General features: G+C 38.2%; 3 protein-coding genes and 2 long non-coding RNA genes across 6 annotated transcripts; 2 read left to right on the forward strand and 3 right to left on the reverse strand.

Annotated features, from left to right (window-relative positions):
• Nucleotides 1-897: 897 nt before the first annotated feature.
• LOC133716763 (uncharacterized) lies at nt 898-1,449 on the reverse strand. Its single transcript, XM_062143423.1, has one exon. The coding sequence runs from the start codon at nt 1,447-1,449 to the stop codon at nt 898-900; it is 552 nt and encodes a 183-aa protein (XP_061999407.1).
• Nucleotides 1,450-3,014: 1,565 nt separating this feature from the next.
• Nucleotides 3,015-5,599, reverse strand: LOC133715364 (probable WRKY transcription factor 46). The gene is made up of 3 exons (XM_062141844.1): nt 4,927-5,599; nt 4,683-4,811; nt 3,015-3,873 (listed from the first exon to the last, which is right to left on the reverse strand). The coding sequence occupies exons 1-3, from the start codon at nt 5,244-5,246 to the stop codon at nt 3,270-3,272; spliced, it is 1,053 nt and encodes a 350-aa protein (XP_061997828.1). The 5' UTR covers nt 5,247-5,599; the 3' UTR covers nt 3,015-3,269.
• A 17,064-nt stretch (nt 5,600-22,663) lies between these two features.
• On the forward strand, nt 22,664-24,477 carry LOC133714116 (uncharacterized). 2 transcript variants are annotated; one of them, XR_009848458.1, is made up of 5 exons: nt 22,664-23,045; nt 23,134-23,329; nt 23,495-23,706; nt 24,039-24,309; nt 24,414-24,472. It is a non-coding gene; the product is annotated as an uncharacterized LOC133714116 (long non-coding RNA). The 2 variants fall into 2 exon arrangements; XR_009848460.1 differs by having other exon boundaries at nt 22,666-23,045; nt 23,281-23,329; nt 24,414-24,477.
• A 1-nt stretch (nt 24,478) lies between these two features.
• Nucleotides 24,479-27,060, forward strand: LOC133717446 (uncharacterized). The gene is made up of 6 exons (XR_009849623.1): nt 24,479-24,719; nt 25,058-25,136; nt 25,715-25,843; nt 26,201-26,271; nt 26,467-26,666; nt 26,834-27,060. It is a non-coding gene; the product is annotated as an uncharacterized LOC133717446 (long non-coding RNA).
• Nucleotides 27,061-47,100: 20,040 nt separating this feature from the next.
• Nucleotides 47,101-49,036, reverse strand: LOC133715352 (MYB-like transcription factor ETC3). Its single transcript, XM_062141824.1, has 3 exons — nt 48,726-49,036; nt 48,260-48,347; nt 47,101-47,493 (listed from the first exon to the last, which is right to left on the reverse strand). The coding sequence occupies exons 1-3, from the start codon at nt 48,781-48,783 to the stop codon at nt 47,301-47,303; spliced, it is 339 nt and encodes a 112-aa protein (XP_061997808.1). The 5' UTR covers nt 48,784-49,036; the 3' UTR covers nt 47,101-47,300.
• Nucleotides 49,037-72,089: the final 23,053 nt, after the last annotated feature.

The following is a 72,089-nucleotide window of genomic DNA, read 5'->3' on the forward strand; positions in this document are numbered from 1 at the left end:
TGATCGGGGTGAGCACCGTCACCGGAGGTGGCCGAAATCGGCCGGAAAAGTCTGGTAGGTTTTCCGGGTTTGGGTCAGGTCAGACGCAAAACCTCCAGATCCTAGGGTTTCGATGAGGGGGAACAGAGAGAAAGAATATTTCCAAAAAGGGAAATTTCCGAAAATGTAAATAATGAAATTCCCAAAACAGAAACCTCTATTTATAGTAATTTCCAAAATTAGAAGAAACTTCCGTTGACCATAACTTTCTCATACGAACTCTGATTTCCGTGTGCCATATGTCAACAAACTTGTATCGATGCGCTCTACAACTTTCGTGAATAAAGTTTTTGGAGAAACCCAACGAATAAAAATCCAACCCTTTGACCTCTCGAAAATAAAACGTTTCTAGTAATTATTCGTCCGAAATACTTCCACCTCATCCTCACTACGTACACATAGTAACAACTACAGAATAAATTCCGGAAAATTGTTGGAAAATAATGACGAATTTTCAGAATATTATGTTCTACCCTCCTTAAAGAAATTTTGTCTCGAAATTTAAATGTACAACCACCAACAAGTATGGATAAATCATCCTCGAATCCAATTCTCATTCCTCAGGAAAATGCTCTCCTCTCGAAGTACAACTTACCTCGACCAATTATGGATACAGGTACCCTACTCAGTATCACAACAGTATATGTATCACTTCATCAATAATGCAACCCTTGCATTACAAGAATCGAAAATGAAACCTTCATTTTAACTCAAATCCACGATAGCCTATGCATCACAACTCATTAAGTGTCTACCCATCCTGGAACACAAAATCAAGTTATAGTTTGGCCCCGCCTGACCCACACCTAAATCATCATCTGTCATTGCAATCACAATCAAAGTGGTATAGACCCTCTACTACCACAACAATGAAGGATGTATCACACAACATGTCACACTCAAAAGTCTAACTGTAGACAACAGGCAAAACCCAACACAACACACAGAAAGAAGTACTCTACTATCACATGTCATTCTAACAACAAAAGCAGAATTAGATAAGGTACCTTCTTCCCTAGCACCCTGCTGAACAACAGCAAACACCCTCGCCTTTTCCTGAGGTAGTTGCCTCTGTTGATTCCCTTGTCCCCCACCTTGTGCCTGGGTACAATCCCTAGAGTAATGCCCTGCCTGGCCACATTTAAGGCATATTACATTCTTCGGCTTCGTACAACCCTTGGCAGTATAACCCATCTCGTTGCAATTGAAACACCTCAGGGGTGCCACCTGCCTTACAGGTGCAGCTGCTTCTTTAGCTGGCGCCTGTTGATTAGTCATCCGCCTCTTCCAGGACCCATCCTGATTGTTTTTCCTCTCACTGCTCTCAACAATTTCCTTTCCCTTCCCTCGGGAATCCCTTAAAGCCAATAGCTCATCCTGGCAAGTCTTGTTTTCCTGTTCCATTGCCATGGTCTTAGCCGCGATGAGTTCCATAGTAACTAGGCAGCTCCAGCATAGCCACATCATGCCTAAAGGAAAGTTTCAGTCCCCGCTGAAACTTCTTGGCCAAGCTCAAGACATCCATTGTCCTCACAAAGTGGTATAATTGGGATAATTGAGCTTCATAGTCCCTGACACTCATGTCACCCTAGACCAGAGCAATAAACTCCATCTATAACTGCTCTCTCACCGAAACGGGAAAATACTTGTTCCTGAAGAGTCTCGCAAAACCCTCCCTAAACAGAGTGGATACATCACCTGCCCTTCATATGTGCACTCCCACCACACACGTGCTTCGCTATGAAGCAGAAAGGTAGCTATCTCCCTCTTCTCACCAACGGTGCGGACAACCATCCTAAAGTAGTTCTCCATGTTATCGATCCATTGATCTGCTAACATGTGGTCTGTACCTCTTGAAATGGAACAGCTCCTAGCTTCATAATCTCTCTAGCCAACCTCGCCAAATGAGTGGCATCCACCACCTCAACAACAGGTGGAGTAGGCTGCTCAACATGCGATGCATCCACCTCGTTCTCATGGTAAACCTCTTCCACAGGGGGAATCCCACCTCTTCCTCTAGCCCTACCCCTACCTCTGGGTCTAACTCGGCCCCTAGCTCTACCTCCTTGTGAATCCATCACATAAGAGCATAACACACTTGGTTAATACTTGCATAACTCTGAACACAAGTATAAGTCAATCAACATGACTTCAATAATCAAACAACTACCCCCGTACGGAAGGATACGGTTTTCCATGAAAACAATCCTCAATAACTCCACCAGAGTTCAATCCAGAGGTTCCCATTCCTCAGAAGACTGCAACTCAAAGAAGCTACACAAAAGTTCACAACTTCACAAACAGAGCAGACCAATGCTCTGACGATTCAACACTCTAACCCACAACTTACACTCTTACATACCCAATAATTATATCAATACTGAAGAGCATCAGATGGGGATCCATTGCAGACGGGCCATCACTCGATTTTTTGGGAAGCATGGTATGCGTTCCTTTTTCTCGAGTTGAAAGGTTTTCCTCGTTTTGGTGTGAGTTGTGTGGTTTTCTGTTATGAGTTACTCATACAAGCTTTCATAAGCTTACCAGGTTTGTTGTGTGGCAAACTGGTGCACTATTCGATAGTGTAGGGGTTAATCCTGCAGGTCAGGGTAATCGTGGCTGAAGCTGAGTTCCTATAGTTGCAGCTTTACAGTAGCAAGCCAATTTTGTGACTTTACCGCTGTTAAGACTTCCGCTTTGTAGTAAACTCTGAGGAGCATTTACTTATTATTTTGTTGTGGCAATTTAATTTGTAAACTTACGTAATATTTGACTCTGCGGAGTGAGTCTGTATTGACATAGTGGGTTCAAGACATCAGTATGTACTTGGTTTAAAAGGAAAAAAAATTTCAGGTATTCTATATTGATGGTTAAACCATCACGCATATATAATTATGAGATTATATTTGATTTTTAATTTTGTTTAAAAATCGGGGCGTGACAAAGAATTTTAGAAGGGACATGAACACGTTACATAGCGCAAGAAGACAACTTTATTTCTTACAAGCAACACTACATATCCTCTTGTACCAAAGAATTTCTAAATTAATGAGACTTGGAAGTAAAGAAAAGTTAAAGACACACTTAGAAATAGTACATCTTACACATTACTTCTAAGATTTTAACTACCTAGCTAGGCGGTGGAAAGCTCACTTTGTTAAACATTTCCTTCCTAATTTTTTTTTCTCTCTCTCTCTCTCGCTCTCTTTTAAGGGTGAGAGGCATTGATGCTAGGGAAAAGTAGATTCTGGGTTGTTTTCAAATGAGTAAAAATCCAAATCCTCTAGTGAGAAATCGAAATCCCCAATTGGTGAGTTGGCCACAGAAGTTGAGGCCGATAGTATCTCATGAGTGAGATCAGAATCTGAAGTTTGCACATCATTGCCTACTAGTCCAAAGTGGCATGGTGACACTGCCGCAAAGTAGTCTGATTCGAATGTTGCCGGAGTCCTGAATGTTTGACCGTAGCTACCACCCAGGAAATCGTTCTCAATTGCAGCGAAAACATGGTCTTCCACCACATTGTTTTCAGACTCTATTGGCGTGGGAGAGAAGGAAAATGATGGAAATATCTCCTTTCCCCCCTCCCTAGTGTCCAAATTCTCAGTTTTAACTCTAAGCCCGAAACTGAACGATTTTTCTGGTGTCTGTCTCGGTGTTCCTGCTTCTTGTTTAAGAGAAACATTCTGCTTTCCGTTTAACTGAACGACTAGGTGACAAGTATGTACTCCTGTATAAGTTACCATAAAGATTGTTGGGTCTGCATCTGATTTTTGAACTTGCTTTGTGGCTAGACAACCTTTTGTGTTTCTATGTGTGCATCGATAGTAGCCTCTGCAATACAAGATCAAAACAAGTTAGATACATCATGGTAGGACATGAAAGAATTGATTGTGTACACAAAATTTGTACAATTCAGACCAAGTTCATTGAGAGTGAGATACATGCTTCTCTTTGGACTTGTTCTTTAAAGACGCCAAAAGGAATCAATTGAGAAGCTTAGTAAAGGTGTATTTCAACATCAATATAATCCAAGTTGATCCTAATCCCAAGAAAGGGCACCCTACAACAAAAGCCTCTATTTTGTGGTGCTCGTACTAATTTTGTTTTATTCATCATGAGGAGGACCCATAATATTATGACCTAGTTTAATGCTAAAAGGTACTAAATGTAAGTAAGAATTGAATGTAAAGCCTATCAGCCGAGGGAAACAGTGACCCCTATACTAGTGAAAGTAAAGCAAATTGCCAAATTCACAGAATTTCACAAGTCAGTACCTAATGCATAGTAGTGCAACTGAATCAGTGCATCATGAATCCATGGAAGCAAGGGTTTTATAGATAGTCTCATAGTCACCTTTTGGAAAAATTTGGATAAGTTCAAGTACTCTTTTGACTTCATCATGCCAATTGTGAAAGAAGCAGAAATAAACAAATAAATAAAAGATATTTGGGTATTCTAGAAGTTGATGTGCTTGATAAGAGACCAATGATTAAAACAGAAGCGAAAGATATTTTCCAACATGGACTTGGGTGGTGGATCTTCAGAGATTCAAACCACTTAACCAAATTTCATGTTTTGTGGTTTGTCTATTCAATTATAATATCATGAAAATATGGCTTTTGAAGGATTAAAATTCTCACCTTGGGTAATTAGCACCAAGGATATCCTTTTGGCCATATTTTCTCCAACTATAGCCATCATCAAGAGAGCCATCTTGTCCTGTTCCAGAGCAAACCTTCACTTCTTCAGTCCACTTGGGCATTGTTTTCCTGCAAAATCCAAAAAATCCAAAACAATCAGAACCAGATCGATCAATTTCAAACATTACTAATTTGGATAAGTAAGGAGTACCCATTTAACAAAACAACTCAAAGAATTAAGTACCTTTTCTTGAAGACATTCTTGTTCTTGCAATCTTGGTCAGAGATCTCACTCAATGGGCTACTACTATTCCCAAATGAACAAGGTGAGTCCAACACTTGGATTTGCTTAGACTCTCCTTCAGAACCAACATCCCTTGTGAGCACAGAGAGTGCCTTTTCATATGAAGATAGTAGCTTTGAAATCAAGAATTCTCCTTCTTGAGATGATGAAGAGTGGTGGAGATGGTTCAGGAGCTTCTCTGCCAGCTCCTTCCCCTGGGTTAACTCACTTTTTAGAATCTTTTGCTCCCAATTACCCATCATACTCTTCCTCTTCTCCATTTAGAAATATGCAACAGAGAAATGCTTGAACCTTGAACTAGAATTTGAAAATTTGCAAGTATTGAGCCAAAGGGTATTTGAAACAAGTGAAATGGGTGAATGTGAAGGTGGGTTGTGATCGGAAACACCAAAACTCTACTTGAGGATTGATGGGTTGGTTTTGCTTAGGGACTAAGAGAGGGAGAGAGGTTGTTATAATGAAGATGGAGAATGTATGTAGAGGAAAGGATGAGGGGCCTCAATTTCTTAGTGAAAGTGTAAGGAAGGGAGGGGGAGATATAAAGGGAGGGTGAGAAAGGAGAAGGAAAAGAGACAGATTTGACTGAAGAAAACCAAATAGTTCTTATTAATTTCTAAAATGGACTAGTTTCTGGTGATTTATGAACTTGTTGGGTAGTGTAGACTTTATAGAATTATAAGCAAAGAAAAGGGAGAGAAAAGTCCAATTGCTGACCAATTCAAACCCAACAGGAAAATCCCATGGAATCACAACTCTCTCTCAAAGACCAGACTAGTTAAGTGGCTAGTGAGCAGCAACGCGGAAAAAGGCTTGAACATTCTTCGTCTCATCCTTGAGGGTGGCCTATTCTATTACTTTGTCTCATGGAATAAAAATGAGGAATATAAAGGCTATACACCTTTTCTCTGTTTTCATTGGGCGATATAGGTTTAAATTATCTGTAATGAAAAGAGATTGGCGATATCATAAAATCTTTTTTTATTTCAGGTATGTTTTTAGATGGTTATCTGTGTGAAAAATTAACCGATTCTAATGTTATTATTTAAATAAAACACACATTTAGTATTTTTCACTATACATTATTACATTTTTTTCACGATTATACTCTTTAAGGAGTGATTCGAACACCATTTTACTGAATGATAAGAGCATACAAAAAGAGAATACAGCCAGTATTCTTGATTTTGAAAAGAGACTGAATATTTCACGTCACAATATTAAATTCATATACTTTACGAGTTATCACATTTTCACATTAGATCAATTATAACGACAACAAATTTAATGATAAAAAAGCAGAAAGAATATATCACCCAACGTTTGAAATCGTCACTTTTAACTATCTTCCTCATCACCTAAATGGAGGCAGAAGAAAACTTTCATCCATTCACACCCAGCTGACGTACGGCGGTGGCGTAATGTGAAAAGCTTTGCTTACGTTGATGTTCATGGATAAGGCCATGTGAGTCACGAGCTCGCCCACAAAACTAAACCACGCCCATTGGATTAAGATTAGGATTAACAATTCATTATTCTTAAACTTCGTTATATTCAACTCTTTTTTTTTTTTTTTTATATATATATAGGAATATAGGATATTCAACTCTTCGTCCAACTCGGTTAAATAAAATACTAGTTAACTATAACATGTCCTAATCTATATAGTAATCTCTCTAAATTATGTATTAGTGTAATATATATGTTATCTGCTCTTGAATTTGGGGTTTGTCTTCTTCAGGAGGAGGTGTATCATCCCATTCCACCTCACCTTTTCAGTTGTTGGTGATAAAGAATTCTTTGCAAGTGTTCATTATCAAATCGACTTCACACCTCATTTTATTCTCCTCATTACTATTTAATTGGAAAAATTTTACGATATTTTTTTAGCACGAAGAATCATCTAATGTTAATCAGTAGATTCAATCAATAGTTAGAGGGTGTGACTGATTAACAGTTAGATTTCATTTAAGGAAGAAGGGTATTGATAATCTAGACCACCGTGTAAAGGTTTCCGCTATTCAGAATGTTTGTTTCTAGATTTCATTTAAGGAAGAAAGGTATTGATAATCTAGACCACCGTAAAGGTTTCCGCTATTTAGAATGTTTGTTTCTAGATTTCATTTAAGGAAGAAGGGTATTGATAATCTAGACCATCGTAAAGGTTTCCGCTATTCAGAATATTTATTTCTTTAAATGGATAGCACTTGGCCTACTGACCTTTTCTCCCATTATATGGGTACTATGTCCTTATCTCAGTTACTATCTAAGCATATGACTGCTCAAAAATCGTATAATATATATCATATTAAATTATTCAATAATATTGAGGTGGCACACTCTAAAACGAGAATTATATATATATATATATAAATATAGATCTTATCCAGAGCGGAGCTCCGCTTTGAAAATTTACATGTGAAGTTCGAGTTTTGGGTCACTTTTCGGTCGCATATCCATATCTCGACCGTTCAGTTTTTAGGTACTAGTGTATCGATCGTCTCTGCAAATTTTCAGCCAAAATGATGATCGTTAAGACATTGATAATTGCCTTAAAGCTAGTACGGTTCAGGTTGACAGATTCAGTCCGTCCATTGGTTTAAGTGAGTTAGATACCTTAACGATCATCAATTTGGCTGAAAATTTGCAGAGAGAATCTATACACTAGTACCTAAAAACTGAACGGTCGAGATGTGGATATGCAACCGAAAAGTGACCAAAAACTCGAACTTCACACGTTAATTTCAAAGCGGAGCTCCGCTCTGGATAGGATATATATATATATATATATATATATATATATATATATATATATATATCTTTATGGAAAAAAAATGCAAACAATACTTGACATTTCTCCCATTAGTAACTTTCATACCTCAACTTTAAAAAATATCACTTTAGTACCTGAAGTTCGGACCCCGACCCAACATTAGTATAAGAACCGTTAACTCCATTACAGCATTAGTCAACTGACATAACTTGAAGGACATATAAGTAATTTCAACTGTAATGTTATCCTTTTTTTTTTTTTTTTATTTCCACGCACTCTCTTCTTTTTCCTCTCTCTCTCTCTGCTAATTATGGTTGATTTGGATTGGAAAGCAAAGATGGTCTCCTCAGATTACCCAGCAAATCCCCCAGACTCTCCAACAAGCTCCACCACCTCTCCATCCCCGGCTCCTTCCGCGCTGCTTAAATCCAGTTCGACATTTCCGCCGCCTGTCGTCGTACCTTTGACGAACCTCTATCACAACGACAGACGTCGTCCTTGATCACTAACACTAGACCTGAAGAACTTAATTCTTCCAGTCAAATTGAAATCAGAGCGAGCAAGTTTTGATCCACCTCGTATTAGTCTCAAATTGACGTCGGCGACCTCATCTACAATACCGACGGGAGGGGTCTGAGTCCAGGTTCTGCTTTGGGCGAGAGGGAACAGTGTGGGAGTGCATGGAGGAGTTTGAGTAGGGGGAGAGGAGCGATTAGTGATAAGCAGGGAAAAGGGGTTAGGGATTTGGAAGTCAAAGTGAGTCAATTGGGGGTTAGGGTTTTCAGGGATTTGAAAGATGATGGAAAAATTGGGGTGAAAAAGAATGGAACTTGTGGAGAATTAGAAGTGAAATCGGTGGAAATTGAGAAGAATTTGAATAGGATTCGGTCTAGGGTTTTGGGCCGTTGTGATAGAGAAGCTAATTTGATGACCAACTTTGAAAAACCTAGATGGGGTTGATGGTAGGGTTTTGGAGAGATGCAATAGTGGAAAGAGTAAAAGTAGTGAAAGGGCAGATAGGGTTGATGAAAGAGTTGTGAAGATGACGTCTGCCCACCATCCCGACGTTGACACGTCGCCGACCTCATCAATCCACCGTTCTTCTTCGTCATCATATGCATCTGGATTTGGTGGTAGTGGAGCAGATGGCAGGGGCTGAAAAGAAGCTTCGGAAGAAGTAGAACTGCTAGGTGCATTTGCAGTTGGTCCATTGCAACTCAAACAAGTACTCGAAATTGATTCAATTGAGGATTGAGAGAGTCGGAGAAATTGAAATTTGGTCAATATGATGATGATTTTGTTCTCTGATTTCTCTCTCCAATTTTAGACTGTGGTTATCAATAGGCAAGGTACTTGTATTGTGTCGGGCTTCAAATATATATTAGGTACCAAAGTGATATATATACTTTGGTCAATTGGCGCCAAGAAATCGATTCACTATGATTGAATTGGCGGGAATAGTTGAAAGGACCAGAATACCCCTCAAAGTTTGCCACCTAGCAAACGCTGTAATGGCCAACAATGTTTCAGGTACTAATGTTGGGTTGGGTCCAAACTTCAGGTACCAAAGTGATATTTTTTTGAAGTTGAGGTATGAAAGTTATTAATGGGAGAAATGTCAGGTACTGTTTGCATTTTTTCCCCATATATATATATATATATATATATATATATATTGTCTCAAATAGTCAAATAAAATACTGGCATTATATAACTCAAACTAATAATTTTTTTTTGAGTTGTATGTGTCCAAAGACAGCCCTCGAGGTTACAACTTGAAGCAGCCACATCAGGCCACCTAGGTGAGCGGTGAGCCTCACATTTTTATATTCCTTACAATACACTATTCGCTAGAGGAACTACTTAATGTTGTAGTATCATACTAGTCTACGGTAATTTTCTTCGGTTCTCTTTTGCCCTACTCTGAAAATTTCATTAGGTTGGTTTTGTTCCGACCTTTTTTCTTTACTGTAGTTTTGGTATTCGACATTTTTTGTTCATTAGATCTCATGACCTAGGTGTTTTGATATTATCATATTAAACACTTTGTTTTTTTTTAAGGGGTTTGGAACCCAACCTAACTGAGAGGCTCAGCCCCACGCACGAATATTATTAATAGAAGAATGATGATAGTACATCGAGGGGGATATATAACCTTCACCCCGAGTACTAGTATAAGAATCCTCATAGAGGACATCCTGGATAATCACAGGAGTCTCATCCAGCAAATAATCATCTAAATAAAATAAACTAGCAAGATGTGCCAATCTATGAGCATATTAAACACCTTTTGTGACTTGTTCATTTGCGGCCTTCCTTTTTTCTTTTTAGACAAATTTTCTACTCCTCTTTTTCCAATTATGACATGCTATCAAAAACCTGTGCCCCTTTCATGGGGTATAAGACCATCTGCCATCGTAGGGCATAACTCCATGCTATCATCACCTCCCACCGTAAGGCATCTCACGTTTTTCCAGAAAAAAATTTGCCGTTTGGCAATAGGTTCAAGCCATATATGGCATTCAACTTGGTAAGGTATGACACTTCAATTTTTTATTATTTCTTATTTTGTTCCTGTTTTGTCCCTCTACATTGAACTCACCTTATTTTTATTCCATGTGTATCCTTTATCAATTTTAATCACACTTCTTTTTTCTTCTAAAATTTTAGGCTTATAAATTTGTTAGTAATAAAATTTATACCATTATGAAGATCACAACAAGATCTTTTATTTGAGTCTAATATTGAATATATTTGGACTAAATTATCTTAATACAACATAATGAATTAGACCACTTTTTTCAAATATGCCTTATGGCTTTTGGCTTACCGTGGGAAACTTTTGCTATGCTATTTAAAGGTTCCATGGAATATTCCTTGATGGTAAGCCATATAAGGTGATATAGCAGACCAATTATAGCTTACCGTGGCAGATGCTCTAAGAAGCTTTTGGCCTAATCTAGACCTCTTTACACGGCTACGATTAGATAGGGCCATACGGCTATGTCTATGTGGTTGTAAATAAATATGGTAGGATAGCTTTTGAAAGTTTGGTGGATTGTGAATGCCTGCTTTAGCACAGCACCCCTTTTCCTTTTAAAGACTATTGCATGTTACTTGCATATGGACGCGTATGTATGCTCCATAGTAGAAAAAAATCTAAATAGGTCTTTAGTTTTTTTTTTTTTGAAATGAAAAAAACAAATTACAACTTAAAACCACGAACACAATCAAGACCTAAGTTATCCAGAAGGAAAGTTGTAGAGACTGAAAGCGGAAGTGCTCGTGTCCAGCTCTGAGCTGTTCGGGAGTGTCCAAGTTTGATAATGGCATCGACCAGAAAATTCGCCTCTCGTTTAACATGGCAGAACCGGGAACCTTTAGTGAGTTGAGCTAGAGCCTTGATATCCCTTATCAGCCGACTAATACGCCAAGGAATTTGGATCTGTCCATTGAGGCTATCAATCAGAAGTTTGGAATCACCCTCTACTTTAATAAGTGAAAACCATGGAGTAACGCTGCATGAAGGCCTGCTCATAAGACCAAGACTTCAGCCAAAAGAACATCTTGGGCACCAACAAAAAAAGGTCTTTAGTTACAACTTATGAAGTAAGAACACATTAATTTTAAAAGTTCCATAGAGTTATAGACCAATTTCATGGCATTTTGTTGAGAATATATATCCCATAACAGAAAATGGAGACTTTGTTTATGAATTTATGATGATTTGGGTCAACTCAATTTATTGTCAATTGATTTTTGTTTGAAACGCCCAGACTATTTTATCATGATATCAAAATGGTTTATCTCACGTATGAATACATCGCGGCCACACAACGTCTACTATTTTATCATGGTTTATCTCATGTGTATGGCTTAAAATTTCTCCATATGTAGGGAAGTATTGAGAATATAGATTCTATATGGGAAAATAGGGACATTATCTATGAGTTTATAAGAATTCAGGTCAACTCCATCCATTATCAATTATTTTTGGTTGTGGAGATCATATTACTTTATCACATTCATGCTCATCATTGCACAAAACTGATATACAACTATTTATTTTGTTAGGATCTAACTAATATCAATGAATTAAACAAAATATAAAAACCATAAGTGTTAAGTCACTTGAAATTTAAAAATTTTAGGTGTTAAGTCATTTAGTTCGCAGAAGATTTATTGTGAAATCAATTCACCTGCTTTATTAGGGTAGTAAGCAAAGATATAAACCAATTGGATACAGTTCAAGTTTGGTTCATTCAGCTCGTGTTCGTAAATTAAAACAAACCGAGCTTAGTTCAAGTTTGAGCTCATTTTATAATCAAGTTGAGCTGTGTCAAACTTAGCCTTAAAAAAAAATTAAAAAAAAAATTAAAAATTAAAAAAAATCAATGAAGTAGAGTAGAACTTTAAAACAAGAGTTCAAATTTGAGTCGAGTTGATCACCTTAGTATTGAATTCGGCTTGACTTATTTACACCCCTTAAAGTGAGAACCAATGCTTGATACAAGTATGAAGACAATTTTAGACAAAATTCCCCGGCTTATAAGGTGCTAGGGTTGAGAATGTGATGTTCAAACTTCAAAAAAATACATAATGCAGGTTGAAAATATGTAGAGTGACCTGTTTTTTTTTTTTTTTTTACCTTCTCTGCCTCTAAGGGCTAATTTGGGATTGCTGTGACTTTTAAAAAAAACTGCTGCTGCTGTGTTGTGAGAATAATCAGCTGTGAATTAAAACCGTTTCGTGTTTGGTAAATAATATTTTTAAAAGAGCTGTCAATACATAAAACAACTGCAGAACGTGTTTTGATCCACAATAGCTTTTAAAAGCAACCTTTGGGCTGCTTCTAAAATCTGCTGCCAGTGACCTATAACTTTCAATTAAAGCTGCTTTTTATTTATTTACCAAACACAATAAAATCTAAAATTTTGAACAAAAGCTGATTTTTTTTTTAAAGCGAAACAATCCCAAACGGGATCTAAAAGTGGACCCTAATCCTTGAAAGAAAGTCAAGTGAGCTTAGAACTAGAGTAGAGATAGAGATATACTCTTCACATGTTCTTAAGCCCACTATTAACTATTGAACGTGAGGATGACGCTAACAAATACTAAAAATGAAATACAAGATATTTTTTTTAAAATTATTTACGAAATGGAAGTTCGAACAAAATATATTAAAATGATGCGTGATCAATTGGAAATGCATTTGTGTGAAAATTGGTTTAAGATTTAAAGAGAATTTAATTTATTTCATGTAGAGCCCCGAGTTACCCAAATAATGAGATGATTGATTGTTTTTATATTCCTAGTTTAGAATAAAACAGCTTAAGATACCAGACTAATTCTCCAAAAAAAAAAAAAAAAAGATACCAGACTAATTTCCTTTTAAAAAAAATACCAAACTAATGACACTGTTGCAATGATTCAATGTATTATTCTTTAAATTTTATCCATCTCTTACTACTAAAACTGCGACATTGTCACTTATTTAGCCGGATTTTAATAATGAATTATGCAAATGAAGTCTCTGCTTATACATTCTCTCAAAGTTGAAACCCTTAAACTAAGAGGTGATCGATCTACTATGTAGTATGATGTCGACACTAGATCGATGTCCTATCCATAATGTACATCAATCTAAGATTGTGCTTCGTGTGTGAATATCAATCGACCCCAATCAAATGTTGTGCATGTTACCCCATTTAGTATTTTTCGATACAATACTGAAAAAATGATAACTAGATAGTTAAAAGTTAAATTTATTGTCAATGTGTATTTTTATACCATATTAAACATCGCAGGAATCTCAACAATTTTATTTTGTCTAAGTCAAAGCTATGTGTATATCAAAGTTACTATTATTACAATGGTGTAAATTGACTAATGAGCCTGTTATTTCAAATCAATGTACCATTTGAAGCCAACAAAAGACCCAATTTTCGTCCCACGCATGTGTACGTATTTATCGTAAATTTTCAAATCAGCATGCCGACCATACGTTTCTGGACTTTTGGCCGTTTTTTTCAAAACTTTCCGTTCCTGTCGATATCAAAGAGACCCCGACCGATTCCTCATCTTGCGGCAAAAATTTCCAAGAACCTGCCAAGTGATTGTGTAGAAAGTGAGCTGGAGTAAATCAAAATCATATATGAATATATTGCTTGGGTCCCAAGCTCCCTCTGGACCCCTCCTATGCCTAATGTTCTAGATGTAAGCCGTGTGGGGTTGTTGTTCTTCTTTTTTAATGAGCTCATGCTGTAATAAAAAAAAAAATTCTTCAAAAGGGGGGTTGTTGTTTTCCTCGTTGGGATTGAGATTAATAGATGAAAAGGGTAAGAGTAATGATGATTTTTCGATGAGAAACAGACACGGATTGATTTGGCCCCTGTGGAATCCCCACTCGGTTTCAGGGACTCGGTCAGAGTAATCAAGGAGTCGAGATTTGAATCCTCAAATCTATACGATATTTTGCCACCAAATGCCTCATTTTGCCCTTCATTTTGCCTATGATTCACTTACACCTCAGTCCATATTAGAATTTTTGGAGAAAGAGAGAGAATCTTTAGGGTTTCCTTAATCCAAACACCCTGTCGGCACAGATGAAATTAACTATAAGGCCTCGTTTAGTTTGCGGAATGAAAAATGTTGGGAAGGGAAACCTGATCCTTTCATGTGTTTGGCATACCCAAGGAAAGGAATAACTTTCCTGCATGAAGGGAAAATAGGGGGGAAAATGGATCATCCCACACCCCATGGGATTCATTTTCCTTCATACTTTCTCTGCATTAATTTCACATAAATTGTTTACTCTAAAGATTATTTTAATGGTTGTTATTACCAAATTATTCAAGAAACTTTTTATTCTTGAGTTGTTTATGTTTTGATAAATATGATATTATTGGAAAATTGATGTTATCTACTTTTCTATTCATGCACAAACCAAACATCGGAAAAGAAAGTAAAATACCTAATGACGAAGTGGTGTTAGCTCAGTGGTTAGAGCACCCACTACCTAATGACGAAATCATGAGTTCGAGTCATCATGGGGGTAGGAGTGAAATCCTTTGATCATCTTTTTTAAAGAAAAAAAAAACATCGGAAAGGAAAGTAAAATACATTTTCCGATTACTTTCCCGGGGTTTCCAAACATTGGTATGGAAAGTACGTAGTGGGAAATTTACTTTCCCATACTCATGGGAAATACGAGAAATACCAAGGAACCAATTTCCTTTCTGGCAACCAAACGAGGCCTAAGGGTGCATGCATGAATATGGAGATCGAAAAATTAGATTGTAGACTGAATTAAAGCACATTAATGTGGAAAAAAATTAAGTGGAAAATCCCGAGTCCTGACCATTCTTAACAAAGTTAAAGCGCAAATGGAAGGTGCATTTTAATTAGCCAAATGTTTATACGTATTATCTTAAAAAATTTCGCCTATTATTACTTTGGAAAGAGCAAGTAGAACCTTAGGTATCTCTACTCCGTAGTTCTAATATTAGACCTAGCTAGTTATTATTCATTGAGACAAATGTTCATCTCAAAACTATTCATTGAGATTTCCATCTTTTTGAATCAAAGATATTGAATTTCATTGAAGTTATAGAATTGGGTTACAATCCTTTGTAATCAAGTCAAGAATACAACTGGGAGTATTTCCTTGCCAAATCTCACTCTGGCCATCGTCAAAAGCTAGACTTGCTAGTCTGTGCACCACATTGTTACAGGACCTGGGCGCAAAACTGATTTGGACACCCTGCATATCTTTGAGTTCTTGTTGTATGTCATGAACTAAGTTACTGAGTTCAGACATATTTACATCAGTCCGAGCTAAGTCTTGAACTGCCAAGAGATAGATTCACATCAGTCCGAGCTAAGTCTTGAGATTTCCATCTAGCTCCAACTATTCATTCAATAACTAGTCCTATATTTATATTAATTATTTTAGATAATTATTTAAACTACAATATGAATGTATATATCATGAATAATTGATTTATATATTATATAGTCATTAATTGATATATTATTATTATTATTATAATAATAATTTTTTTTTTTTTTTGAGAAGATAGGAGGTCATACAAAAGTATGCTCCTGGTTCATAGATCAAAAGAGTACAGAAGACTACTCTGTTACAGATCGACAGTTTAAGCTCAGAGTAGTCTATGTCAAATAAAATGCCTCGCCTTGCAGGCAATCTAAACTACCTAACTTCACACCCCGAGCACGCAATTGTGGTACACTAAAGCTAAATACTTCCATAAGACTCATAGAGATACCTCACCTAACATATGCATTATTCTGAAAAAGCCAATTAGGCAACTATAAAAATTCTAGGCCCAAACTCCGCCCCAGAAATTAGCTTCATGACTTTAGGCCCAATTAGAGGCCCAAGCCCATTGAGGGCAAACCCTAATTGCCAAGCTGGTTGCCATACTGATGTCGCCGTCGGCAGAAATCCCATCTCCGATTGGCCCAGCAACAACCGCCCAAACATTGTCTACATCCATGATCGCCCGCTAGGTCGCGCCGCATACTCCAGCACTGCGACCTCGCCGCCATAACCACCACCAAACATCTCGTCGTCAACGCAACGACGCAGCATGCTGCGACCATCAACAGGAAGAGGCCGCTAGAATCCTCCCACGCTAGTCTTTCGCCTCCAAGTTAAATCGCCAGGAGACCACTCCGGCACCACTGAGGCTGCCCCACCATTGTCAGCGCAAGAGAGCAGGCATGGCCCAATAGAAGCACCCATCTCCTCCCGAAATAGAGTACAAGATTTGAAGGAGCCGATCGAAATTCGACCCAAGAACACAAACACCGCGAAGGAGCGACCCTGTCGCTCTGTGCGAGAGCGGCAAAGCCCGTCGTCTTCATACACCACACCCCTATTCGGCACTGCTAGGGTTCGACGAGAGAGAGGCAGCAGAGCCATTCCTTTTTACATTACTCTAATTGATATATTAACCAGATCCTATGCATGGCGAGAATATCCATGTAATTTTTTTGGGTAACTAGTAATACTTCATATATATATATATATATATATATATCTGAATGGTTAATATGTTAAAATAAGATCGAAAAGTTGGTCTAATGCCCTATCCCTATAAAATACCAAAAAATGGATCCCTTAGTGGAAGAGCCCTCTATATATATATATATATATATATATATATATATATATATATATATATATATATATATATATATATTTTATTAAGGGAAATCCAAAGGCTTCCTAGACCCAAGATAAACCCCTTCGGCACATGTGAAATGCTCCAACTGTGCATTGTAGCACAGTGCCTGTGCCACTTTGACAGCTTCGGGGTTCGAACCTAGGTTGGGGAGCACACCCAACTAGCCAATAACCATTAGGCCACTTGCAGTGGTTTCATTTATATTTCTTGATTCTATTGATTAATAAGTTGTGTATTTGAACAAAAAAGACAAAAAGAAGAAGAAAAAAAAACCTCTAGCCAAGCTACTAAAACTAGACTTAGTAGATTTAAATAGAATGTAGAATATAAAGACCGTCAAAATATGTAAAAAAAAATTCTAGCCTAGCAACTGAAGCTGCGCTCAAATATTGGTTGTGAGCAAAGACTGGTTTTATTTTGAGATGGATTTGGAGCCCAGTCTCATTTTGAGGTTACTTTCAATAGGGTTGGAGATGGTATTTTTCCATGCCCAGTTCCATTTTGACATTTGGGTCTATGAGAGATACCTTTAGTAGTCCCAAATCAAAATAGCGAAGAGTCATTTATTTAGTTATAATAAATGAATAATGGAAGCATGCATATTACACAGAAATGTCTAGGCTTAAATTAAACCAAAAAGGGGATGGCAATCCAAAAGAGGCAATAACGTAGTAGCTAAATTTCACTTTTAAGCAATGATTCTATTAGTATTATTAGGCTTAAACTTGACGAATATGAGGTTGCATGCATTGCGATAATATTCCTGAGAACTACATAATATTTCACTCTTAAAAATGTGATTATTTCTCTCATTCCATATGTACGTAATAAATGGTGACTAATAGGCCAAGCTTCTTGATAGTAGATGAGAAAGATTTAGTACCCCACCGAGAAGAAGCCCATTCAACAAATAAAGGCCAAGGAGGATTCAACCATGGCATCCCACAAGAACAAAGAATTTTCTTCCAAATATGCAACGAGAAAGAGCAGGCAAAGAAGAGATGATTGACATTCTCTGAAAAAAAAAAAAAAACACACACACACACACACAAAGAGGGAAAATAGGACTGATAAGAGGAGAATAAGCAGTGACTCTGTGGAGTAGCATGCTTACCATGAACAGTCAACCAAAGGATAAAACTAGCCCTAGGGTTATTGTTAAACCAAACAATTAAGTTTTTCCCAGTCAACAATATAGGATAATGATACCAAAAGTGATTCAGCGCAAAAACTGTAGAGAACTTTTCAATTGTAGAGGCTAGCCACAAAAAGGACTCCTTGCAGGTTGAATTGGGATATATGCCTTCTAGATTGTCTACAACTTAAAAAATGACAAAACTGTGCGAAAGAGACTAGCACTAAGACACACCTATAATAATAGAGTTAACCAAGGTGTTGGAAGGAATCTCAGAGTTAGCAATAGCACTAGGCTCCAATATGGGAAGCAAAGGGCCAAAATAGTCCCAATTATTGCCAGAAGTAAGTAGACTTGCCATCGCCAATAATATGCTTAATAAGAAGATAAATTTGATCTCTAATTTTCAATAACTTTCTCTACTTTCAAGAGAAAATTTGGGGGGTTGACATGTTCCAAAAGGTATTATCTCTTAAGTAATTAACTTTGATCCAAGGCTTTGTTTGGTTTGAGGAATGGAAAGCTTAGGAAGGGAAACTTTATCCTTTCCTGTGTTCGGTATTGCCCAAGGAAAGAAACAACTTTCCTACATGAAGGGAAAATAGGGGGAAAGTGGATCATCCCACACCTCATGGGATTCATTTTCCTTCGTACTTTTCTTGTATTAATTGCATATTAATTGTCTACTCTAAAGACCATTTTAAAGGTTATTACTACCAACTTTATCCATGAAACTTTTGAATCTTGAATTACCTATGTTTTGATAAAAAGGTACCGTTGAAAATTTGATGTTACTTACTTTCCTATATTCAGGCATAAACCAAACATCGGAAAGGAAAGTATTTTACATTTTTCGATTACTTTTCTAGCATTCCCAAACATTCGTAAAGAAACTAGTGAGAAATTTATTATCTCATGCTCATTGAAAACACCAAGGAACCAATTTCATTTCCGCGAATCATACGAGGCCTAAGAGAACCAAAGACTAGCATCATCTAAAAGAGAATCCAAGTGTAACTAGCCATAAGAGCCATGTTCCAAATGTGAAGACATTTGATTCCTAGGCCTCCCTCACTTGTAGGCCCATAAACCTCTAAAGCCACATTAGAAGAATAATGGCCTACACTACTTTCATACCACAAGAAGTCAAGAAGCATTTTAATTTCTGCTTAATTAAATTAATAATTTTATTGGGCAACAAAAATGAGAAGCCCAATTCACCTACAAACTACAAAAAAACATATTTAACAAGTTTTACACAGTCAGCATAAGAGAGGAACTTATTCTCCCAATTCTGGATCCTCGACATCTCCACTTAACACCCGAGCAGACCGAAGATCACCACCACAAAATAAAAATAAGTCATTAGCAAAGGCTAAATGAGAAAGCTTGATTGATTCGCATCTCCAATGATATGTAAAAGCAGGATGAGCTTCAGGTTTATGGTGTAAAAGCCGGGAAAAAACCTTCATAGCAATCACAAAATAGGCAAGGGGTGAGCGGTCTCCTTGTCTCAAATTGCGATTACTAAGAAAGATACTAGCAAGCTCATCATTAACGACAACAGAATACATTGGGCTAGTTATGCAACATCTTATCCAACTAACCAAAGAGATTGGAAAATTGAAAGCAATCAAAGTATGAAGAAAGAAATCTCAATCAACTGTATCATAAGCCATTACACCAATAACTAGCTACAGAGACACCCAAGTTTCGCCACAAGAAAAGTATTAGGGAAAAAACTACGTCCAAATCTATCCTTATAAGTAAGAGTTAAGAACTAATGATTCGTCCTTCTTGTGTCTCTAAAACTCTAAAAGCTATTAGAGACAACTGATCTTAATAGCCGTCTCTATTAACTATTGGCTGCCACATGGTCATCAGAAAACTTAGAGACATTGCAATCCATCTCTAATAGTATTAAAATATAATAATATTAAAAATCTGCTTTGTATGTATAATAATACATAAAAAGCCAACAAAAATTACTAATAATTTATATTTTTCACAACAAAAGTAAAACCAATAATTTTATATTAAAAAATAGGATTAAATACTTGTTACTCCTCAAACTTTTGCCTGAAAAACAGTTTAGTCCCTCGCCTTTCAAATTAAACTGGATAGTCCTTATTCTCTCTAATTCTCACACAACAGGTCCAAAACAGGTCTAAAATGACTATTCTACCCCCAAGATCATTTTTTTTATTTTTTTCTGTCTATTTCTTTTAATTTCTCTCTATTTTTTTTCTCTTTTTATTTTTTCTGGCTGGTTCTCTCTCTCTCTCTCTCTCTCTCTCTCTCTCTCTCTCTTTCTCTCTCTCTCTCTCCAAGTTCACCTCCCGACCTCGAGTTTATCCATATCGACGACGACCCATTTTCTGGTCAGGCTAGATCGTTGATAGGATGCCCCACCTCCCTAACCCGAAAAGCATGGCTGCCATGACCGGATTCCGATCAACATCATCAACCACCTAAACCTCCCACAACTCCCTGCTCCAGTTCCCCAACCCCAATTCTAGCTCTGACCAACCCAACTCCGATCCAATTTCCGACCAACCCAACTCCAATCCAATTTCCAACCAACCCAACTCCGATCCAATTTCCAACCAACCCAACTCCGATCCAATTTCCAACCAACCTGCCTCCACTGAGCTCCACTCCCAACCCGCCTACCCCAAATTCTCAGGCTCTTTGCCTTTCCCAACCCACCCTCCCAACCAGGACCCACCGAAGGAGCTTTCTTCAGACCCAACAGCTCCGGGAGGCCCACCCATATCATCCACTCTGAACATCATCCCATTTCCGGTGAAAGCCCCAAATTCATCAGTAGAATTCGATTCAGTGGTTTCACTCTCGCAATCAGACTCCGAATCTCTATCGTTCTATGCACTGGAGTTGGAATAGGATTCGATATCAGAGGGATTCGATTTGGGGCGACCTGACCCGGAATCTTGATCCTCAATGATCACAGGATCCTCCTCCTATTTCTCAATTCAAATCACATAAAGATGAAGCAAGCTCAATAACACCAACACCTATGAGAATCTGCTAAGACCTTTGTGGTTATGAGTGTTCTATGCACAGCGCAAAGCTCGTTGATGGTAAGCAGTTTGCTCAAAATGGCAGCATTTACGATCTCCGATACGTCCTCGATGGAGTGGAGATCGGACAACGGAGACCCGATAGGTGCGATGGCAGAGACTACAGCGGTGGTTTGATGTAGAAGCTTCTGGCTCTCGGATTTAGACTTTATGAATGGAATTTGGGCCTTTTGCGCGGTGGAGAATCCCATGGAGGTGGAGGCGAGAGTGGAGATGTGGTTGCAGATGGAGGCCCATTCGAGCCATTCGAGGATTTTGAGGGTTTCAAATTGGAGGGAATGGGCGAGGAAGAGTTAGTGACGGCGGCGGTGGCGGTGGCAGTGGGTTTGGGGAAGAGAGGGCTGCAGAGCTATACTGTTGAACAAGGATAGGAACCCAACCATTCAAAAAAACAAAAGGATAGGAACCCAAAGGGGGAGGAATCGGAAGAAGAAGAAAAAAATAGAGAGAAATGGATGATATGAAGGTCTGGAGAGAGAGAGAGAGAGAGAGAGAGAGAACCAGCCAGAAAAAAGCAGAAAAAATAAAAAGAGAAAAAAAATAGAGAGAAAAAAATAAAAAAATGATCTTGGGGGTAAAATAGTCATTTTAGACCTGTTTTGGACCCGTTGTGTGAGAATTAGAGAGAATAAGGACTATCCAGTTTAATTTGAAAGGCGAGGGACTAAACTGTTTTTCAGGCAAAAGTTTGAGGAGTAACAAGTATTTAATCCTAAAAAATACATACATCAAGTCATCAAGTTCGAGTGATTACACCCATAACTAATACATTAGGGAAAAAAATTAAAAAAAAAAAAAAAAACTAAATAGTATTCTTTACACTTCAATGTAGCTGCAACCTTCAAATAAAAAGACCAGTAGACATGAACTCTTTCAATATTTCCAGGTTGCAGTTGATTTTCCCTAGCTTAAGTTGCAGTATCATCCTTTCCCTATGCCATGAAAAAACAGAATAGCTAGATCAGCTTAAAAATAACTAAAATTGGTGGCATATTAAAGTCAGTTTACATTTCTAGTTCAAAAAAATACAAGATATGATACCGATGTGGACAAAGAGTAGGTAACAAAAGTTAAACCAATTAATTCATAACTACTGCAGCAATCTACTTAAAAGTTAAGAATGAGCATTATAAATCAGTCTTCTATTACCTGAAAAGTTAAGAATGAGCATTGTCTGATACTAGCTCATTAATTTGCTCAAGTGATACATACCTACTATGCCTAATAAAGCTAAATCCATTACTTGGACAAAATATGGTGTGAATTTAGCACATCTTTGATCTCCTATCTGAAATGCAGAACACGATAAGATAAAAGAGGAACAAGAAAAAGAATTAGTTGAGGTACATATATATGACATCACTACTAGAAATCTGTTCATTTACATCACCACTATTAAATCGGTCGGAATTGCCCGCGATGTAAAAAAAACATATAAACATCGGCTTATGAAATATCGATTTCTATTGTGGTTATAAACATCGGTCGTTAAATTAACCGATGTGTAAACTTTCGTTCAAAAATTTTGAAAAAAACACGGAGGGACTAAGTTAAAAAGTTTGAGAAACGCGGGGTCCAAAATTTTAATTCCTCCAACACTTAGTCATTTTGTCTGAAACTTTCGAACCCTAATTGATAAACTCTCACTGCCTCCTTCTTCGCGTTCCCGACCTCAGCTCCTTCTCCAATTAACCTGACCCGCGCCCCCGACCACAGCTCCTTCTCCGACCTGACCCGGGGCCCCGACCTCAGCTCAGAGCCTGGAGCTCGTTCTTCGTCCTGACCTCGAGCTCATTCTCCGACCTAAGCCACCTCAAGCCTTTTCTCCGACCACCACCAGCGTATGTTCTCTCTCTTCTCTCCACCACCATTACTGATTTTGTCTCTCTTCTAATATGACACTGCTCCGGTGAGCCCGCTGTTAAACAGGTCCGGTTTCGAATTTGATTTCTTCTAGTTGAGGGATTCAAGTTGATTTTGCTTCCGCCCGAAACCCTATTCAACTCTTCCCGTGATTTGGTAATTTCTTTCCGATTGGCAAATCTCTCTTTTCTAACTTTGTTTCCGACTTTCCAGGTTGCCCAAGCGAAGAAGCCCATCATTGCTCCTCCTCCCAAAAGCCAGTGTGAGTCAATTTGCCTCATTCCTATTTGAATTTTGAATTTGGATTTGTTTTATATTTATTGTTGCTTCAATCCAGTTTTCTACTTTTCATATCCCTCAGATCCAATTCCTCTTCTTTTCGATTTTGACCTAACTTTTTTGGTTTTCTGAAATTTTTATTTTTTAGGGATTTTGATTTATGATGCGATTGCTTTTAAAATTGTTGCAATATGGGGACCAAGAGGGATTTCAGCACTGCGATTCTCGAACAGAAGAAGGCAGTAAATCTCCTTGTCGTCGATGAAGCCATCAACGATGACAACTCCGTCGTCACTGTCCACCCTGAGACCATGGAGAAGCTCTAGCTAGCTCTTTAGGGGCGACACAATCCTCATCAAGGTGCGATTTTGATGTGTTTTTGTTGGTTTATTTGGAATATTGTTGAAGAAAATTGATGGAATTTTGCTTAATTAGGTTTTGGGTAGTGAGTGAAGGATGGATTTATAGTTGGGTTGATGGGTTTTAGGTGTTTTGTTTGAGATCTGGTGACTGGGTGTATTTGGGTGTCCGGAAGTTGGGATTTTCTGCTGGCTCTGAACCCCTGTACTATTTTTTAATTGTCTTAATCACCTTGTTTAAGTTGCACTCTTGTGATTCCTAATTCTGACATTGCATTGGATGATAGAAAGATAGGGTGGACGGTCATTAATGCTAAAATGTGAATTATGCAGGATGTCTCAAAGAGTGTGACAAAACTTGCCGTGAGAGAATCCCGAGCTCAGGATTTGAGGAATGAAATTCTCACCTCTAAAAAGTGACAAGGTTCTGAGCAAGAAGCCCCCTACTCCTCACCTGCGAGTTGTGGCTGATTATCTGTTGGATGCAACAACTAAAGAAGCCAACAAGAGAGTTAAGCTTGCGAGAGCTGCAATGGGTAACAACAACCCTGGTTGCCGTGGATTCAAGAAAGATAAGGACCGCCTTAAGTCTCTCAGTGCTCAGGTATACTTTAGCTTCCTTTTTGTACTTATTTCTTCATGATTATACTTCATGTTGGTAGGCAGAGACCAGAAGTTGCTAATTGATTTGTTATAATCTAATGCTAGGGACCCAAGAAAGGAAGATGGGAAAGAAAAGATGGCAGTGACAACCATAAGCAAAAAAGGCAAAAGACTTAATTTATCTATTTATCTCATCCATGTGTTGTATAGACAGAGGGTTTATTAGCCACCTCCCAATTTGTTTCAATCCTTAGTGTTGGTATTTGGCTTTAAAGTAGCTCATGTATCATTCATTGATTAACTACAGAAACAAAGGTGAGATACAAAACAATGAGACAGAAATGATCATATAATCATCCTCATGTGGACGGACTACTTGCGTCAAATGGTGGCGGCAAGCAGAGAAGATTGGTATGTTAGTTGTATGATACTCATTTTTAGCTATTCAGTTTCTGTTCTTGTATTTTACAAATCATGGTAATGAATTTATAGAAAGAATTTTTAGATACTCCGATCGTTTTTTTTTTTCTGGCATTCACTTCTGGTCAGGATTTGTATTCAGGCACCACGAATCATAGACTAATTGGACTGTTTGTTTATGACTGGATGTTTTATCCTCTGGTTCAACAGTTCTAGTACTTGTGTCCCTTGGTTCAATTTCTACTAGTATATGCTATAACTTTCTAGTCACTAGCATTGTTTATAAACCCCAAGTCCTGGTTTTGCCTCATTAAATTTATATGTTGCAGAAATTAAAGGCTAGAATTTTCTTTAAAAGAATTATTGGCACTGTTGTGCGATCTATGCAAGCGGATCAAAAGGAGCAAGGTTGGTATCTTTATGTTTTTCCTTAGAATAGAATACGTACTGCATATCTTTCTTGTAGAATTTGATCGTTTCTAATTTTTATACTTTTATAGCCAAGTTACTTGCATGCATCTAAAACAATCAAAATATGTTGTCGTATTATTAAGTTTTCAGAGGATCATCATTATTTCTTTTCTATATAATGAATTTCCATAGTTGTTTTATTCAGTTTATCTCCCTGATACTCTCTCTCTCTCTCTCTCTCTCTATATATATATATATATATATATATATTATATATATATATACTCTGTCTTCAACTGTTTCTTTGAGCTGATGGATAGTAAAGATAATACTAGAGTGCAGAACAAGATAGAAACTAATTAAAATGCCCTTTACAATATCATTTTGTGTTGCTAATATATATCACTAGTCACTGCACCATCAAACTGTTCAATCTGAGAAAGGGGTTAATGGAGACTTTAATTTTAGGAGTGGGCAGACTAGTATAACAAGACTTAATTAAGTGATGACATCATTTTTCTGCCCTTACGTATCTAGATTTTCACTGTATTATGAAAGTTGGATTTATTTTACAGTTTGCCGTGTCTACTATGCCTAAGATGTATGCGGGACACATGTATACCTGATAAGAAGATGCTTAAAGATCCAAGGAGGCTGTATGCACCTGGCCGTCTCTATCATATTGTTGAGAGAAAGCCTTGCAGGTGTTGTTCCTTTGAAATAAACGTTGGCAAATATCTGCTTGATTAAATCCAGAAACTTAGATTTCAATTCATAAGAACAAGATTCCATTGCTGTTCTCGCACCTGTCATTATATAGTGTCTGTATATTCAGTTGTAACCTAACATATAGTATTATAAATGCATTTCTATTAGGGATGTTATACAATGCCACTCGTGTCAGTGGGATAGATTTAAAGTATATGATAATAAGGCTTTTGCCTTTAGCAATGGTTCTCAGTGCTGCTATGCTATGCTTTGAATGCCTCTTTTTTCTTTTTTGGTTTTGCTTGATATTTGTCTGAGGGTTTGTAAATGTTTATTTTGCTTGAACTTGACAGATCAAAGTTTCAAACTTTGCACTTATTAGTGCATTTATGACGGAGTTGGAAGCTGAACACCTGTTATCCAGGTTTATATGTGATCCTTTTATTGGAAATTCTACATGATTTTCAGATTATTTGAGTACTTATTTTATCAAGTGTTGCTGGACAGATTTCAGTCTAGATTGTGTTCAGATGCTCATCAATAATATCTACATTTGTAGGATTTTGATGTATGCTGCAGATAAGTGACACATGACCTTGTTTCTGCAATTTGTATGCAGAACGTTAGAGTCAACTAGCTGTCAGTCTGCTGATCAGGTGGAAGCAACATTAGTTAACAAAGGAGTCAGAGTAATATCCGAAGAATCAACCTGTTGGTGTTGTGCTTGTGCGGGCGTGGCTGGCCAGAGATAGCTAATACATGGGAACCCTTGGAGAATCTCCAATCTGTCTCTGATGTTATAGAAGCATTTGAAAAAAGGTATTATTTTGTTTCTGTTTCTGTTTTACGTTCCAGTTACTTCCAAGTCTTTATATTGCCAGTGTTGGCCTCTATAGATAGTCCATAGGGTTTCCACACTAATTATCTTCATTAGCTTGTTTACCCAATCACTGTGCCTTATGTGTTGCATGTTTATATATTTCTAGTGGGCGGTAAAGAAGCGGAAATCATATAGCCAAAATCAAATTGACGAGGTGTGCATTGAAGTGGCTGATTATATACAGAGTTTGATGTAGGACTGTGACTGCCAAGATGTTTTTTGAGTAAGGCTAGCTAGTTTTGGCTTTGAAGCAAACTTTGGTGTGGAACTTTTGTACATTGTTGCTCATATGTTTCCAAGCTAGCTTTTGTAAGTTTAGGGGTTTATTTTCTGAATTATGTTGAATCATGAATTTGGAAAGAAAATTAATGGAAAGCCCCTAATTTTGGATGATGAGAAATGCACTTTTTTTCCCAGCAATAGCTAAATGCAAACTTTTCACATCATGCTTGTCAAAATGAAGTGAAGTATATTAAAGCATAATAAAACAGTAATGCCAAGGAAAACGAAGTCAGTTGAGAGATTAGAAATCAGTATCAAAAATGAAATCGATGTCCTATGATTATCAATATATCGAATTGTAACTCAAAACCGATGTAATCAAAACTACTGCACATCGATTTCTAATCACCAAACCGTAATCTATTATGAACATACAAATCACCTACAATGGAGCAAACCGATGTGTGGTCAAAAGGTGAACATCGGTTTTACGAACAAACAATACTCATGGGAACTGATGTCTACAAGTGTACTGGACATCACTTCTGGAATAGAAATCGATGCAAATGTTCAAGTAGGTATTGTTCGACATATACTTTTTTAAGCATAAAATGTGAAAATATGAAGAATTAGACATACCTAACATACAAAAATATGATGATTATAACGATTATACATCGATTTGTTTTTTAGAATCGATGTTGGTTGTTGTCTGGGACATCGGTTGAAAACGCGCTTATACTGATGTCTATACTTTTCTCTACACCCACTAAGACATCGGTCGAAAATTAGTTTAACATCGGTCCAGAACCGATGTCTATGAACAAAATTCTAGTAGTGCATGTTCGTACTCTTAAATGAAAATATAACAATATCATTTTCTCTGTTTTCTTCATAAGCTAACCAATTGATTAATTTTATCAATAATCAAAGAAAACAAAACCTTGTAATTACTTGAGCAAATGGATAAAACTACTGCCAATTCTAAACTCAAAAACAACACAAGTCAGTTACTCATTAGTATGTTTTATATTCAAGCTACAATTATTAACAAAAGCTTCTGCCAATAGATGAATCAATTAGAGTAAAGAATAAGTGAAGAAACCCAGTTTTATCCATGTCTACAAAATAGGAAGCAGCAAACAGAATAGACATTGTTTCAAATTACGCAACTTTCCTCCTACCAATTGCTACTAAACTCATGGAGTCGCACATAGCTTCAAATAATCATGAATGCAATTTTCAAAATCAATCAGAATATTTGAGACTTCATCATGCATCCAAATATAAACATTGAGAGAAAACAGAGAGAGCAGGACATACGGTACTCTGATTGAAGAGGGAACTTGGAGAAGAGAAGGGCGAGCTGGGCCTATGGTCCGCACAATTGTTCTGAGATTTCTCATCGCCATTGTTTCTATAATTGAATGGTATATATCAACTCCTCCTCAACAATCTCAGCAAATCGATCATTTTGGATTGCCAGCAAACAAACACAAGTTTGCAACCAGCAATTTAAACCAAAGGCAAAATGCAACCAGTTGATAGAAAACTCATCAAACCAAAACCTAATTGAAGTGGGGGGACTACTGTGGCGATAATAGGTTTTGGCGATTATTTTCATTTTTCAAATCAAAACCCACTGTGGGGACTTCCTTTTATATCACAGAAAATTTTCGTGGTGGATCAGTAATACGCTAGGCTTGGGCTTCTTACTCTACCACGACTTATGCTTTGGGCCTTTAAACCTATACCCAAAGAAGAATGCCATCAGTCTAGTTTTCTTTGTGCCCTTCAATCTTTCAATACCCTCCATCCTCTGAAGATGAATTCAGTAATGTTTAGCTTCTGCCAGTTAATTTTATTTCTCACCTTTGATATTCTGTCAAAATTGTTGGTTTCTATACTTTCAATTTTTAGGTTTTACTTCCACGATGATAATAATTTTTAGGTTTTACTTCCACGATGATAATATTTCTCTTTCTTTCGAGATGGAGTGTTGCCCTATTAAACTATCATCGAGGATCTAATCCTCTATTTGTTTGGAGCTGGAGCGTTGTCGTAATCTAGGGTTCACTTGTAGAGTTTTTGATATTGTTGGGAGAGGACGGTTTCGCATTTGGCCGTAACCCACAATTGTGTTGTCGAAAATGTGGGGGGTAGTGGAGGACTAGAAGGCCCACATAGCCATAAACAAATAACTAAATACGACACTAACATAAAATTCACTTAAAAACTTAAAAGATCGACCGTTTCTCATTTTTGAGATTCTTCTTTATGAAAATATAAATAAATAAAAAAATAGTAATAAAAATAGTGTTATATTGGGACCTCCAAATCTGCTCATTTGAGAACTTTATTATGAATTATTAAATGACACTAGCATTTCTCTACACATGCTCTGCATGTGCAGGTTTTTTTTTTTTTTTTTTGGGAAATTTTTAAGAACGGTACATGAACTTAAGGCCACTCCGAATTAAGGTGGCCAACTTTTATATAACTCAACATAAGTACATGGACTATGAAACCCGACACACTTTGTGTCCATGCCGTCACTAACACCGTTAACCCTCATGTCATTATTTATTTTTCAAGGGGTAATTTAGTACTTTCGTCTCTCCCTCTCTCTCTCTCTCTGTGATGCCAACACAAACCAAAACTCATATCCTCTCTCTCTCTCTCTCTCTCTAATGCCAACACAAACCAAAACCCATATCCTTTCTCAGTTTCTCTGTCTCTCTCTTTCTGATGCCAACACAAACCAAAACCCATGCCATATCCTCTCTCTGTCTGTCTCTCTCTCTCTCTCTCTCTCTCTCTCTCTCTGTGATGCCAACGCAAACCAAAAACCTATATCTTCTCTCTCTCTCTCTCTCTCTCTCTCTCTGTGATGCCAACGCAAACCAAAAACCTATATCTTCTCTCTCTCTCTTTTTCTGATGCCAACACAAACCAAAACCCATCTTCAAAATTGGATTGAACCAAAAACCCATCTACCTCCTAACGAGATCGAGACGAGTTGGGTGTCGTAGCGATATGGTGTCCGTGACGACAATGCATGGCTAGGTTCCAGTAGGTTTCAGGGCACGTCACCGGCATCAATTGAAGGCGGAGGATATGCACCAGTGAGACCGGCTATGTAAATATTTGATAGGACGCCGGAGAAATTTCTTTTCTAGGCTCAAAGGCCAATTGGGATTGTATTTTTAGTCTAATTGGTTAGTGATGGTTTGGTATTTTGATTAGAAAATATGGGTTGAGGGTTGATGTCGGTTTTGTGTATTGGATTTGAGTGACTGAATGAGTGAGATTGTTGGAATGGTTTATGTGGATTGAAGGGTATATGGAGTTGATGCGGTTCAAAAATAACGGCAGGATTGGTTGAGGGTATATTTCGGCAGTTTGATATTGGAGTGGAGAAGTGTGGAGTTTCTATTTCCCATTGGTTCGACAACAAAAATTGGTAAGAGATGGTGGTTGTTACTTGTTAGGGTGGGTTTGGAGTGTGGAGTGGACGAGATCGGTGATGAGTTGGGTTTGGATACGAATATGAAATTAGGGCAAATCTCACGCTTTTGGTGCTCCGACGCCGTGCTCGACGGGTTTTGACTAAGACTGGCGGTTGCAGTGTTCAATTGAGGTCATCGATAACAAAATCCACAGTTGGGTTTGATTTGGTTTTGTGGGAAAGCTTGTGAGGCTGAGTCGGAAGCCACAGCCACCACCAAACCCGAAGCCACCCCAATTCTTGATTTCGTGTTGGGATGTACTGAAGGAAGATGGTGAGGAGAGAGAGAATTGGGTGTAATGTCCATAGCAAATTAGCAATTGCTGGTGTTACATACCAGTTTTTTTTTTTTTCAATCAAACTTGAAGAGACCAAATTGCCCTTGTAAATATGACAGGTGGCACCCTCCGTAACGGAGGAGATAACAACATGTACACAAAGTGTGTCGGGTTTCATAGTCCATGTACTTATGTTGGGTTATATAAAAGTTGGCCACCTTAATTCGGAGTGGCCTTAAGTTCATGTACCGTTCTTAAATTTTTTTTTTTTTTGGCAGAAAAATAATAAAGAAAACGGTTATTGCAGATATAAGATCATAGGAGAGAAAAGTGGATTGTGACTTTTTTTTATATATATTTTTTAATAAAAATATATTTTATAAATGTCATAATTGTCCTTGTAATTTAATTAACTCTCAAAGTTTTTTAATCTTTTAGGGTCATTTCTGTCAAAATTTTTGATTTTGGCTAACAAACCCTCTTCTCTTAATAATAGTATAGATATATAACCTACTATAAAATGACTATTAAGGACAATAATTATACCAAAAAAATATTATATTGATTTTCTCCAGACTTTCCAATATATTCAATAATATTAGATGGCGTTCTTTATTATTTTCCTTATCTATTTTCATTTTCTAATTTCACTACATACTCATTAAAGCATTCATATCTTACCATTAGTAAAAACACGGAAAGCTCTCTCTCCTCGAGAACCCTAAAGGCCGGACTTTTCCGATCCAAGAATTCATTCTCGTCCGGCGGCGTACGGACGCCGGGCTGGCCTCTGGCCTCGCCGCTGTCATGGAGACTGCTGCCGGACGGGTATTGATGGCTATTGCTTATGGGGTTCCATCAGATGAGGTTTGCTCGGGGCTTGTCGGCGGGTTTGGCTGGGATGGTGCGTGGTGGTGGTTGTTCAAACAGGAGCGGAGATCTAGCTCTGATGCCAGTTTTTCCTTGATCGACGGCGCCAAGGAGCAGACTCAATGGCGGTGTGTGGCAGGAGACCTGGATCGGGGTCGGTTTTTCTGTGGTGGCGTTGCGATGACCTGGATCGGGTTTGGTTTTTCTCTGTGCGTGGGTTACGACGTCGAGGGCCGTGGCGGTGTGGGTCGCAGGCGGTGGGACCGCTACGGCGCGTGCGGCGGAGGGAGCTTCACTTGACTGTTGTGAACGACGGGAGAGCAGATGGTTTGGGTGGACTGGACCGGATCAACTGAATGGGCCTTGGGTGGACTGGACCGGATCAACTGAATGGGCCTTGGGTGGACTTTCTGTGGTGGCTGCCCTAGTTGGGCTTTGAGTTTTGGGCTAGGGTTTTGGCCCTAGTGCATTAATTATGTATTAGCTTAGTCTTTTACAATAAATTTCCTTTTAGGAAGCTAACACACGTTATGTGCACTCGATGTATTTCTAGCGCCTCTGGAGTAGTACCAAAGGAGGATCTCCGCTATGTCTACGTCCATGACATGTCTAATGAGTGGGTCTATTTCTATGTATCACTGTGGGTACTACCACTATCTTCTTGTCTGTCTGTACATGGCAGCGGAAGGGTATGTAACGGCCTATTCTGGCTTTAGATGAATATATCTATTAGCACCCGGATTTGGGTTTGGTTCAAAAATTAAAGCATTCATATATATTTAATAAGAATTAATACTATGATTAAGATCATGTGACATAAAAATGTATGATATACATGTTGAACGCATATTGGTGAGGGAAAACAAAATAAATCATATTATGACCTAAATCTAAGTCTATCCATTATATTTGTAAAAAAAAAAAAAAAAGAGCTGGCAATTAAAAAAAAAACTAAATAAATATTTAAATAATTAATCATGAGGTACAGAAAATTAGGGGTGGGCATAAACCGAACCAGGAGTCAAAAACCGGCAGAACCGAACCAGAAAAACGGTCCGGTAACCGAACCGGATATAAAATGCACTGAAAAACTCATCAGCCGAACCGGACCGGTTCGGGACTGGTTCAGCACTTCAAACCGATCGAAGTCAACCGAATTGACCGAATTTAAATACATATATATTTTTTCAATGTGTTGTCTCTTTCTTATTGGATGAGTTTTGTTTATGTTGCACCTTGCCACACACGATCTCAACCAGCTCGTATAAATGCTTATAACCCTAAAGGAGCAGCCTCATTCTCTCACGGCCTCACTCTGATCTCTCTCTCCCATCTCTCATTCTCTCTCTCAAGTCTCACCATCTTCCATAAAAATCAGGCCCCAGCCACGTTATTCAAGAATAGATGAGTCTATGTCCTTCATTAGATCTGTCCACCATAGTTAATCGACGACTTTGATCTCTCTCCCTCATCAATCGGATTTTTTTTTCCGATGCGATTTGGGAATTGAGAATGTTTAAAGTTTTGACATTTTCTTCTTGTTATTAAGTTTTGTTTTCTTATGAACTTTGGCTCTCAGTATGTTTGCTGAGATTAGTATTAAGCTTCTGAGTTTGATTTTTTGGATTGTTTGCTGAGATTTGTATGTTTGTTTTTGTATTGTTTTCTTTGGTTAACAATTTGTATGATTAGTTGTATATGCTTCAAGCTTTGATCCTTTTGTTGTTATTTAGAGCAACTCCAACAGCTTCCCTATAATTTCTGTATAATAAGGAAGCAAAAGTTAAAGCTTTAGCATCTTTTTCTTCTCCAACTCCAACAGATTCCCTATTTTACAACAATCTCTAAAATCTCCATATTCTTCCTTAAAATTTTAGAGATTGCTGTAAATATAGGGAATTTGGTTTTCTCTTTCCTCATTTTCCCTAAAATAGGGAAAGTTATAGGGAATATGTTGGAGCAAAAGATGCTCTTTTTTCCCTAAAGTGGAGAAAAATCAAAATATGGGGAAGCTGTTGGAGTTGCTCTTAGCTTTGCGTTTTGCTTGATTTGCTTCATAACGGGTTGTATTAGTGTGCCCATAATTAATGGTTTTTTTGTTTGTAATAATAATGCCCAGAATTAATTATGTGCCCAGATTACAGAACTTTTAAGCTCATCATTGAACTTGAAGCCCAGAAAATGGGTTTTATTGTTCATCAGCTTTATTGCTTTGGTTGCTAAATAATAAATTGGATAAATTGATTAAGAATATGAATGAAAAAGATAAGAGTAAAGCCCATAAAATCATTCACTAGCCAAAAAAGCCCATTAAAATTGGAAGAAAACAAAAAAGCCCATCTAAAACCGACCCCGAACTGGGCCGAATTCAAAATTCAGTAACCCGAAATTTTCGGCCCAGCCAATTTTCTTCGGTTCTCGGTCCAGATTTTGGCCCAACCGATAAGTCCGGGTCGAACTCGGTTTGGGCCCAAAATCGACCCGGGCCGACCCGCGCCCACCCCTACAGAAAATAGAGAAAATAAAATAAACATTAAGAAAAAAAATAATTAATCTTCATTATTTTTTGCACAGATAAAACGAAAAAAAGAGTTTAAAAAAAAAAAACCACAGCATAGTTCATATTATTTTCATATTGATTAAAAATTAATTTTTAAAACTCAATACCTTGAGTTTGATTTTTTTTTTTATTGAAAAAGATATTTATGTTGTATGCAAATTTAGGGTAATGAGTAAGCTTTTTATTTTAAAGATAATAGTTTGTTTGCAAATTATATGAGTGAGGTTATTTGAGGAACTTTAGTGAGGTTTAATGAGTAAATTTAGTATTTGAAAATCTCATAGGAGGTGTAAAAAGCATAGAAGGGCAAGTGAGTAAATTTAGAGGTTCTAATATAAAAACTCTAATAAAAATAGCATGCATGTCAGAATCAAGAAGGTTGGTGCGATTCGTTGTACTGGCGTTCAAGTTCTCGACCAATTCTTAGATCTCACTGTTGGTGAATAATATGTATTATAGCAAAAGAAATTTTTGTCCGTTCACAGTTCACAGTTCACACAAATTATAAGTTTTAACTATTATATCAAATGAACATTTCGACCGAATTACAAAAATCATGTCAGAGTCTACTTCTTTACAATTTTCAACATCCTATTTGTTTTGCCGCTCATTTAGTATCCTAACAATGTTAACAACACCCGAAATGAATTTCTCATTTGATCAAATTAAAACCACATACCCTTCATGGCTTCACGTATTAACTACACCCACAATGTCCACCAAAAAGCGCATACGTGCATGAGTTTAACATTTTTGGTGTATTGAGAAATCCGGATGACTTTTGCTTTGCTAGGGTTTCTTTGCCCTAGCCTTCCAACCGATCGTGATTTGTGTAGTGATGGAAGAGGAGAGAGCGATGACTCCTCCTACACTATCAAAGGAGGCCATTGTGAGCCTTGTTAGAGGAGAGGATGCTATCCATGATTCGTTCTTCTAACTATGTGGTTGGCTTTTGTCTAAGAAGGGGGTGGTGATCCTGTCATTCTTGATGGCGATCTCTAACGTTTGGGGATTAAAGAAAAAAGTCTTGATCTGGCAGGAGGAGGAGGACATTTTCGTTTTCAAATTTAAGGAAAGGGAGGTGAAGAATCGGGTCCTTACTGGGGGTCCATGGTTTTACAATAACTTTATGCTGCTGTTGGCTGATTATGACAGCTTCTCTGCTCTTGATGCGGCGCCGCTGCATCTCTTTGAGGTTTGGATGGCGGTAAAGGGATTGCGCATTACTATGCATAACGAGAAAACTTTAATGCTAATCGGACAAGTGTTGGGGGATGTTGTTTAGGTTGATCAGGGAGTGGTGCAGAGAAAGGACCTGGTCCAGAGGATTCGGATGATTTAAGATTTTTGAGTTTGGATTTGGGCGCAGCGGCTGTTTGAGTTTTCACCGACAGTCTCGGTGATGGTGGAGCTGCATTATGAGAAGTGTCATAGGCTTTGTGCAGCGTGTGGTTTCTTCGGTCATGGCGGTGGGATCTGTAACAAGCGACTGGAGGTGGAGGCGTCGTTTGACCTGTCGGGCCGAGATGCAGTGGAATCGGGCCGTGCGGGTTTAGGGTTGGAATCAGTTTCCGGACTGCACGCTGCTGTGGCAGCGGTGGTGGGGACGGAGACGGTGTCGGCATGAAGTGGTTTGCCATCGAAGGCAGTTGACATGGCTTTGGTGGCGGTGGATAGGTCGGCGTCGGCGGCTGCATGAATTGTAGAGTTGGCTGCTCCGAAAAAAGCGGGAAACCCTAATTTTGAATTAGGGTTTACCGCAGGGTTGACTGGCCTGCATGGCTGACAAGGAGGGATCTTTTGGGCTTTCTGCTAGGCCTGGATCTGCTGGAAAATGGTCAAAGTTGGATTTGGGTTCTGAAAATGGCCCAAAGGTGGCTTTAGGAGTGAAAAAGAAGATCTTCAAGCCTAATTTGGCAATTATAGCTTGGCGAGTTGGTGGAGGTCCCGATCTCGATTGGGCCGGCTCCAAACAAGAAGGGTCATCCTTCTAGACGCCGAATTAAAACTCCTGAAGCAAAAGGTAATACTGCAAATGTGGAATTAAGCTCCAACTCGGATGGAAGGAGCTGCTTATTGTTTTGTTATTTTGGCGAGGGTTTTAAGCCTGTGTGAGTGTGATCAAGTTTCTATGAGCCTTTCTATGACGTTTCTAGTTCCTTACTTGTACCATAATTGCGTGATTGGTAAGTGAGGGCTAGTTGAATGATTTCTTTCCGTAGGAGGCGAAACTTTGTCATGCTTGGATAGGTGTGACGACTTAAAATTTTAAACATTTTCTGAAAAATAAGTTTAATTTTAATTGGGAAAAATGCACAGACAGTGTCTGGACACTCCGAGGACTGTCAAAATGATACCTGAACTTTCAAATGTATCAAAGTGATACCTGGACTTCTAATTTGTTGTCAACGTAGTACCTACGGGGACTTTCCATCACGGGTCCGTCAGTTCGAGTCACGTGTGACGCTCGTGACCCCCAAAAAGATGGCTAAATGGACTTTTTACTCACATCAATCCCAAAACTCGTTGAAAACTTCGATTCCTCCAAACCAAGTACACTTACACATAGAAGTCGACCTAAATCATACCCGAACTCCCACTCCTCCTAAACCTAAAAGTCGACAAAAGTGAATCAACCAGGCTGGAAAGGAGTCGATTCCATTGGATTCCCGACAAAAAGTGATCGATGGCGAAGATGTGGAGGTTTTTCAGAGAATCTGGACCGAGACGCAAAGATAGTAAGTCTCACTTTCATCTCCTTCCTTGTGAGAACAGTGTCGGACCTGGTAAAAAATGTGTTTTACAAAGAATCTGAGTCCAGATTAGGGTAAACAAATATTAGGGTTTTGATTAGCTTTTGATTAAGATGAAATGGTTTTTTAGGGTTTCGGGATTTGGGGGTGAATTTTTAAACTTCAAATTGGGAGTGGTCCATGTATTCCATTCCTTCTATTTGTCATTTTGCATTGGAATCTTGAAGTTTGAATTTCCAGAACGCTCTAGAAGAGCGCTTTGGCAATATCCAAGATTCCCTCCTCCCTGACTTGAAGGTTCAATGGAACAATCTGCGTTTTGCTGATTTCAAGTCTGTTGCTGAATATAATTCAGAAGCTCTTCGCCTACAGTCCATGTTGAGGTTTTGTGGACAACCTGTCACAGAGCAAGAGCTAATTGAGAAAACTCTCTCCACCTTCCCCGTTTCAGCCATTGTGGTATCAAAGCAATACCGCACTGAAGTCAATGCTGGACGGATCACGAGGTTTCATCAGCTTATCAATCTCATATCTGTAGCTGAGAAACATGATAAAATACTCGTAAGGAATTATAATTCAAGGCCCATTGAAACTAAGAGCGTTCATGAGGTGAATTATAATGCACCCAAAAGACGGCGCAAGGAGCGGAACCCTAAGAATAAGGGATATGAGGGACGTATGGGTCCATATAACCGCCCTAACCAGGAAGGAAACCGCAAGTTTGGTACGGATACACGTGGTAGCAATGCCACACGTGGGAGAGGGGGTCGTGGCAACCCTGGCCGTGGTGGTGGCACCATGGCCTGTGGTGGTGGCGTCATGGCCCATGGTGGTGGTACCAACCCTCCTAGGGAAGGCCCACAACGTGCACCTCAATTAAAGGGAGGCAACCACAATGATGTGTGTCATCGATGTGGATGAAGTGAGCATTTGTTCAAGCAATGCAAGGCAAGCGAGCAACTAGCTGCAAGATACAGGGCATACAGGGACCTGAGGGAGCAAGAAGTGTACCTTGCAGAAGAAGAAGAAAATGGTGGAGACATCCATCACACCATAGAGGACTTCAAAGCTGACATTGAAGTGCATAAGGATGCCGCAGACTTTGATTAGATTAGTCCTTTTATTTTCCAAGAATTTTTGTAATGACAATATGCCTTAGTCAATAAGTGACAATTGTATTAACTCTTTCTCATGTGGCGCATCCAATAAAATATGATGTCTAGGAAAGTCATTGAGATCATCGGTACTTAAGAGAGCCTCGCTCCACCAACATCTCTCTACTTTCCTGGTCATATTTGATTGGAGTTACCAAACGGATAGAGTGACTACAATGTGTCTTAGTTTGATTTTATTTTGGATTAGACTTTTTGGGACCTTTGATGTAATCATTGGCTATCTTTATTAATAAAGTATCGTATTATTATTCGATGTCATGGACATGTTTTAATTCTGAACTTTATTATTTTTCAGTATGTTTCCTGGAGAGTTGGAATGCCTTGTTGATAGTGGCACCACACATACTATATTGCGACATAGGCAACTATTTCTATGGATGACGCCTAGTCGATCTTCTGTGACTACGATGGCTGGACCATTACAATTGATTCATGGTCGAGGACCAGCTCAATTTATGTTGCCAAATGGCACAAGTATTAATGTCACCAAAGCTCTATATGCTCCTAGGGCTGGAAGGACCCTATTGAGTTTTAAAGATATAAAAGCCAATGGTTTTCATGTGGAAACACATTGTGAGAATGGACAAGAGTTCCTTTGCATCACCTCTAATGACTACGGACATAAACGAGTATTAGAGAAACTTATGTGTCGATCTAGTGGGTTGTATGCAACCACTATTCGAATTATTGAATCCAACCATATCATGAGAAATGACTTATGGGATTCTGACACATATAGGCTTTGACATGACCGTTTGGGACACCCAGGTCGTGATATGATGATTCGTATATTAAAGACTTCACACGGACATCCATTTTTCAAAACGAAAAGAACTCAGAACCAAAATTCGATCCATGGTAGGGCTGGCGCCGCCTACCTCATGCGGCCCAAAAGTGGTATTGACGCCACCAATACCTTCTTGGTTCCTTTTTCTACTTCTAAAGTCAATTGTGACTTCGTGGCTCAACCGGATACTTCCCTGGTTGCTTCTAAAGCCCATCTTTCGTTTTGCAAAGCCTGATCTTTAGCAAAATTAGGATCGAGACCATCCTATGCAAAGGACACTAAGGAAAATATTCCATTTTTACAAAGAATCCAAGGTGATATTTGTGGACCTATTCAACCAACTTGCGGACCATTTAGATATTTTATGGTGTTGGTTGATGCAGCGGCACGATGGTCACATGTCATGCTATTGTCCACAAGAAATGCTGCCTTTGCTAAAGTCCTAGCACAAATCATTAAATTACGGGCTCACCACCCTGATCATCCCATTAAGTCAATTCGTCTTGACAATGCTGGAGAGTTTACATCAAAAACCTTTGATGACTATTGCATGTCCATTGGGATTGAGGTTGAACATCCTGTTCCTCATGTTCACACCCAAAATGGTCTCGCAGAAGCTGCCATCAAAAGACTTCAAATGGTCGCTAGAGCATTGGTTATGCGCACCAATCTCCCTGTTTCTGCTTGGGGCTATGCAATATGGCATGCAGCTGTGCTCATTCGTCTGAGGCCTACTGCCACTCAACCCTTTTCTGCATCCCAGATGGTTACTGGATATGAGCCTGATGTCTCACACTTACGCATATTTGGGTGTTCAGTTTATGTGCCAATTGCGCCGCCATAGTGCACCAAAACGGGTCCTCAAAGACGATTAGGCATTTATGTTGGATATGACTCTCCAACCATTATCCGCTACTTAGAACCCTTGACAGGCGATCTATTTACCGCTAGATTTGTGGATTGTTACTTTGATGAGACAGTCTTCCCGTTGTTAAGGGGAGATAGGAACAATAATGTTCAACAGGAACGACATGAATTGTCGTGGTCTGTCCCCACTTTGTCTCATCTTGATCCCCGAACCGCACAGTCCGAAATTGAAGTGCGGAGAATTCTCGATCTTCAGAACATAGCAGACTCTATGCCTGATGCGTTTTCTGATTTCGCTAAAGTGACAAGATCACATATACCTGCTGCAAACATGCCTGCAAGGATTGATGTCCTTAAAAATCATGGACATGGCGCCACCCCTAGGGGTATTGGGCATGGCGCCGCCACCACTAATAGTGATGGCAATGTGGCTCAGGCCAGGCTCCCAGCAAGGAAACGTGGGAGGCCCAAAGGTTCGATGGATTCTCGCCCGAGAAAGAAAGCGAGTTTGGAACATAAATAACCCGTCTCATGAAGATATTCCGGATTATGGTTATGTCCAAGAGACATCATTGGGGGACGCTCCAATGTTAGAACCAATTCCAGGGAATAAGGAGATCTCCATGAATTACACTAGTGTACATGGGAAGTTGAATCGAGATTCTATTATCCTTGATGATGTGTTTGCATATTCTATTGCTCAAGGAATTATAGAACACAATGATATCGAACCTCGCTCCGTTGAAGAATGTCAACGAAGAGCAGACTGGCCTAAATGGAAAGATGCGATCCAGGTTGAATTGGATTCACTAACAAAGAGACAGGTATTTGGGCCTATAACGTTGACACCCCCAAGTATAAAGCCTATTGGCCATAAATGGGTCTTTGTTAGAAATCGTAATGAGAAAAATGTGGTTGTTAGATATAAGGCCCACCTTGTGGTGCAAGGTTTCTCACAACGCCCTGAAATCGACTACGAGGAGACATATTCTCCCGTAATGGACGTTATAACGTTCCGCTACCTTGTCAGTTTGGTAGTTTCAGAAAAACTTGACATGTAGCTTATGGATGTGGTTACAGCATATCTCTATGGGGATCTAGATTCAGAGATATATATGAAGGTTCCAGATGGACTTCAATTACCCAAGTCAAGTGGCTCTAAACCACGGAGCGTGTTTCAATAAGATTGAGACGCTCACTATATGGATTGAAACAATCCGGACGGATGTGGTATAACCGTCTAAGTGACTACTTGATTGGGAAGGGTTATGAGAACAATGAAATATGCCCATGCGTGTTTATAAAAAGGACAAGTTCCGGATTTGCAATTGTAGCAGTTTATGTCGATGACATGAACCTAATTGGAACTCTAGATGAGTTAAAGGAAACTGCTAAGTACTTGAAATCCAAATTTGAGATGAAAGATCTTGGGAAAACGCGGTTTTGCCTCGGACTAGAACTCAAGCACCGTAGTGATGGGATTATGATCCATCAGTCAGCATATACTCAAAAATTATTAAGGCGCTTTAATGAAGATAAAGCAAAGCCTGTGAGTACTCCCATGATCAGTCGTAGTCTTGAGCCTGAAAAAGATCCGTTTCGTCCAAGGGATGAGGACGAAGACTTATTAGAGGCTGAAGTGCACTATCTAAGTGCAATAGGCGCATTATTGTACTTAGCTCAATGCACAAGACCGGATATCTCATTCACAGTGAACTTGTTAGCTCGACACAGTTCTGCGCCAACACGCCGCCATTGGATTGACATAAAGACAATCTTTCGATACTTGAGAGGTACGATTGATATGGGCTTTTTCTATCCCTACAGAGAGAAAAGAAATAACGGAAGTGTGGGATCGGACTCCACAAGGCAAAACGCCACCTTCCGTGCTCTTCCTCCCCTCCATCAAAATGAAAACGATGTCTTGATGGGTTTTGCTGATGCAGGGTATCTCTCTGACCCTCACAGAGGTCGCTCCCAAACGGGTTATGTCTTTACCATGGGAAGCACTGCGATATCTTGGAGGTCTACAAAGCAGATCCTTGTTGCTCCTTCCTCAAATCATGCAGAGATTATCGCTCTACATGAAGCCGTGCGAGAATGCATATGGCTAAGGTCTGTAGTTAGACACATTCGAGGAACTTGTGGTTTGAAGTCTACCACAGATGAACCTACATGCATTTATGAAGATAATGCAACTTGTATTGAGCAAATGAAGTTAGGTTTCATCAAGGGCGACAACACTAAGCATATATCGCCTAAGTTTTTTTACAATCAGCAACAACAAACACTTCTAAATATTGAAGTGAATCAAATCCGTTCAAAGGATAATGTAGCGGACTTGTTTACCAAGTCATTACCTAAATCCACCTTCGAGAAACATGTGAAGAGCATCAGATTAAGAAAGCTATCCGAACTCCGATAATTGTAGAACTCAGGGGGAGACCTTGACATCAGGGGGAGGTATGATGTCTACATGTTCGATCTCAAAGAGTGAAGGACGTGTTGTGCTCTTTTTGCCCTTCGACCAGGGTTATTTTTGTCCCACAGGGTTTTTGTTACCTGACAAGGTTTTTAGTGAGGCAACGATCAAAGCGTCATCACTGAGTTTGAGTGGCACAATGGGGAGTGTTGAAGGATGTCGACTACTCCACATTCACGCACGTTGTGCTCTTTTTCTCCTTCGACCAAGGTTGTTTTTTCCCACAGGGTTTTTATTACTTGGCAAGGTTTTTGACTAGGGAACTTAGAAGTGCATAGCAGAGGCAACACTATTGACATGGAATATCCAAGGGGGAGTGTTGTAAATGATAATGACCATTCATGCAATAGGTATTGCTTAATGTATGCGATTGACATACTTGTAATGTGCGATTGACATACTTGTAATGTGCGATTGACAGACTCATAATGTATGCGATTGACAGACTCGTAATGTGCGAGTGATTAGTATAGCTATTATGTATTGCCTTTTGTATACATGATGTAACCCTATATAAACCTCATGGTGAGATGAATACAATACAATACAATTTTTCCAATTCTCTACAACAGGGATGTGACAATAGGCTTGCTTAATTGTGAGCTTCCCAATGATGTTAATTAGTTTGCTTTAGCTTGGATAGGTTTTACCGGATTTTCTTGCCGGAATTCTTATGTAAATTTTGTAAGCTATGGCTATTTGGCTGTTGATTATTGAATAACAATCAACTTCTATGTAAAAATAATAATAATAATAATAATAAAAATATATAATTTGGTGTAGTCTGAGGTTGAAAATGACTCCATGGAACTAAAAATATCTTGTTGCCGACAACCTTTTCAAAACTATTCCCACCAAAGCACGTAAAATTGCAAAAACATGATGAGGAACAAAATCAAAACAACTGAAAAGTACTCTACGTTATTTTAGAATATTGAAATTTCAGAGTTGGAAATTGTTAGATACAAAGTATTCACAGTTTAATAAGCTAATCTAACTCATTCTCAAAAAAAAAAAAAAAAAAAAACTAATCTAACCGTTCTGAATTTTGGAATTTCAATATTCTGGAGCATTATAAACAATCCTCAATATAACTACAAGTCATTAAAACATGAACATAATTTTCAGTACAATAGGATCAATGTAACGATATAATAATGCTAGTCAAATCAACTACCATAAAACAACTAAATTAGCAAAATTTTCTATAGTACTATTATAGAATATTCAATATTGTAGGCCTGGGCATTTTAGCCCGAAAGCCCGAACCGGATCGATCCCGACCGTGAGGTCCAGGCCGGGCTTTGAGAGAAAAAATAGACAAAAAAATAAAGCCCGGACCATTTGAGTTTAAATGGTCCGGTCCCGGGCCCTTGTTTCCATAATCCCAAAAGCCCGAAGATAAGCCCGATTCCATATACCCTTTGGAAAGGGTTCTACTAGTCTTTGTCTTAAGACAATAAGACTTTCACTCTTTCAGACTTTCACTCTTTCAGACTTTCAGTCAACCCGAAACCCTCAGCCATCGACGCTCAACACAACACCTTGACCCAGCTTCGGATTTTGATTTCCTTGGAGCGATCAAAACTTCAAAAGGGATTCCAATTCTAGTTTCCCTTTGAAGCTCGAACTCGCAGCACTCTCCAAGTTTCCAGTACCCGACCCTTTCCCAGACGCAAAGCTTTGGGAAATTTATTTGCAGCCTTCTTCAGTTCTTCAATTCCCTTCGCATCGCTTTTCCAGTTTCCCTTCGCAGCTCGAACCCACTCGAAGCCCTCAATCTCTTTTCCTTGAATTGGTTAATTTTTTTCTGAATTTGTTTTGTTTTTGTTTTGTATCCAGTGGTTTGTGTTTTGAGTAGTTCCAGTTTATAACAAGAAGATTGGGTTCATCGTGAAAGCTTGGTGAGATTTGGATTTGGTAGTAGTACTAGGAGTCGGTGTTGGTTTGGCTGGGAAGAGGTGGGTGCCAATATTTGGATTGACTTTGGGAAGGAGTTTTCAGCAAAAGAGGAAGGAGTTTTAGTTTCAGCAAAAGCAAGGTAAGAGTTGGGTTTCTTTTCATGGTAGGATTTGGATGTTCTTCGATTATGTCAGATTGTGGTTTTCATTGAGTTATTTGTGTCTGAGTTTTATATGACATTAGACGGTGGCTTACTTGATTTCATAGATTTGTTTTGTGATTTTTGATCAGATTGATTGGTATTGATTGTTATTGATCTTTCTTTTGTTAATTAAAGCTTATCTTATTCAATTGTTAATGTATGCAATATGGTTTTGTTTTGTAGTCTGGGTTTTGTTTTTAATCTTATTCATCTTTGTTATCGTTTAATGAATTGTCACTGGTTTCCATGAGTAAAATATTTTCTTCTGCTGATAAGTGATAAGGTTGTGAGTTTGTGTTGACGTGAAAGATCCATTACAAGTTGTATATACTTTAGAGTTAGCAACTGATGTATGTTATCTAAAGAAACTAATTCATTAAAGCAACTGGTTGTTTGAAATATAGAATGTAGGAAGTTGTTCTTAATTGGTTTTCAGAGTGACCAGCTGTTCCAAATCAACATATGTCAATAAATGATTAAGTATTGGCTTTCAGTTCTTTAATATGATTTTATTTATTGCTCAAGGGTTATGTTATTTCTTCTTTGTTCTATAGTTGTATAATCTGAAGCCTCTCTTTATCACTTTGGATCTTTGACAATGGAACCCGAAGCAGCTGCAGTTTCACTAGTTTGTGGGGACGAGATGGTGGTGGCTTCCAACCAGTCTGAGGGCGGTGATGAAGAAGCTATGAAGTTTGGATGTTATTCTCTTCATTTTGTAGCTTAGTTTGTAACTTGTATGATTTTATATATATTCTTCTTCTAAACCCAGAAAAATGATGAAACAATGGAGAAATTTGAAAATGAAGGTAAGCAAAATTTGACTTTTGGGCCCGAAAACCCGGCAAAACCGGCCCGGGCCTATTTGGTCCGGTCCTTCATGGTCCCTATAACTGAAAAACATTATTTGAGCCCGGCCTGAAAAAAACGGGCTTGGTCCCGGGCCTAGTAAATTGGCATGCGGTCCTGGCCCGTGCCCAGGCCTAGAATATTAACACATCGGAGCCGAGAGATTCGTTATATTAGTCATTATTTATGGTATATATTACATAATGAGGTAATGCAAACAAGAACCTCTTAACCTAACCCATACTAAAATACAACTTACCCTACCAATCTTAACTGGATTTCCAGATTAGAGTAGCAGGACACTGAGGATATGCATGGGAGGTGGGAACCGTGTGTTTTCATTGTCAAATAGGACGTTGTGCGTGGTCAGAGAGGTAAGCGAGGGCAGTGTCTCAGTTTCTACTTTCTTGAGATCCCAAAGTGCGTACAGGCACTAGCTTTGCTTTGCTTTTTGGATTACTGGTGGATACTTCAGGGCTCAGGCTAGGATATCAGCTATACCTGGAGAGTTCCTGCATGCATGTCCTTGCTTTGCTTTATGACCTGCAGGTCACCTTGGAACACTTATATATAGCCCCGCTATAGACACCAGAAAAGCCAAGTACCTGAAGATAAAGGAGGTCCCATGCACCTCAGTCGATATTATTGCTCGGGAAATTTGCCTTGTTAATCAGTTTGTGTGTTTATGGCTATGATTACAAATCGTACTTCGGAAACGTAATTGTCTCTCTGAATTCGAAAAAATTCTGGAGAGTGAGTTATTTCGGATAGTGATCGATGATTGCAGTGAAAGAAATACATCAATCTAATGATGACAAAAGTCGAAGGAAGGGGGCACTCGCCCCTAAATCGGGAACTTCACTTATTCAACAATGTGTTCTTAGTATTATGGCTTGAACTTTGGTTCAACTTCAACTAGTGTTTTTACACCGGAAAAAACTACGATCTCCCGGACTTTTAAGGCAGATTCTCAGCTCGGCGGTGAACGAGTTCAGGTGCTATTAGAAAGCTGCGTGTGGGTCTTTCAACCCATGCTTTTAACATGGGTACTGTAAGGTTCAAGTTGAATGAAACAGTTTTAAATTAACAATTTAGTATTGCAATCACTAAAACAATCACAATTCTGTGGTCATGAGTAGATTGTTTGGATATTAGTACTCTGTATATATTTGACAATTTTTTTTGTAAGGTCTCATCTTATCATGTGTACCGTAAAGCTAATTTTAATCCCTTTATAAACTTATCTAATATTTGACCAAAAAATAGGGTGATGGACTGATGGATCGAGTCCGATTGGCTACCAATTTACCATTAACAAACAGTGCATGGGTCTTTAAACTCATGCGTTAACATGGCTACTGCAAGGTTTAAGTTAAAAATAATTCAAAATTAATAATTTATTATATCATTTCCTCTACAGCGTCAAGACCGTGTGTAAGGTCTTATCTCGTCAGGCGTAGCGTGAAGCTAATTTTGTGACTAGCTAATGAGCAGTTAGAATGGAAAAACTTAAAATGATCTTAACCCTTTTACAGGTTCATCCACTATTAATTTGATCAAAAGATAGGATGATGAGGGAGTTGCCTCTACATTTTGAAATACATGGATGTTTGGGTTTGTGGGGAAGGGGGTGGTTGGAGATGTTAAATTCTACAGCAAGAACGATTATGATACAGACTGTGTATGAAACCAATTAATTCAAGCTGGGAAAAGATGGAGGACAGAGACCAATCAACTGGTCTAAAAGGAGAAGGACACAAGCAATATAGGCCAGGTCATAAATGTCAAGTACATAGGGGGATCTACTTCAAAATCTTTACTTTGAATCATTCTCCAATGTTGTCTTTGCTTGTGTTTGTGTCATGTGGGTTAGTGTGTCAGAGAGAGATGGAGAGACAAGGGGGGAGAGAGAGAGCTAGAGATAAGAGGGGTAATAAGTCTAAATAGATTAACCAAAGAGGTAAGTCACAGCTACCTTACCTTGTGAACACACATAGGTAGGTGGTCAAAAAGGAAAAAAAGAGACATGAATTAGAAATTAAATTTCTTTTAGCTAGTTCTAAGTCCTACTGTTTACTACTACTGACAAGGAAAACCAATGATGATGATTGATCAGGATCAAGAATTGTATCTCCTACTATTCTTAGTAGACTTATTCATGTTATTGCTATTATTAAGCTGCTGGGGTTGCTGGTACTTCTCCTGCTCTGTTCTTCTTCTACTTGCAAATACTTCTCCGTGTCTCATTAACCAGAACCTCTCTATTTCTTCTGCTTTCCGGCCCGGAAGCCTCCCGGCTATAAGTCCCCACCTGAGCTATACACATTGCAATTAGAAACCATTCTACGAATTTAATTGATTAGTCACTTTATTAAGTTTAATGAACTGGTCAATTAAGACCAAGCTGCATTGTTTTCATAAGCTGCTTATATTGCACTTACAGTTACAGTCCCGAAATAATCTCATTTTTTGCACAAAGAATTGTGCCCAAATCATGTTGATGTATTCACAATTTCACATCTATGTTAAAAGAGAAATTGAGTTATGAGTAGAAGAAAGACAATAACTTTGATGGAACTCGATAATAATGATAGTCAGGTGGTGGATCCGTGGATGTCTTTTAGTGAGAAAGCAACACTAGCTAATTGACCAAAAAAAAAAAAACACTAACTAGTTTTATCTTGAATAACGGAAACATTATTTGATGAACGTGTATACAAATTTAGAAACTATAGTATGCTAAACAGCAAAACATTGCTGCCCCCTAGCTATCAGTATCACAATACGATAAGAAGGTTCCCTAGCAATGGTATCACATTAATGAACCTACCAAAACGACGACTCACGTGTTACACATGTATCATCGTAATGCACTAGTAAGAACGACATTTTTTCTTATCCCTATTTAAGGGCGGCCATTTCTAAAAGAAGTAAAGGAACCCTCAAAACTCCCATTTTACTTCGCCAAAAAAAAAAAAAAACCTCCCATTTTAAACCGGAAATATATAAAAGGACTGATAGGGGGGGCACTAATTTCGTGCTAGTAAAAAGTTTAATTTGTCATCGTTAAGTTTTACCTGTCTCCGACGAGCTTGTACATTCTACAAATGAGATCTTCTTCTTGTTCCGACATGTTTATGAACTCCCACTCAATGCTGCTTACCTCTGCCATATTTATAATACATGCAAACACAGAGAAACAGAGTGAGAGAGACAGAGAACAGTTACATAGATAGATCATATTAATAGTAATATTCATCAATAAAAAAAAGGTGAAACCATATGGACCAGCAATGATGTAGCATGGGGTACCAAATTATTATATGCAGAAAATCAAGGAAAGATTCAAAGACAAGAGTAAATTTGGACAGGTCAGGTTAGAACCTGTCCCAGAAAGCACTAAACAGATAAAGCAAACAAAGAAGAATACATTATAAATTAAGCAGAAACAAGAAGAACCCATTAAAGTTTAAGCAAAAAGAAGATGAACCCAGAAGTTTGATTTGAGTGATGAGAAAGGAGAAAGGAGTGATGGAAACTTGCCTTCCGAGAAGGAACTGCTGCAAGTCTTGGCTTGTTTTCTGCGGCGTTTGACGTCCATAGCTGCTAGCTTTTTCCACAAGCACTTTTGGAGTAGTTGGGCCAATTTGAGAATGAACAGAGGGAGATGAAAGAGAGAGGAGGGAGAGGAACCCAAGTAGAATTTTTGGAGTGATAAGATTAGAAGGGGGAAGAATTGGGTTTTAAATAGTTTCCCAAGAGGAATTTGTTTTCGACTGTAAAAAAAACAGGCTCAGTTTTAAATGGCTCATTGAGAGAAGAGCTTGCTCATCTTTGAACCGCTAAGAAAGCAAAGCAAGAGCAATGGAGGAAGAAATATGGAATGGCAGGTCCTACCAAACAAACAAAATAAAATCATGTTGACTTGTAGTTGTCACCCTTAGTCCACATAAAACTTTGTTTACAAGGTCAAATGCTTGTTGAAGCCACTCATGGCTCTCCTTCAAAAGACATAAATACCCTTCATCAAGCCACAAAACCAGGTGCAATTCAGGGGTAAAATGGTCTAATGGAGTTGGCACTGTTGATGTGTCCACTTGTCCATGATGAGGTGGCGAACACCCAAGCCAAGTCCCAGAATGAGTGCCAAAATAACTGGAATGTAAATCACAATTAAAGGAATTAAATAGGGGGATGTTTATGCTCCAGGTAGTACCGTAGTAGTACTTAAGGATATCATTAATTATTGCTTAATTGGATGTTGGTTTAGATTAGCTAGTTAATTGATTGATAGACAAATACTTAGGTGGGGGTTTCCCCACCACGTGGCCTTACGGCCATCCAATCAGAAGCAATCAAATTTTCCATCTTTTCCGAAACTGCTCCTGCTCTCTAAAGTGAAATACCCAAAACACCCCCCTTGCTGGACAGTGATTGACCCTCCCCACCACGTGTCCCGTGCGGGTGCCCTACGCAAGATTCTTTCTAATTGATATAGGGTCCAGGGATTAAAGAGTAGTGAGGACCTGCCATGTTGACAGAGACACATAAATACCCATCAGGTAAAAGAAGACTGCTCCTAGTCTTTATAACTTATAAGTCTTTAATATCTTTGAAAAATCCAATTCCCTAAGATCATAACTAACAAGTTTAATCAAAATACAGTAAATACATACTTCTCAAATTTTATTCTATATTTTCTGGGTCCAAAACAATTCATTCTGTGTCACATCCATTGGCAACTTAATGTTTGAATATGTTGTCAATCTATTATCCAATGCCCAAATAGCCGGGGGTTTGTATGTATTTCATTTCAGTTTGTTTCCATTCCAACAACCCAGTCTGTTGGGTTTGTACTTCTAGCTAATTGTAATGGAATTTGTTTGTTTTTGGCCAAAAAAAAAAAATAGCCGGGGGTTGTTGGGCTACTTTTATAGTTACTACATTTTTTTTTTCTTTTAAAAAGAAGAGCTCAAAAATATTTAGAGCAACATGTTCTCTTGGGGAGATGAGTTTTTCTAGTGGATTTTATGTAGAATTATGAATTGTATTGAACAAACTAAACTTTTAATTTTTTCTTTGATTGCGTTGTAAGATGAAAGTACTTAAATGATAACTATTTTTTTACCCCCTTAAAGAGTGTTTGAATTATAAAATTTTAGGAGAAACATTAATAATACTAATTGGTCAAAGCCATTAATATATGTTTTTCTAAAGCGTTCTCATTGGAGAGAATTTGAAGTACCTACATCTCGTTCAAAAAAGTTTTTTCTACTTTGTATAACACCCTGCTATTGTATCAATCACCTTTTCAGTTTCCAGCTACCACTTAACGACATTGAGTATGGGGTCAAGCAAAAAAGTAAGTATGGATAAAATTAGAGTATGAATCATGAAAACGAAACATTATGAGGAGTTGCACAAGTTAAAGACCAGAAGAATTCTTTTCTTCTTGTTTGTTCTCTTTGGATCAATTTCAAGCATTAATCGTGGAAACCGAATGTACTTAACGAGATTTGATTCGAATTGCAAGTCACATAAGTCCAAGAGAAAGATTAATCCATTATCCAAAGCTAGAGTATTTTACGTAATTAAAAGTTGAAATTTGTAGAGGACGTTTATAAAAAGTGAAAAATCCTAATAAGGTTTGTGCATGACTTTATAGTTATTTAGGGATGTAGACAATTCATGATTTAGTTCAAACAGCTTTTATAGGTTGAGCCCTAGATAAGATTCTTGCATGGATGAATGTTTGGTAGGACAATTAGAAAGGTCAAATTAAAAGGAGCAAAAAGCCAAATTTACTTTAAGATCATGTCTTATTCTTTTGATTTTGTTCTGGATCTTTGCGAGAACAAGAACATGGATTCAAAAACCTTTGTAGTTTGCCTCAAAGAGAGCTCACTATAATTCACAATTGGCAGCTTTTACATATTCTAAATTAATACTACTCGATCTGTGTAGGCTGCTTTCCACATTTCAACTTACATGAATTGCTTGAAGTATGCCACTTTCCACATTTTCAAGTTCTCAGATCTTTGGCCTCGTATCTAAAGGTGGCTAGCTGACGCCAACATGTTTTTTCATCTTAATTTAAAATTTGTATATCACTTGAAAACTCCAGAAGCAAATAATTAATTGAAAGTACGTAGCAAATGAGAATGATGGAGATGACAAGCACAAGCGGTCCTTAGATGCAAATGAGAATTGTCTTGTACAGTATTTCTTTTTATTTTTATTTTTATACATGCATATGCGTATTTGTTTTCCTCTCCTCCAATCGTCTTCTCTCTTTCTCTCTTATGGTTAGGGTGTTAAACAGCGACAAGCGGAGCCTGTGGCCCACAATTGTACAGTACTGTCTCAACCACCCATTAGGTGTTGGGTTGTAATCACAAAAGTCCTCGGTACAATTGGGTAAGAGCCACCCACTTATAAGTTATATTTTCTTTTGTCATTTTTCTAATGTGGGATCTTTCCTCTCCAACACGCCCCCTCACGTGCAACCTAGCTTTAGGTAGTAGGTATGCACGTGGAATTAATTGACAAACCCAATTCCACATTAGGAATCGGGTCACAAGTCCCACATTAGAGACTTGACCAATCACATAACAATCCAAGGCCCACATCGGACACTTGGCAATAATCCAATCGGAAACTTCCGATGATCAATTTAATGAACCCAAACTAGGTCCATGATTGGAGAAGAGATTGGTGAATCAATTAATACCCAAATCCGGGTCCATGATGACGACGTAATTGAAGAGCAACCCGCTCTGATACCATGTTAAACAGCGCAAGCGGGGCCCGTGACCCACCATTGTACAAATACTGTCCAAACTTAACCACCCATTAGGTGTTGAGTTTTAATCACAAAAGACCTCGGTACAATTGGGTAAGAGTCACCCACTTTTAAGTTATATTTTCTTTTGTCACTTTTCTAATGTAGGATCTTTCCTCTCCAACATAGGATTTACTCTTTAGCATGTTCACATACTATTTTATGTCTTCTGTTGATGATGATCCATTTGGTTTCGAAGATTATGCAATAAGGTTGTTCTTTTCAAAGGTTTCAAGGTGTCGAGGTTTATGGAAAAAATGAGACTTATATAGGATTCCAAAAGTGTCACAATTCAAGAATTCAAGGTGGCCGCTTTTAGGTTTAGTTTGCTAGCCACCTTGTAGGGCAAATATTCTTGGTAACTGCATGTACTTCAATGAAGGAGCTATAGTTTCTATAGCAGTGTATAATGGCCTCTCGGACGTGTCTAAGGTTATCCTGTTTTCGATTAGGGTTTGGGCAACTGCATAAATTCCCTCTTGATTTATAGTTGAAGAAGATCGGGCGTAGCAAAGGAGGTACGCTTGTTTGGTGTCTGAAGGTGGGCAAGGCTAGTGTTCTTCCAATGTTGGGCTTTGTTCGAACACGGAATAATCATGATCTCTCATCTTTGGTATGGCAAAAACATGCTTGTGCGTTTTTAGCTACTTTGGTGGCTGGGGTTGAGTTGATGTATGGATTTGTCTTCTATATGATATTCTAGGGCAAAAGGTCGGGGATGTGTGGGGTAACGCGTTGATGATTCGGTAACCTAGACCTTTACTAGGTTTCCTTCGATCTCCCCGTTCGTGTCCAACCATAGAAGATCCTCAACGAGTTTGTTCTCTTCCTTGGATTTCCAAATCGACTGGAGTGGTGAAGTTGTGAGGCTACTCTTGTTTGGAGAGTTTTGGTGTTTTTAGGGCAACGATTCCGACTGTTGTAGCGCAGTTAGCTAACCACGAATCTTGGACAGGACGTTTACCCGAACAAGAACGAGCAACTGTTTTGTCACTAGCCGGTTTTCGGTGGTTTGTTTCCAATGGTGATCCCAGTTTATGTCAGGCCAGTTTTAAGAAATCGAGAAGAGAAGTACTTCTCGTGTTGGGATTGGATGTGAATGCATGTCCTCCAAATTAAGCAAAAAATTATTCTCTAAAAAAAATAAACGAACTCGCTTGTCGGTCACAGAATGTCAATTCAATGCCTAAGATGATTTGTTGCTAATTTTTCGAGAAATTCTGGATTACATACATATATGTCATACATACATTTATAAATGTGACATCAAATTTGTGATCATTGGGGTACGTCTCTTTTTGTGCAATCTTAATTTTGTGAACAAATTTGTTGTCGATGTTGTAGTTTAGTTCAATTATACATAAATAGTGTAAAATGAATGTGGTAAACTTATTGTCATATAGTAAATTTAGTTCAATTAAATTGTAATTTTGATTCAATTGAATGTAAAAGGCGTATATGACGATACCTATCACAGTCATATATAGATAACTCCATTAATTTTTACCCTTTCTATTAACGTAAGAGTTTATAAAGGAAACCACGAGGAATTCAAGTACGAGCTTGATGCATAACTCGTCTATTGTCTGCAACCTCACAATCCCATTGATAGAGAATATATAAGTGTGGCACAACCGAATCAATAAACCATCAAGTTGTTGTTTAAAACCTGATATATATATATGCATTGTGTGTGTGAGTGTGTGTATATACACATAACATACCTACGTATATGATGGACATTCCGGATTCATCTTATACGTAGGTATGTTATGTGTATATACACACACTCACACACACAATGCATATATATATCAGGTTTTAAACAACAACTTGATATATCACGTATATATTACGGTTTTACTGTGCATGAGGATCGAGGAGCAAAGCAAATTAAGCATGCAAGTTATTCGATTCACTGATGCAGAATCACATATGATCGAGATCAGCACTTAGTATTTCGAGTCTTTGACTTTGCTCGTGTAGCAAAGCAGAATGGTGGATGAAGAAGAAGAAGAAAATATGGAAGGTCGCAGAGTACAGAACTGCTGGAAATCATTATTATGATATATGCTCGTTCTGTTTCTACCAATCTGTTGTTGCTGTAAACCTGTAATCTGTTGTGATTATTCGTGATGATATGATGTGATATATACGTACACATATAGACTTGGCGAGAAAGAAAGCACGATGTTCACCCGTTTGGATTGTAAAAGACAACTCTTTCTCATTATTTTTCTCACAGCCATAGTTCACAAGATGCATAATACAATTATATCAACATGTGATGATCGAAATGTAATACTACCCTGACAACGAAACATGACGTACGGTTCTGCAATATCAGAATATCATAGGATATATAACATGCATGTTAGATACCTATAATTATGACCAAAAAAAAAAAATGTTCGATACCTATACACCATGGCTCGGAACCATTAAATCGATGAACTCATCATATTCAAAAGCATAGTCGACATACGTACTCTTTTAGTTTTGGTTTCCATTGTAAGTCCTGCTATTAGTCTCAGCAACAGAACATGTTAATTAGTAAGTCGACTTAATTTGGTCTTCGTAACGTGTTCACTCTGAGTTGAAAACTTGAATAAGCCCTAGTAAATGATTTGTGGCCTCAATGGCTCAATGAAGCTTAAGATTTGTGGCTTCAATATTAGGTGTCATGCCATGTCATCTACACACATTATCTATTTGTCAAATCACGCCATGTAATTCTTAAGAAAAAGACCATTTTATCCTTCCAAAATCTAATAACTCTAAGTTATTTTAGCTTTCTTCTAAAAAAAAAATTTATTGGTGCCTTTTTTTATTTTTTCGTTTCATTAATTACAATCATGCTCAGATTTAAACAACAACTTTTTTTCTTCAATCAAGAATAGAAAAAATTTCATGTATTTCGGTCAATAGATTTGCACATACATTCGATCAATAAATTTGCATAACACATATATATGAATTCAACCTTTGTTGGGTTCCTGTAACTTTTGAAAATATAATGTGAAAAAATACATATTCATATGATTATATATATTCTTTTGTTCATTTTTTCTCTCTTTATGTAGGTAGGGTATAAACGTTATATTTGAGTTTATTATTTTTTATTTTTGTGTTCTCTTATTATATTTAGATTGTATATTCATGCTTGGTCCGACGTCCTTGGGACGTCATCGTCGGACGAGCCAAAGAGGACTTGTTGTCATGTGGTGGTTCCTCATGGTCAAAGTGGGGGCAGTACGTTGATGGCAGCAAGGTTTTCAGTTCCGGCCTTATCAATGTCGCTTGGAAACGTTGGTGAGAGGGATAAGCAGAGGAGGGGTGGTGGAATGCAGGAGGGGCTGCAGGATCTCTCCCATCTTTGGACATCGATGATGACGAAAGGAGATTTTGGGTTGGCTGGGTGGTGGTTTGGACTGCAGGGGTGCGATATGATTTGATCGCAGATCGATTTCGTATTGGCCAGTGGAAGGGCGGCGGCTGGCGATTGTCGTCAGTTTCGGGCCACCTCAGATATGTTTTTGGGTGTTCAAGTGATGTCGGGATTTGGCAGCCAGGGAGTAGGAGTGACGGGGATTATGGAAGAGGTGCGATGACGAGAACTTTCCCTGCGATGGTTGACTGCGTGCGGGCCTCCTGTTGGGCCTCATGGTACTTGGGCCAGAAAATTCTTTCCAGGCCCAATTATTTTGTTTTTTCTTTTATGCTTAATTATTATTTGCTGTTTAGTTTTAGGTGGCTTTATGCCCTTAATAATGTTCTATTATAGGTTAGTAGGGCGAAGTGGACGTTGTCCCGGTTTATGCACCTTGAGTGCCGTGTCTGACCTAGGACGACGGCAAGTGATGCACTAAAAGCAAGCGTGCAATTTAACCCTGAAAAATGTCATCGTTAGTATATGGTAAATAAGGATCGTTCTAACCGGGGATTGAGGGTCACCTGTAATTGCAAAAACAAGTAAAGAATTAAAAATACAAAGTATAAATTTACAAAAAGAACATATTTATATATAAATAACGAAATAAAAGGGGGGTTTAAGAATTAGAGTTTTGAAAATTAAAATAAATAAAAGAAAGAAAATATAAAAACACATATACAAGAAGGAAACGTAAGAAACAAAGATCAAAACCAATTCCATGTACTCAAATTCGAGTCAAACCCTATAATTGATCATCTAAGTCATGAGAAAGAAGTTGATCATGTGAAACATTAATAAGCAAACGATTTCCAATTTTTTACTTTCCTTCAATATTTAATCTAAGTGAAAGCACCTAAATTAAACCTATTGAACATGCAATCGTAGTCTAGAAAGTTAGCTACTCAAGAACACATTCAAAGCATGAAGAACAAAGAAAGGATGTCAACCAAAGTGCATAACCTAGTATGAAAAAGTTCATCTATTTGCAATCCTCCTTAATTGATTTCGACTTTTGTCCAAAGCCTTTACTACTTATGATTTAGGTTCACAAAATTATTAGGTGAATTGTTTACCTAAATCTAGCACCAATTACATGCATATATCCTAAGTTGGCCACCAAAGAACACATACATATAAAATTTTTCTGTAATCCAAAATCAATCAAGCAATCTCACATAAGCAACATAGAAATCAACATAAAGAAATTGCAACTTTATTTCAAAACATATAAACGGGCTTTAAACTTTGCCCTTAACATCATGTTAACTAGAATTCATAACTCTACCAATCAAACAAAGGAAAACAAAAGAAAGTATGAAATACACCGTGGAAGATGCATGACAAAGCCTTGAGACGAAGAACTTGAAGATCCTTGAAAGCAAGCAATCTTCTAGGGACGACACAAGGGTGGATGGCGGCTAGGATCTTGATGTATTGCATGACTTCTTCTCCTCCTTGGTTGAGACGCAGAGCTTCTGAAGACTAGAGAATGGAGAGAATTTTTCTGATGTTTATTTTCTGAGGGAGAGAGGTGTTTAGGTTCAGCTATTTGCAATCCTCTTCAATTGAATTCGACCTTTGTCCAAAACCTTTACTACTTGTGATTTAGGTTCACAAAACTATTAGGTGAATCGTTTACCTAAATCTAGCACCAATTACATGCAAATCCTATAAGTGTCGACCCAAATAAGATAAACATATAAAAGTTTTCTGTCAAGCAAATTCAATCGAACAAACTCACATAAGCAACTTAGAATCACAATTATAGAATTCGAAAACTTTATTTAAACATAGAAATTGGGCTTAAACTTTGCCCTAAACATTATTGTTAACTAGAAACAAATTCCTACGAAATCAAACAAGGAAATCAAAAGATTACAAGGAAATAGAATGAATTACACCGTGAGTTGGAGATGGAGATGGAGAGCTTGAAATGTTGGAATCTTGAATCTTGGAAGCAAGCCTTCAAGGTGGATGATGGAGGATATGATCTTCACGGCTCCTTCTTCTTCTTCCTCTCCTTGCTTGAAAACACAGAACTTGAAACTAGAGAATGGAGAGAGAGGGAGAGCTTATGATGTTATAGAGAAGTTCTGAATGAGAATGTGTATTCAAAACGTCTAGCATAGGGGGTTTATATAGGGGGACGGCCAAGCTTCATGATCCTTCTTTTAATTTCCCAAGCAATTAATCCGATAATGCCACACAGCTTCGACCAATCACGTAGTGCCACGTCAGCTCTGTTATGTCATCCAAACAATCAAAAAGCTCCAAAATCAATCCATAATATATTGTTGCCGAATTTCCAAGGATTATTTCTGATTTTATTCATAAATTTCTGCCAAATATCTAGGCATGAACATAGACAATGTATCTGGACGCATTTTGGACCTTTTCTCCCTTAAATCTCTCCATGACTTTATCCTTAATGTCCTCCCCTTGATTTTCTCTTGATTTTCACATTAATACTGCAGATTTTAATTCCTTAATTTCAGCCAACATATCTTGAGGGAATTGAGGAACGAATCTGAACTTGTTTTGAGCCTTATCTTGTTGCACACACTTCACCCTTCCTTGAAATTCTCCCTTGATATTCTCCAACGTAATCTTCTTTATCATCCTTTGATTTTCACGTTATCTCCATCATTTCCCATGGCAAAAATCAGATTTAATCTCTCAAAATATCTCCAACGTTTTTCCTTGCGTCCAACAACCCAAAATCAATTGGGCTTTCACCATTTTGCCGAAATCCACATTAACCTAGAAGATTCTTGGGCCTCCATGTGTCATTATCAAGCCATAAGGTCTCCTAGTGCCTCCAGGACTCTTCTCTTAACATCATTTTTCTTCATTATTTTGATCATGCTTCCTGGTTGGCTCAGGATTCTTGCTTTGACAAAGTTTCCTCTTCTGAACAGGATTTCCTGGCTGGACCAGGAAAACTTCATTTCTTCGTTTCAGCTCATTTATGCAATCCTTGTGCCTTGTCTCAGCTCTCTCCAACGTTCCCTAGCTTTTCTTTCTCCTTTTGAGCTCATTTCAGCTTTATTTGCTCCATGGACCTAAAAATAGAAACTATTACTAAAAATAGAAACTTCCTAAAAATAGTAACTTTCCTAAACAAGAATGATTCATTTAAGGAAATAACTAAGTAAATATGAGGAAATAACAGTTAAAACGTCGCATTAAAATGCTCCTATCAGCAAGCTTTTTGCATTGTCAAATGGTTGCAGTCTCCTAGTGGCAGAATGAAGCCAAGTGTCACCAGATTTATTTTTCGGTGGCAACATAGTGGGAAGTTGGTATTATTAGTCCATTATGGCTCCGCGTGAGTATTATCTTTCCGGTATGTCGCCAAAATTGTAAAGCAAATGGAGTAGCTAGTTGTGCACTATTTGCTAATTGGTGCGTATTAGAATACACAATATTAGTAGAGACTTCTGATATTATTTCGGAATGTTCTCTCAATGCTTATTATGATTTGAGGTTTAGGCTTTATGTCCCCCATTTGTATTCTATGGTTTCATTAATGGTTATGGCTTAAGGGCAGCCGTTTTGGCCCTACCTAAAAACACAAAAAAAAAAAATTTAGATTGTATATGATAATTAATGGTCGCTACATATACCTCTTAATTTAGACATACGTATTTTTCAAATTCTCTTATTTAATTCTTTTTTTTATTTATGAAATTAATCAATATTTGGAAAGAAAGTTAATGCCTATTTCTTGAGACCTAACTCAATATATTAATGCTATTTGAAAATAAAAATTATAGGAAACAATTTAATTAAATGAAGAAAAATATTGGTCAAAGAATTTGTAGACAAATCTCTTAAATTAATACATAATTAATAGCTGATTTTTTTTTGTCACCTAATTAAATTTATTAATGTAATTGATTCACCCCCTAACATCTAAAAGGAAACATAAAAGGATAAAGTTGGTGTTGCAGTAGTATGATGTGGCAGGATATATTATGTGGAATTGATGTGTGGAATTGAAAATAAAATTTGTATTTGCTTACATGGTATGACACCTAGGATTTGAGGCCACAGATCTTAGGCCTCATTGAGGCCCTATATCATTACTCTTTTTTTATTTGTACTCTTACTAGCTTGTTCGCCAATGGAATTGTTTTTTTTTTTTTTTTGAAAGGCCCCAATGGAATTGTTTACACATGCATAATTATATATGTACACAAAAAGGTTTAAATGTTTGCGGTTACGAATAATAATAATAAAAAAGGCTCTCATTGGCGTCGTTGTCCAAAGATTTGAGTCGTTAAATTCTTAAGTTGATCATCTTTCAAGATTTATCTATTAATTAAAAATCAGTTCGTAGTTGAAAATACTATTAATTAGTCAAAATATAACAAAAAACTAGAGACAATTTTGGCTGAATAATTCTCTATATCATTCACCTTACAAGAAGGAATTATATACAAATTACAATTGTGCCTAATACGACAAGTACTATTCCTAAGGCAAGTAGTAAATCAAATAATACTACAGATATTACAGAATATTAATCTACATAAATAAGGAAAGTATGACTCACGCCAACACTCCCCCTCAAGTTGGCGCATATAGATCACAAATGCCCAATTTGTCAAGTGAGTCATGAAATGCCTTACTCGATACTGCCTTAGTGAGAACATCAGCCAACTGTTCTTCTGAGTGGACAAACGGAAAAGAGATAAGCTTATTAGCATCAAGCTTCTCTTTAATGAAATGTCTGTCGACCTCAACATGCTTAGTTCTGTCATGTTGTACTGGGTTGTGAGAAATATCCACCGCTGCCTTATTATCACAATATAAATTCATGGCTCGTTTGGGTTTAAATCCCAAATCACGAAGTAAATTTCTCAACCAAAGTAACTCACAAACTCCATGAGTCATACCTCTATACTCTGCTTTAGCACTTGACCTGGCCACAACCTTTTGTTTCTTACTTCTCCAAGTAACAAGATTACTACCTACAAAAGTGAAGTAACCGGAAGTGGATTTTCTATCCGTAACACAACCTGCCCAATCTGCATCTGTATAACCACTAACATCCAGATGATTATGCTTTGAAAACATCAAGCCTTTTCCAGGTGCAGACTTTAAATACCTCAGAATACGGATCACAGCTTCCATATGAGTTTCACTTGGATTATGCATGAATTGACTCACAAAACTAACTGCATATGCAATGTCTGGCCGAGTATGTGAGAGACAGATTAATCTGCCAACTAACCTTTGATAGCGAGCCTTCTCTGTAAGAGTTTGATTAGGGTACTAAGCCAGTTTATGATTATGCTCAATAGGAGTATCAGCAGGTCTACAACCTAGCATTCCTGTCTCTGTCAACAAGTCATGCACATATTTTCTCTGACACAAGAAAATTCCTGAACTCCCCCTGGCGACCTCAATCCCCAAAAAATATTTAAGAGAACCAAGATCTTTCATCTCAAACTCTGATGCAAGCAGATCTTTTAATCTTTCAACCTCCTCTGAATTATCACCAGTAATTATCATATCATCGACATAAATAATCAAGGCAGTTAATTTACCTTCACGGCGTTTCAAAAACAACGTATGGTCAGAGTTGCTCTGTTTATACCCAAAACGACTCATAGCTTGAGAGAATCTACCAAACCAAGCTCGTGGTGATTGTTTGAGTCCATACAAGGACTTATTCAACTTACACACAAATCTTCCTCTTGTGCTTGCCTCATATCCTGGTGGTAGATCCATATAGACTTCTTCAGATAGCTCTCCATGTAAAAAGGCATTCTTCACATCAAACTGTTGCAAAGGCCAATCTAGATTAGCTGCTAGAGACATCAACACTCGAACAGTATTAATCTTTGCTATTGGAGCAAAGGTCTCCTCATAATCCACGCCATATGTTTGAGTATATCCCTTTACAACAAGTCTTGCCTTATATCTGTTCACTGAACCATCTGCATTGTGTTTCATAGTGAACACCCATCTACATCCAACAACTCTTTTTTCTTATGGAGGTGGCACCAACTCCCAAGTATTATTCTTCTCCAATGCCTCCATCTCTTCATTCATCGCTTGAGACCATTTGGGATCCTTGAGAGCATCCTGCACTTTACTGGGAACACATACAGAGGATATTTGATTCACAAATGAAGCATGGAATTTGGATAACCGATGGGTGGATACAAAGTTAGCTATGGCATACTTAGACTTAACATCTAAATTTGGTTCATATTGACGAGTTGGTTTACCACGGGTGTACCTAGGAGGCAAAACATACACACTATCACTATTATCAGAGTTAGAAGAAACACCACTAACCTCAAGATTGGGACGCTCCTCAGGGATTGGTTGACAAGGGTCTGTATCTGAGAGGGGTGGAGGAGCTTGGCCTTCTTGGACTACTAAATTTCGGACGTCGTGTTCTGGTTCTTTTGGCCATTGATTGCTAGGAATGGAACGATCGATCGTTTTGCTACTAGGAGCTTCTGCCTTGCTGAACGATCGATCGCCAGGAATGGAACGATCAATTGTTTGGCTACTGTCTTCTTCAAATCTGTCTGGTGATCGATCGCTGGCATTCTGGTGATCGATCGTTGGACCCGAAATGACATGATCATCATCTTCAATTGGCTGAATTTTAATCTCACAAGACTTCTCTTCCAAAAAAGTGTGTTTCTCCCCCTGAAGTGAAGGATTGATGGAAGAAAAATAACATGCATCTCATAAAAGGTGACATCCATGGTAACATAAACTTTCTGTGTAGGAGGATAAAAACACTTGTAGCCCTTCTGATTAACACCATAGCCCACAAATACACACTTTAATGCCCTGGCATCGAGTATGGACCGTTGATTCTTAGGGACATGGACGAAGACTACACACCCAAAGACACGAGCAGAGAGATTAGAAAACGAAGGGACAGACACATGATTTGAAAGGGCAGCATAGGGGGTTTGACCATTGAGAACAGAAGAAGGTAGCCTATTGATGAGATGGCAAGCAGTGAGAATTGCATCTCCCCAAAGATACTTAGGCATATGAGCACTAAATAGAAGAGACCGAGCTATGTCAAGAACATGACGATTCTTTCTTTCTGACACCCCATTTTGTTCAGGGGTTTGAGGGCAAGTAGTTTGATGAACAATCCCATGAGAATGAAAGAATTGGTGAAACTGAGAATTGACAAACTCCCCCCCCCCCCCCCCCATTATCAGAACGAAAGACTTTAATATTGGCTCCAAATTGATTTTGAACAAGAGCAAAAAATTCTTGGAAGGCAGAGAAAACTTCATATTTGTGTTTCAATAAAGAGACCCAAGTAAGACGGGTATAATCATCAATAAACAAAACAAACCAATGTTTGCCAGATAAGGTTGACTCACGGGAAGGTCCCCATACATCATAATGAATAAGCTCAAAAGGAAAAGAACTCCTAGTAGTACTTAAAGGTGTTCATACCTACACTAGCAAGGCTATTTGCTACGTCACCAAGCATAAGTAACACCCTCTTTGGGACACCCACAAGCCATGGTGAGGCCCAACCGCTACTTGCATCTTGTAGCCCTATGTTCAAGCTACGCTACGATATCCGGAAGTCGCAAATCCGTCGCCGGGAAGCCACCTTTCCGGCCTTGCAAAGTTGCCCTCACAAACTAGGCTTTCTACACTAGAATAGTTATCTTTGCTTGTCCCACATCGAAAACAATGTAAAGGAAGAGCACTCCTTCACCTATAAAAGGAACTCTCCTCCCACAATCCATTCCATTACAATCCATCCCATTACATGCTTTGTAATTCCCTTTGGGCCGCAAGGCTCAACACACTAGTATAAGCTTTCAAGTGGACGTAGTCTCCCGCTAAGGCAGAGACGAACCACTATACATCTCGTGTCAATCTCTCTCTCTCTCTCTCACTTAAGCTAACTAGAGATCCCACGGATCACTAACGTTAACAAAAGGATAACTAGTACGATGACTTTTAGCTAAGACACATGACTCACAATGCAACTTAGACTCATCAATGCCCAGGAACAAGGATGGCATAGATTTCTTCATGACACTAAAGGAAGGATGTCCCAATCTCCGATGCCATAGCCATAATTCTTCAACTTGATTAGTAACCCCAGTCGAAATCAAAGCTGCTTGGACTGCCTTCTCCGGCTTCATTCCGGCGAACATGCAATCCAATGAAATAGTCGACCCCTCAGATAACCCCTGCCGATTATTTCCCTGGTGAGGAGGTCCTGAAAAATCACATACAAAGGAAAAAATGTTACAGAACACCGAGATTGAGTATTAAGCTGAGGCACAGATATGAGATGATGACAGAGATCAGGGACATAAAGAACATTATGTAGTGTCAAAGAAGGGGTGAGACGAACAGACCATATGCCTCAAACAGGAAAAGAATCACCATTGGCATTGACAATAGAGGAAATAGAGGGTGGATTGAGAAAAAGGAAGAAACTACGATCATAGGTCATATGGTTAGATGCTCCAGAATCAATTATCCAAGTATTGCCACCAGTAAAGCTAGAAATTTTTAAAGCAACTCCAATCTTACCATTACCACCACGACTTACTGATGCGGTATCCTTACCATCCAAGTTGGTGTGATCTGGTTCTGTCACTGCATAGTAATCTTGGTCTTGAACAAGATGAACGACAACCTTTCCCTTGGGTTTGTTGTCCTGAGGTCGGGGCCTATCAAAGTAGCCTACTGGAAAACCAACCAACCTGTAACAATTTGCTTTGATGTGACCTGGATTCTTGCAGTAGTTACAAGTCAGATTTGAGGAGAACCCGGGAGGAGGACCTTGAGGAGAGGGACGCAGAGAAGAAGGAGGCCGATTGCTTGAGAGTGACCGATTACTTGAGGGATTGGATGGCTTCGATTGTATTGCAAGGCCTGCAACTTCTGAAGTAACTGCTCTAGTTCCAGCCTTCTGGGTCTCATCTTTGCGAATATAAGCAAAGACTTGCTGCAAGGTTGGTGTGGTAGTCCGGCGAAGTAATTCACTCCTTGCATTCTTAAATATTGGATCTAGGCCAGCCAAAAAACACATGAACTCTCATGAGATCCTACTCCTCCTTATAAATCTTGACATCATCCGGGCACTTCATGCGACATGGACGCATCTGATAAATTTCTTGCCAAATCCCCTTTAGTTTTGCAAAATACATGGCAACTGGTTTTTCATCTTGTGTCATACGGGAGGCTTGAGTGCTCAACTCATAAACCTCGGCAAAATCCGTTCCGTTAAAGTAGATCTCCTTAAGGCTTCCCAGATTCCTTCAGCTGTATTACATCTCATAATCATCTGTGAAACATCTTCAGTCATGGATTTGTAAAGAATAGAGGTTACCGAGCCATTTGCAGTCTTCCATTTTGAATAATTGTTGGCTGCAATTGGTGGTTCAGTAATTGAACCATCAACATAGCCTACCTTATCAATTCCACAGAGGTGAGCCTCCATCATCTTCTTCCAGGTTCAGTAATTAGAGCCATTGAGCTTGACACCTTCATAACTTCCAGTTGAATCATCTTTAACAGAGACAGAAATTTGGTTGGAACCATGAGACGTCTCACCATCTCCATCTTGCTTGATCAAGGTCGAAACGTCTTGATCTTTAGCCATGGTGAATACGCAACGGAAGGAAAAACAACAAAGTACTTGGAAATATAAGAAGGCAACGGTGATGAAATGATCAAAGGACAAGGAACAAATCCAAGCACAAAGAACAAGGATCAAGGATCAAGGATCAAAGAACAATGAGTCAAAGTCCAGGATCGGATCTTTGCTTTGATACCAAGTCAAAATATAACGAAAAACTAGAGACAATTTTGGCTGAATAATTCTCTATATCATTCACCTTACAAGAAGGAATTATATACAAATTACAATTGTGCCCAATTATCACAGAATTATATACAAACTATTCCTAAGGCAAGTAGTAAATCAAATAATACTACAGATATTACAGTACATAGAATATTACAGAATATCTACATAAATAAGGAAAGTATGACTCACGCCAACATAATTATCACGAATGACGCTATTTCAATATTGTCTTACAAACCAATGTTTTTTTTTTCAAGAATATAGATGACCACATGATTTTCTAAGACCATTTTTTGTAATGCCAGCCATTTTTTAAGTCAAAGTTTAGCCAAAGTAGCTAAAAAATCATTTTGACTAGCAACTTTAGAAATACGTCTGCACCAGTTCTCTCTATTTTAACTAGATTTGAATTTATGTTATTTATTAAATGTTATTTATTACTTAAAAGAAATATTTTAAATTAACAAAAATAATACAGAGCGAGATAAGAGCATCTTTAGCAGACTCTCTATTTTTGCTCCTTAGCTATTTTGGAGAGCATGTTTAGCTTTTTATATATTTTAGTTGTTGCACCAGACTCCTAAGTGACTCTCTATTATAACTTTTAGCTATCTCGCTCCTAAATATAGAGAGCGAGATGAGGCTCTCTATAATTTAAAGCATTTCTATTGAGTTATTTTATATAACATATAAATATATTTAAATTATGGGCTAAATACTGGTTACTACCCTGTGGTTTAGGTCCAAAATCAATTCAGTCCCTGGATTTCTAATTTCATCAAAAACACCCCTGCACTTTCAATTTTGATCTAATAGGTCCAATTCGTTAATATTCTGTTATGGGTTCAAGTTATAGTTGGATTATTTGTTGAAAAACTATTTATTTGATAGATTTCTAATAGTGGATCTCACTCCTAAATTGACTATGCAAGCCACCTCAACTCCACATCATAAAACATAGGCCATATATAAGTCACGTCAACAAGTTAAATGACTCAATTATCGGAAGTCTAATAAATTGGACCTATTAGATCAAAATTGAAAGTACAGGGGTGTTCTTGATGAAATTAGAAGTTCAGGGACTGAATTGATTTTGGACCCAAACTACAGGGTAGTAATCAATATTTAGCCCTTAAATTATTTAATCTTCATTTAGAAAATAATATAAGGACTAAATACTCGTTACTCCTCATACTTTTGCATGAAAAACAGTTTAGTCCAAAATTTTAAAATTAAACAGTTTAGTCCTTATTCTTTCTAATTCTCACACAACAGGTCCTAAAATGACTATTATACCCCTCACTTTTTATTTTTTTTTAATTTTTTCTGCCTCTCTCTCTATATATATATATATATAGAGAGAGAGAGAGAGAGAGAGAGAGAGAAATAAAAAGTGAGGGGTATAATAGTCATTTTAGGACCTGTTGTGTGAGAATTAGAAAGAATAAGGACTAAACTATTTAATTTAAAAAATTTGGACTAAACTGTTTTTCATGCAAAAATATGAGGAGTAACGAGTATTTAATCCATAATATAAATTCAAAACTAGCTAGAATAGAGAGCACTGATGCAGACGTATTTCTAAAATGGCTAGCCAAAATGACTTTTTAGCTACTTTAGCTAAAATTTAACTCAAAAATAGCTAGCATTGCTAAAGATGCTCTAGGCTTTCTATATTTAGGAGCGAGATATCTAAAAGTTAAAATAGAGAACCACTTAGGAGTCTGGTGCAGTTGTTAAAATTAATAAAAAGCTAAACATGTTCTCCAAAATAGCTAAGGAGCCAAGATAAAGAGTTTGTTAAAGATGCTCTAATGTGGTTAAACTGCAGGATTAATTATAAAAAAAACAGTTAAAAAAGACCATTTTTGTTGTTGTTGAAAGGATTGCAAAAGGACCATGAAGACACATGTTTTCTAAAAATGGTTATCCACCATATTCAGAAATTGTTCCACTAATAATAGCATAAAAATAGGAATGTTTAGTACTCTTACTTTCAATATGTTATGTTTAAGGGTCCAGATGTGGGATATTTCACATTTATGAAGGGCCACAATCTAGGAAACAATATGAATTCAAGAAATTACCTAGCCGGCCAGCTACCACTTTAATCAGATAAGATTGTACGTATTTAATTTTCCTGATGGAGAGGGGGATGAGTTTATTTTTTGAAGGGAAAGACGACAAACTATATTAAGTGAAACTGAGAAGTACATGGAGCGATGCAAAAACATCGAAATAAAAACAACAAAGCATAACAAGATGCACAAACGCATCTAAAATGTAGGAAAACAATAAAAGATAACAAGATGCATAGACGCATCTAGATAGAAAGGTAACCATGTGACTTGATGCCGAACGACATCGCTGCACTGCATATGTCACGAGACCAGTGTAAATATAATAGTAACCATAACCATAACCGTAACCGTAACCGTAACCGGTGATATGATCACCTAGGAGAGAAGATTCGCTCACCGAGAGTTTGAAAGTAACCGAGGGTGTCAGAAACTAGAAAAGCAAACGAACTCCCAAGAACCAGAGCAAATACCAGATCAATATGAGCAGCCGTCTTGGATCCAAGATCCGGAATTGAATACGATCCGAATCCCAAACGCGGATCCAAATTCGGCCCGAATCCAAAATCAAGGCTGACGGGTCAACCTTGACAAATGCCCAAGCCCAACTCAATCTGATCTGGGCACCCTGGCTTCAGCCCTCCGTCCGACCAACCTGCCAGATCTGCAACGCCGGAAAACATAGGTCCTAGTTCCGTCCACATGACTCCAAGCGCCACCACCCTAACCACCAGTCGTACAACCCCATCCTAGGTCGTTCCACCCTTGGAGCCCCAAGACTGCACGTCCCACTTCTGAGCCAGAACGTCGCGTCACCATCACCCACGGACTGCAACACCGCCGTCTCCTGCCGCGAACTCCCTCTGATCTGATCTGGGAATCAGAAACCAGAAAAAAAAACCCGACAGCTGCACTCCGCCGGAAGGCTGAGGCGTGAACCTTCCCATCTCGAGCCCCTCCCACAGCCCTACTCCCAGAAAGTCCAAGAAGGCACAGCCAAGGTTCCAAGACGTCTTCATAGTCCCTGGATCCCAGATCCGGATCCGATCCAACACTTCCGATTTCCAGGTGGAAGGTCGCCGACCACAGCCTGGGATCCCAAGTTGTGGAGATCTGAGAGAAATGGAACACATAGCAATCCGCCGCTGCAGGAGGAGTCGAAAACCACGCATTTGAAAAGCAAACTGGAAGGATAGAAGAGACGGTTTACACCGCACTCGAGGTATACGACACCAAAGGAGGAGCCGACATTGATCTCCATCGGAGATGGAGAAAATTGCAGAAACGACCACCCATCAGGGCAGCGTTCTCTCAAACCCTAGGGTAGCGTGTTAATCCCAAGTTTATTTTTTGAGAGGGGGATGAGTTGGTTGGTTTTCATCATTAATTAGTACATTATCTCACATTATATAGCAGTTGTTGTTTTTTTTTTTTATTTAGATCACACGGTTCCTCAAATGAGTCTTAGGCTCAGAGACTAATCTATACCGGGCCTTCATGTCAGAACGCTTTCTCCCACCGGCCATTAAGAAAAGATTGAGATTTATCTCCAATCAACGTCGGCGGGGTTCGAACCCGGGTGTGGGGGTTCCACACCTGGAGACTCTTAACAACTCGACCACATGTTGTGGTTTATAGTGTTGTTCTATCCCATACTTCCATAAGTAGATTTTCCACCGACTTTTTCAATATGATGTTTGCCTAATTCTCTTTATAAAATGGTGTGTCCCATGATTCCGACCCTTTTGACTTCTTTTTTTTTCTAAAGTATATAAATTTTTTACTAGAAATGGTATCTTATTGCATCCTATATGGTGCTTCGAATTGGGTTTCTCTGATCCGCTTGGGATTGTAGTACTTTTTTGTGCTCCTGCGTGTTTAGTGGGGCTGCTATTGGGTGGTGTGTTGTGTGGCTTCCGATTAGACTTTTTACGACAACTTTGGGTTGTCGCTTACATTTTCTCTTGTAATATATGTAGGTAGCTCAACAGGTGGCTACGTTTTTGGTGCTTGGTGTGGGATCCGGGTCGAGTCCGGATCCAAACTAGGAATCTAAATTGTTTCCGGATTTGGATTTGGCATTCATATCCTGATATGAAATCCGGCTCTTTAATTAGTTTTTTCATGAGTTAATTTTCCAAGTTTTTACACACTCGGTCGGCTTTAGTGATCTTGTTTTGGCACTGATTCGTTTGCCAATATGGCAATATATATCAAAAAGAAAACAAGAAAGAAAAAGAAACATATAAGCATCAAACTAAAGACAAGCTAGCTAGCTGAGTGAGATTCTATATACCAGAGTAATATATTCTCATGATTTTGGTTTGGCAACTCAGCTACATAGATATATTACTGCTAAAACTCATCCAATAGAAGTTACGTACTCTCGTAAATATAGAATAGTTGGTTGACGCATATCTTTTAAAGAACACTAGAAGGGCAAACTGAAATGGATACGATAAGACATATGGGACCTCTTTTAAGGATCTTATCTACAGAGAATTTCCTAGAAGTAGTTTTCACCATGGAAAATCAATATCAAGATTAGATTAAGATCCAGCAGATTACCCAGATCGATCGATGATTGAACAAGACTACGTACGGATGGATCATACACCACCACTTGCATGTAAACCAGGCCTACCAGTTATGCAGATATATGGAAGCGGAAACATCATCACATACAACACATTACAGTGATGCAAGCCAGGTTTAGATGGGTAAAGATTCTGACAACACTAGACGATACATGAACCACAGGTCCACAAGCTAGCTAGTTGCTTATATGGATATATACAACTAGATCGAACAAATCAAAGCACTGAAAGAGAAAGCTAACTATTCTTCCCACCAAAAATAGATCTCACCTAATAGTTTTTCCTACTGGTTCAAACAGCTTTAAAACCCTGTTGCGCGCAGGTACTAATTTTGTCCATTTCCCTCATTTCATACCAGAGGAATCAAAATCAGCTCTAGTATATATAGCTCCAGTACCAACTACTAGTTCATGATGAGCAATATGATTATTTAACCAACTGTCATGATTGTTTTGCTGGAAAATAATTGTTATCACTACTTTGCTGCTCTTCATGAGCAAAAAGCTAAGCTAGCTCACTGGCCCTTTTCTCTTAGTTTTCACGTGCAATTCTTACGTACATAAAGATATAAACCAATTGCTATACCTTTATGATTGTGATAGGGATTCTCAATATCGAAACATTGATAAAGGAGAATAACTTTTTCTCCTATAACGTATAACTAAACAATTTGGAACTATAGCAGTATTTCTTCGATCTTCAATACTAGCTATTGTTCAACATGACAAATGAGCTGGAAAAAAGAAAGACCAGTTGGACCATTTCCAATCAGAGAATATTTTGGAACAGTTCTTTCTTGTTTTTGGATCAACTCTAGTCAACAAATTAATTACCCTGTGCGAAGAAAATATTGAATAACACAAAGTAATGCATCCTTAAACTTTGAAATGAAACTACCCCAGTTATCCTGGTACCAATCAGTACTTAACGCTAGTTCTGTTTCCAATTTCAATTGTTGTGTCAAAGAGCAAAAACACTGTTAATTGAGGACTAAAGATAGGTTCCCCTTTAGTTAGACGTACATTTCCTCCAAAATGCATGGACATTGTTGACGGGAGATGCAACTTTTAATCTTCATGCGGACTTGATCATGAAGTACTTCGCACCAAATGACCCAATAAGATCTATAGCAAAAGTGATTGTATACGTACCCTTTTGTATTATCTGTTCTTAGTCTTACTCGTATATATATGAACCCTCGATCTCCTCGTCTCCCACTCTCCCTAATGTACATATTTAACTAGGCGAGACAAGATCCAGAGATATCACAATATTTAATCTTATGGTAGCAAAGTATCGAGCCTAACAACGTGACATGCAAAACAAGTAAAATGTAAGAATGGTGACGGTCATCAGTCAACAATAACAGTACCTAATAGTAAGTTGGTAGAAGAGAGTGAGTTTGTTAGCAAGCAGTAGTGACAGATGTCCTAATCTGGTTAGTCAGCCAGAATTAGTTAAGGAGGTTGCTTAGAGCGTAACCGCGTAAGCACAAGTTAATGACATTCTGTATAAGAGCAGCCTTGTAATCCCGGTTTGTAATCACCATCTAATGCAATACAACTTCATCTTCTTCCTCTCAGAATAAATCAAATTCCTCAAACCCTAGTTTTACTACTTTCAGCATAAAGTACGTAGCCAAAATGGTTGAAATCTAAACTGACATAAAGATGTACACCAGCACCAAAGTAAATTAAAGACGAGTTGATTGAGTAGATTCTGCCTGTACGTTTATTGGTACTATAGGACCCGAACTAATTTCAAAAGTAATTATGTACTCTTTTATTAATTGTTCAACAAAAAATTATGCATGTACTCGATATTCAGAGTCTTATAACTTATTATCTACCCTAGATCTCTCTAATGTACTATATATGCATGAGATGAGATGAGATCAATGGAATTACAATGTTTGAACGATTATTGGTACAAAATTTACTTAAATCAGACAACATAATATGCCCCATGTGCTACATTAAATGTAGCTAGACATACTCTCACGATCACTCCTCGATAATCCAAGCTGGTTCATATATAATCATACGATCTTAGGCAAATTAGCTCTGCCGACGGCCAATTAAAGACAGATAATATTTAGGGAGGGACAACGATCGATCAAA

This window comes from Rosa rugosa, chromosome 6 (assembly GCF_958449725.1).
Source record: "Rosa rugosa chromosome 6, drRosRugo1.1, whole genome shotgun sequence".
Taxonomy (NCBI): domain Eukaryota; kingdom Viridiplantae; phylum Streptophyta; class Magnoliopsida; order Rosales; family Rosaceae; genus Rosa; species Rosa rugosa.

Coding starts and splice junctions, on each gene's coding strand:
- LOC133715364 (XM_062141844.1), bottom strand. CDS start 5,246: ATGGAGAAGAGGAAGAGTATGATGGGTAATTGGGAGCAAAAGATTCTA. Junction 4,812..4,926: donor AAGAATGTCTTCAAGAAAAG/GTACTTAATTCT, acceptor TGGATTTTGCAG/GAAAACAATGCCCAAGTGGA. Junction 3,874..4,682: donor CTTGGTGCTAATTACCCAAG/GTGAGAATTTTA, acceptor CTTGTATTGCAG/AGGCTACTATCGATGCACAC.
- LOC133715352 (XM_062141824.1), bottom strand. CDS start 48,783: ATGGACGTCAAACGCCGCAGAAAACAAGCCAAGACTTGCAGCAGTTCC. Junction 48,348..48,725: donor CAGCAGTTCCTTCTCGGAAG/GCAAGTTTCCAT, acceptor TAAATATGGCAG/AGGTAAGCAGCATTGAGTGG. Junction 47,494..48,259: donor TACAAGCTCGTCGGAGACAG/GTAAAACTTAAC, acceptor TGTATAGCTCAG/GTGGGGACTTATAGCCGGGA.
- LOC133716763 (XM_062143423.1), bottom strand. CDS start 1,449: ATGGCAATGGAACAGGAAAACAAGACTTGCCAGGATGAGCTATTGGCT.